The 72,089-nt window shown below is 36.6% G+C and overlaps 2 protein-coding genes and 1 long non-coding RNA gene across 3 annotated transcripts; 1 reads left to right on the plus strand and 2 right to left on the minus strand.

The window, feature by feature from the left end:
- Positions 1 to 20,686: 20,686 nt before the first annotated feature.
- Positions 20,687 to 21,570, minus strand: LOC140166241 (uncharacterized). The gene is made up of 3 exons (XR_011860833.1): positions 21,462 to 21,570; positions 20,952 to 21,144; positions 20,687 to 20,740 (listed from the first exon to the last, which is right to left on the minus strand). It is a non-coding gene; the product is annotated as an uncharacterized lncRNA (long non-coding RNA).
- Positions 21,571 to 23,396: 1,826 nt separating this feature from the next.
- Positions 23,397 to 29,645, minus strand: LOC140165527 (alcohol dehydrogenase [acceptor]-like). The gene is made up of 7 exons (XM_072188812.1): positions 29,371 to 29,645; positions 28,039 to 28,107; positions 26,896 to 27,041; positions 26,377 to 26,492; positions 24,661 to 24,707; positions 24,360 to 24,488; positions 23,397 to 23,405 (listed from the first exon to the last, which is right to left on the minus strand). The coding sequence occupies exons 1-7, from the start codon at positions 29,560 to 29,562 to the stop codon at positions 23,397 to 23,399; spliced, it is 708 nt and encodes a 235-aa protein (XP_072044913.1). The 5' UTR covers positions 29,563 to 29,645.
- Positions 29,646 to 40,827: 11,182 nt separating this feature from the next.
- LOC140165528 (alcohol dehydrogenase [acceptor]-like) lies at positions 40,828 to 56,930 on the plus strand. Its single transcript, XM_072188813.1, has 17 exons — positions 40,828 to 41,025; positions 42,218 to 42,283; positions 42,446 to 42,591; positions 43,331 to 43,434; positions 44,307 to 44,353; positions 45,329 to 45,454; positions 45,932 to 46,048; positions 46,721 to 46,813; positions 48,101 to 48,211; positions 48,954 to 49,046; positions 50,333 to 50,443; positions 51,134 to 51,190; positions 53,232 to 53,329; positions 54,357 to 54,549; positions 55,280 to 55,332; positions 55,820 to 55,987; positions 56,794 to 56,930. The coding sequence occupies exons 1-17, from the start codon at positions 40,828 to 40,830 to the stop codon at positions 56,921 to 56,923; spliced, it is 1,911 nt and encodes a 636-aa protein (XP_072044914.1). The 3' UTR covers positions 56,924 to 56,930.
- The last annotated feature ends 15,159 nt before the right edge of the window (positions 56,931 to 72,089 follow it).

Consider the following 72,089-nt stretch of genomic DNA (forward strand, 5'->3'; position numbering starts at 1 on the left):
TTGTGACGTAGTCTCAATTTTAAGATGCTCATAAATGGAATGCAAATCTGCCACAAATTGCTATAATTACAAAATTGACACATTTCGAGATTTTGAAGGTTTATTTGGACACTTGCTTGAAAAAGCAACGTTAATTTAAGTATCACAGGTTAATTGCCTATCTTTTTTAACTTCGCCAAAGAAAACAAAATTAAAAAATCCATCATTAAATAATTGTAATAAATTAACCAAATATACTATTTTAGCAATTCCGGCCAATCTGCAGACAAAAAAAAAAAAAAAAAATGACTAAGTTCAGCTAATTAATATGCAAAATTGATGCCAAAAGAAAACCGTACATGATATCAGGGTGCGGTTTTTTCGCACACATATGTATACAAAGTTCTTTCAATTGATAACAAAAAATACACAAAAAGTAATCAATTATGCAAATTAGCTTATTACAGCTAATTATGTATTCATGATATTATTATGTAAATTAGGCATGAGTAATTTTGTTTTTTTTTCAATATTTAATGAAAGTCTTTTCATTCATCATGAATTTGTCAAGTTTAAACCTGTTATGATGTTGAGTAAAGAATCTGCAGTTAATTACTTTAATATAATACAAAAAATACAAACTTTGACATTTTGATGGTGTCTGGAATAGAATTTTAAATTTTTCTGTAAATATGGTATGTGCCACCATTGCTCAAAGCCAAATCCGAAAAGTAAAAATAAAAATTCCATTTGCAATGAGACTTTAAATTAACATTTTGTTATCTGGATTAACAAGGGAATAGAAACGGTAAAAGGAACAGCCCCTCTACTATAGCGTGTATACAAAAATGGTGTGGCCTTGGACACACACAATGGCTTAGAGCTATTGTGGTTTGGAATATTACTCCCTTTAAACTCACTTAAAAAATGTTTTGTTTCAAATCGTTTTCCTCAAGTGTGCCATTCGTTGTCGACGGAAATAATTTACATGCTTAGAAAGATTAGTATTTCAGCTAAATGGTGGTAGATCTTGATTTTTCAAAATTCCTATATTTATTGATTTATGAGGGATCTTCAACAATCCATAAAAACAGGTAGTAGCTCTTAAACGAAGCAATATTTATTTTTTTAAAAACCGATGGTAGTCACAGAAAGGTTTCACACACCATATATCAAAAATTCAAACAATTGTGATAAATAGCACATATGAGGAAATTCATTTTTCGGCATGGATGTTTGTCAAAATTGAACAACTTTCATGCGCGCGCTTTTCAATTTACTGTTATGCTTGCATGCACAGTGTGGCAGAAGTATTGTGCAGCCACTGTGACATGCCTACTCATATCGAACCTTTTTGCTACATACCGAGCCATATTTTCGACCTAAGTTAATGATATAAGCATGTTCCACTTTATGGTTCTAATTATGGTTATTGATTATGCAATCTCTACGTGTTTTTTTCTTGGTAGCCCCAGTTTTGCCGGTTCTGAATTCCATAACATAGGTGGACCTGTAACGGTGTCCAAACCTCATCGCCCTACTACGGTGTCTTCGGCATTTATAGAAGCAGGTAATGAATGTAAAATGGCTTAACATTTGGGTATCCGTCTTATAAAAGTGTTACACAACTACCGACTCCGTGACTTCCTTTTTTCTTGTTATGTTTATTATTACAGAAAATATAATGAAATCACGATAGCCACCATTGTCACAATAATGCATCTTATTTTTAAAATTCTTGATATTTAAAAAAATATTAATATTCCTGATTATAGGTCTTGAACTTGGATACAAAAATGTTGACGTTAACAGCGGAGATATTGTAAGTAAACTCAATTTGAAACTAATCTTATAGAGAGTCATATCAGAGCCGTGACACGTACTCGTATTCAATTTTAGCCTAACATGTACGTACGTGTGCAGACGTCAATCTTGCGTATTCCTTCAGTAGTGAAACTGACTTACTTGTAATTTTGTTTGATTGACATATACTAGTAATACTTCGTTCCAAATCTATACGGAATCTATAATACACGTTATTTGATATTCAGTCTTGATCCGACTCTTACATTGTCTGCCCATCGTACGTTAGAGAGATATAGGCGACTGATTTCATTTGCGCAAACGAGTGGCAATAATTATAATGTACCCCTTGGGTGGTGATTTATGTGGGGTAAAGATATGTACCCCTTGGGTGATGATTTATATGGGGGTAAAGATTTTTGGAAGGCCAAAAGGGAGGGCAAGCATGTAGAAATTGGGTCAATCGATTTTTGGCATGTCGAAAGAGGGGAGAAAAGCGATTTTTGGCATATATGTTTTGGGCACCGTTTCTATATTACGCCCAAAAAAGGTGAAGGAAAACGTTAGAAACACGTTCAAATATGCAAAATGTCATTGCCCATCTGATGCAAACTAATTCACTTGACTCACACCATTGGTGTCTAAATTGATTTTTTAAACAACAAACCATGAAACGGTGTTAATCATCTTAGCGGTCATTGTTTTAGATGAGCAATGTGTTACCCGTTAATATGGCGCAGCGACTTATAGTGGGCAATGCACAGGCATAACTCCACAAACCTCGGCACACTATACATGTTCAAGAATTCGCTGGCAACTGTGGCCAAAAACAGTTTTTAGATGAGCAATGTGTTACCCGTTAATATGGCGCAGCGACTTATAGTGGGCAATGCACAGGCATAACTCCACAAACCTCGGCACACTATACATGTTCAAGAATTCGCTGGCAACTGTGGCCAAAAACACACCATAAAAACAACCCCCTGTCTTCTTCTCTTCCCTATCAACTTGTGTAGTTCCTCGAGTTTTGATCGCCGGTACCCATCTCTATTTCTTTTTCTTTTTTTCTTTATAAAATGCTAGAGTGAACAATAGCCCACGATGTTAGACACAGGCCAAGAACTTATATAGGCAGGCACTATAAAAGACAACCAAGTGCATTATTTCTCGAGCAACAAGTGATACACATTTATTAACCTATTTCATACCCGCAAGAAAAAAGAACGCGTCCGAAAGCACTGCATTTATATAATATTCATGCACACCTCGTATTTTAATATTGTTTGCTCTGATTGGTTCTCACTATCTGGTAGTGTATGGAACAATATTAGCTCATACCGTCATCTAGCCTTTGCCCTTAGATATGAATTATTCTAGTTATCTATTTACACAACTGGATACATATTCAGTATTACATGTATGTACCTATACTATATAGTACAAACAAATCAAAACAATGATAACAGCTGAACAAATTTTAATCTTTACCCAGAATATAAACATTGAAAAAAAACCAGTGGATCTGGCCGGATTCGAACCGGCGACCTTCGTATTACTAGCACGACCCTCTAGCTGGAAGTCTCATACGTCCCATATATCTAAAATAGTCTCAAAATATAATGGCATTATTCGTAAAGTTCGTCATTTTCTTCCTCAGGAATCCTTATTTACACTTTACAACACCTTTGTAGTTCCCTACATTTCATACTGCAATATTATCTGGGCTGACAAAAACAACTCGCACCTTGAATCACTTTTTCTACTTCAAAAAAGAATCATCCGCACGTGCACCAACTCCCTTTGGCTGGCACACACAGAATGCAAAGGGCTAGTGCACACGAAGCGTGCAAAATTGTGTAATTTTAGCATATTTAGCTTAAGATTCAAGATATACATTTTCACCAACTGGGAACGTTCATGTTCAACTTCCACCACAAATTATTTCCAGCTGACTTGTCTCTAAATAACTTATTCATTACAAACGCAAGTGTTCACGATCACCTCACAAGACAAGCCAGTAATTTCCATGTTAATTTAACCAAAACAAAGCTTGCTGATAATACCATCAAGACTCAAGGTGCTCTACTATGGAATTCACTTCCCCAGTCAATCAAATCCAGCCCTTCTGTGTCATCTTTTAAAAGTAATTTTAAAAAGCATCTCATCAGTAGCTACATTTCTGACTAATGGATCAAATATATTTTTTTTACCTAGCTGGGGGTTCACAACCCCCCACGCTAGGTCCTGTTTTTCTACCCGATTCTTCTTTCTTCTTCTTCTTCTTCTTCTTCTTCTTCTTCTTCTTCTTCTTCTTCTTCTTCTTCTTCTTCTTCTTCTTCTTCTTCTTCTTCTTCTTCTTCTTCTTCTTCTTCTTCTTCTTCTTCTTCTTCTTCTTCTTCTTCTTCTTCTTCTTCTTCTTCTTCTGCAAACAGAATTGGGATCACGGGTCATTAAGTGGGCATTACCGATATATAACCAAATACCTTCAAAATGCTTCTTCTGCCACATATTACATAGCACAATGACGTCACTCGGCTTTACCCAGTGTCCATACCTTGCACACAGAATTGGGGTGAAAGGTCATTAAGGGGTAAAATTGCCTTATCTCGACATCTGTAAGGGGTGTGGCAACAAATCACATGACCAGGGGAACATTTTACAGGGGTCAGGTCAAAAGTCATGCAGAGGTCAAATTTTAGAAATGCATTTTCTGAACATCTGAATGGGTACAGGGCTCAAACTCTGTGACAACAAACCTAATGACCAGGGGAATATTTTGGGGTCAGGTCAAAGGTTAACTGGGGTCAAATCGTAGAATTTGATTTTCTGGATATCAGTATAGGGTATGGGGCTCAATCTCAGTGACAACAAATCTCATGAACAGGGGAACAGTTTGCAGGGGTCAGGTCAAAGGTCAAATTTTCGAAATGCATTTTCTAGACATCTGTAAGAGGTACGGGGCTCAAACTCTGTGACAACAAACTTACTGACCAGGGGAACACTTTGGAACGCTGTGCAGGGGTCAGGTCAAAGGTTATCTTGATCAAATCTTAGAATTTAATTTTCTGGGCATCTGTAAGAAACCTCATGACCAGGGGAACATTTTTGGAACATTTTGCAGGGGTCAGATACCTCCAAAACACCAACATGCCCAGCTAGGGTTGTGGTCTATGACCACCATTTGCCACTAGTTACTATTATTATATTAAAAGTATATAGTATTTCAGATAGGACTTGTTTTCGTGTGTTTGTGCTATTTTTGTTCTCTCTGCCTTGCAGGTAGATCTTGGTTGGAGTTTGTCCCCAATAAATTATTTTCTATTTATTTTTTGTATGTAACTCTAATGTCATTATTGTATATCATTATCACTATTGCTATATTTATCATTTACTTTGTAGGTTCTAAAAATAGTCTTTTCACAATTTCTCATGTAACTATTTCATGTAACATTTTGGAAATTGTTTAAAATGACTTAATATTCTAGATATGCCTACTGGTTACAAAATTGTTTCTTGTTTATGCATTGTATACTTTTGTCGAATTTTGCATTGATAAATCTTGTAATTTCTATACTTACAAGGCTTGTTTGTCTTTGTTCGTTTTTTCTAATGTATTAAGTTATTTTGTTTTGCTTAATAGTATTGTATAATTGAAACATTATGTATAGGGTGCCACAACATCACGCTGTGCGTTTAGTGGCATCCTCATCCACTGCTTCTCATACTTTTGTCATATAATTTAAAACGTTCCGCACTACTCTGTCAAAATAAATTATTATTATGTATTATGTTTACATGTATAATTGAATGGATGAAATAAAACTGAAACTGAAACTGAAACTGATACTAGCCAATAAAAAAGTAAGTGAGTGAGTAAGTAAGTGAGTGAGTAAATACATGTAAGTGAAGTAAGCTAATCAATAAATACATATAATTCTTAAAATCTGATCAATATTACAATCTATGGAAAAGTGTTATATCCTTTAAAGGCTTCCACCACTTCCCATAAGCATTTCAATCCCATGTTCAGAGAGTCACACCTGAATTCAGTAAGTTTCGAGAAGAGTAGAGAGTTAACAGTATAGGGTGTTAAGTCTTGACTGTCACAATCCATCCGAGCCCAAAGTGATACTTCATCTGGAATTGGCAATTCCTTAATCAAATATGGTACAGGGAAGTGTACAATTGTGGAATTTTCTGCGCTCGCATCACATGTTTAGACTATTTCCGATTTTAAATTGGGGTTCTCCACAATCTAGCGGAAAAGTTTTTTGGCATGTCGAAAGGGAGCTCAAAGATTTTGCGGCATATCAAAATAGGGAAAGCGGTATTTCGCAGACCATTTTGAGAATTCGTCAACCTGGGGGTACAAATAATTATAGCAAAACTCTTAATAATAATATGTTACTTCATTTCATATTTTCAGATTGGTTTCGGAGATTTACCAGCAAATATTGACGCCGATGGAAAGCGAGCCAGCACTGCCAGGGCATACGTCCATCCTGCGATGAAACGAAGCAATTTCACCGTCTTATGTAATGCTCATGTCACTAAGGTATTACAGTGACTGAAAAGTAAAAAGAATATTTATTGATCGTAAAAGACGTCCCGCGAGCCCCGTGGTGGAAAGTTATTCCAGTTACGGTGTTATTTTAATATGCCGACCTGCGGGGCAGATACATTGGGTGACAAAGACTTTGCAGTCGGTTCCGATTATGGTATACACGCCTTGAAAGCTAAAGTTAGACACTCTGCGTTGGGCATCAATGTCCCCAAATAAACCATATTTAAAGTTTTGAGTGAAAATTTTTCAAACGACGGGCTCTTTTAGTATTAGATCACAGGTACTAACCTTTCAAAAACAATAATTAAACAAAAAACAAAAAGGTTTATTGATGTGAGTTTTTCTTTCCCACCACCAGGTTGATATTCAAGACAAGAAAGCTGTTGGAGTTTGCGTTCGTTCTAACGATGGTGACAAATATGTTGCCGTCAACAAAGAGGTCATTGTGTCTGGTGGAGCCGTTAATTCACCTCAGGTACGTCAAATAGCTTGAGTGGTCGATTCCAGCAAAATATTCATCAAAAGGATTGTTCAACAGAATATTGTCTAGATTAACATTAGAAGACTACTGTGATACGAAGACTATTGTGAACAGCTGTAAATCTTAATTGAAATATTGCGATATCGTTTTTCTTTCTATAAGCTCCTGTTGTTGTCTGGCGTGGGCCCTAAGAGCCATCTGGAAGAGTTTGGTATTGAATGCGTGGCTGATCTACCAGTAGGACAGAATCTACAGGTATACAACCCCGGATCTGACTAAATCGATATATTAGCAGTGGCGGGGTATACTCAGTATAAATCCAGTTAACACAAAATGTTAAAGTTTTAATGTTTAAATATGTTGTAGGGCTTTATCATATAAAATATTTTAAAAATGGTTCCATGACATGATATTTACATAACTGACATTTAATTGTTATTAAAATATTTTAATCAAAACCGAAACGCGTTGGGTTCAACCTACTTCTACATAGTATAGTACTGCCAACGAAGTTCAACTATGTCTCAGTCTCTTCTTAAAGCTACACATGAAAACAGATATGGAAATTAGAGTATAAACTGACCATTAGATACCAGTTGTAGTCCTATAACAATGGCATATTTGATGGCATAGGGGAAGGTTTTCCCATATTTGCTAGACTACCCATGCCTTAAAGATGAAACAAACCTACTCATGTTACCGTCTTGCCATGGTCTGTCAGATCATTCCCGAGGAAAGATGACATTTCAATCTTCCCTTCAATCTTCCCTTAAGATTCTTGATTGAAATATTAGACTTCAAGCCGTAGATTTCAAGCCCAAGTTCCCGAAACATATTTGTAAATTAGAAAATAAACCGTTCCATTGCTTTAAGATTGAAAGAATATCGTGGCTTTAATTTGTGATAATTGGAAAATCCAGTTGAAATCCATACACCCCCTATAAAATACATGACCTTAATCTCTCACAGGAAGTGTAGATGGAGCAACCCGTTTCGGTAACTTCTTCATACTCCCTGTGTAGAAGATTATAGGGGTGTGCGGATTTTAGGCCATTATACCGATGAGTCCAATTTCCTTGGCATTTTTTAAATTCGTGGGTTATTCGAGAAATCATGTCGAAATGAAATTAGGAATTCAATCCATATTTTTTTTCAGGACCATTTAGCTATTCAGATGAAAGTATCTGTGAAACCTGGATCACAAGTAAACACACTGTCAAATGTGAGTTGCTTCTTCTACACATCCTATATACGTCGTATAATGTCTATGTATCTCTAATTTGTACATCGACAATTGAGTGGCCCAGTATAAAAACGGCCCATGGCACATTTTTGAAAAATAGAGGGCGCTGTTGAAAAATGTCAAAGGTCACCAAAGGTCATCCATACAAACATAAAACATCATGAATGTAACACGGGAATGTTGTCAATTTAATCTTTTAAGCATCAAATTTCTTATGTAATTTATTGAACATTCGTACATTTACATTGCCGATTTCTCCCAATGGCGAAAAATGTGCCATGGGCCGTTTTTATACTGGGCCACTCAATTCTGTGTGAAAATAAGTATACATGTAACTAATTTGGGTTGTGCCACAGACTTTGAAACCGATGAACTACTAAGTTAAATGTAAAGGGTGTGTTTGAGTACATAGCTTGGTAAAAATGAGCTTGTTTCACATTGTTTCGCCGATCGCTGTCGTTATGCGCATTTGTTACACGACTCTGGATCGAGAGGGTCTGTAGTTAGCCCAATGAACGTAATTATGTGGCAAACCAACGTCTGGAACTAACAAGGGAAATGAATATGGATTATTAATGTTAATATTTAAGAACCATATAGCTAAATGAAACAATCGGATATCAAATGAAAGAATCTATAATCTGACCATCACCACTCTACTCGTTGACAGATTCAAGATTCATCAACTCAAATTTCTTGACCATATACTGAGTCTTACAGACAAGGAGCCCATGACATGGGTGGAGGAAACCATGACGGCCACGCACAATTTTCTTGCAGTATGTCCAGCACCTATTGGGAGATACTGAAAGGATGCTGCGGCCGAACAAAATTGTTTTGCTAGCCCAAAACTGCAGCCGACTGATAATGATGATGATGACTTAAATCAATTTCCCTTTGATACTTTCAGTCTCCCATAGATACCAATGGAATGGAAGCATCTGGCTTTATTAAAACCGGGCTGGAAGAGGTAGGTAGAAACGGAGGAATGTCTTTGATACCGAAGCGTACTGTCCGGGGGACATAGAGTGCTCGAAATACCAGGACACACATGACCCAAAACCAAGATTAACATAAAATAATATTGCATCTTTCTTTTGGTCTGTTTTAGACACAAATTAACACAATTTTGCCCAATTTCAGCATTAAAACTGGAAGTTTTCCGGCAAGTATTCCGGCTTGAAAATTTGCCCTGTATGTACGCCAGTGCTTCTATACCTTGACCCCTTTTAGCTATTTAAAAATATTATTTCAAGATGCGTAATTAGAACATATTAATTTCTCAAAGTTTAAACTGACTTTCAGCACAAGAAATTCAAGTACCTTGAATTATCGATGTGTAACACACATCTTCACTTCATCAAAAGAAGAAAAGAAGAACTAAGATATTGTGATGGACTTGCCCTTTTTGTTGACCATTGGTCATTTTTGTCGAATGAGGGTGTTGTATAAGGATATCCCTATCTTGGCTATCCATATTTGAGGAGGGGAGGATTCACTTAATTAATGTTTTATGTTCCTGTCATATTCAGCCAGATGTGGATTCTCCTGATATGCAATTCCATTACGTCGGTAGATTCTATCCATATGGGCTACTTGAAGATAAACTTAGCGCGCTTAAGGATCCAAAGTACGTATCAAGGGCACACTGTTAAATGAAATAGGCTTTAGGGGTGTTGTTGTTGTGTTGTGAAATTGTTGACTCGCCCCTGGCCATTTTTTCTAGATCCGATCACGACGCCCGAAAAGTAAGAATGATGCGCCAGCGAAGTACATGTAGTGTATTCCTGTGCTTAACTTACTCTTGTCGTTTTGGTTTGGACGTGTAAGTAACCTTATCCCGGGTTTCTGTAATCCTGTGTATTATATTTGGGGACTTTCAGAGATCTATGGAGGACCAAACAATCTGTAAAGTATCCTGAACTCGCTTACAAGTGGTTGCAAAATCAATGACATACCTTTTAAACCAATAATATTGACAACATAATGAAGAAAACTGCTATGTCTGTCTTTGGGATATCACGTTAGTGGACGAATATGCGAATACCTTATATAATATGCCAAGACATCATGAAACAAAATTTGTCTCTTTTGACATAAAAAGGCAGTGTCTAGTATGTGTTAAAAGCTTATTCAGTATAGGGGTTAGCCGCTACATTGACAAGTATCTTAAAAGTGCACCAAGCATGCCGTGGTATATAATGATGGATAGCCTCAATGTGCTATTCCAGTTGAAATCCATACACTCTTTATGAAAGACATGACCTTAACCATTAGGAGTGGAAATTTCAAACGGGGTGACCTGAATGAGGGATTCCATTTCTGCACCCCTTGTGTGGAAGATTATGGTCATGACTTCCATGACCATGGTCATGACCATCTGCAGATTTATTCACACTGCTGAAAAATTAAGCAATGTCCTTTTAAGATGCTAAGCTTTCATCACACTCATTTAAAGCAACAGATAAGCAACGAAGGACACTTTACATCATTTGTCAAAACTCTGTTTTCAGGTTCTACCCTATCTTATCTCAAGACATACCACAAGAAGAGCGTCTGGTAAAGGAAGGATTTACTATCTTGCCTACCTTCTTACACCCAAAGAGTATTGGAGAGATCAAACTAGCCAGCGCTGATCCAATAGCTCCGCCATTTATTGATCCTAATTACTTTGATCACCCTTACGATGTGAAGGCTATGATTAAGGTATGCTTACGAAGACAATTTAATGCAACGTAGATGTATTTGTTGCGGAGTCTTTCTTGTTTGGGGCTGACACATGTCGCAGTAGTCTCGCAGTATCATCATTATTGTCCTGGATGACTATTAATGTTGAACTTCGCACACTACCATTAGAGCATCCCGTGGTCTGCACATCCCATAAAGATACATCAAAATGTTCCGAGTCCCCAACACTTGCAGAACGTCAGCCATCTTTGACTGTTATTTTCGTCCACTCACCACTTCCGTGTTTACCTTCTTCCTCAACCATTTTCTTTAATTGGTTCGATTTCAGTTCTTTTTGGTAACAAATTGAATATCAAAAAGTCAATATTCTATGTATGTATACGTATAGTGTTCTGCTTAATTTGTTAAGTTATGTGCATTCAAGCTATTACCGTTGCAAGTGAAGTCACAACACTCTCTAAATTGTATTATTCCATTTAAAATCCACACTACCAGTGTGGAAGATTTTGGATATATCTTCCACAGGGGGAGTATGAATTTCAAAAATGGAATGAACAAATTAGGCACCTCCATTTTAATTTCATACACCTTCTGATTGAAAGATTCAATCTTATATGGGCGAGTGAGTTTCAAATGGAGCTGCTCATGTGTTTATTCCATTTGACATTCACAAACCCTCTTTGGCAGATATTTCCAAAATCTTCCACAGGGGTAGTGTGGATTTTAAATGAAATAGCCCATTTCACATACCCCACTAAAAAAACCCTTGAAGCATTTTAATGTCAACGATTCCGCAGCCACGGATTCAAACAGCATCCACTTAGGGTGACCATGCCTCCTCCTTATTTTCACGCATATTAAGTCCACATAATCAAATTATTAATGTATTAGAATTACCGAATCTTGGATCTGTATAATTGTACTGATCTGTTCATTCTAGTATAAATTTATTAAAATAGCGCTGGTCATTTAACAACATGTTGATTTTTTTTTTTTTTTTTTAGGGAATTCGTGTTACCAAAGAGCTTTTAGAAACTAAAGCTATGATACCATTTGAGTAAGTATAGGTTTAGTGGTTACTTTCAAGTCATTCGGTTGAAAATAGAAACTGACAAAAAGTGGCTGTGTGTCCTCAAACAGATTCTCATGCTCTGAAAGACCTCCGACGTTACAGTAAAAATTGGATGCGAGTATACTATTTTAAAGTTGCAATGCATTTTATAACTTTTCATCTAAATATTTTGGTTCTGAGCTCACCTACTAAAATCTGGAAAATATATCAATATACATTTGCCCTCATTTGCAGATGGCATTTCAATGTATAATCGTAATAAGTTTGCAGAGGTAACAAGTTACAGAACTAAAGTTATAATAGCGAATGTCCCTCGTCTACAAATGTAGCTGTTACAATTACAAGAATGTACTCTTCCTTGCAGGTGTAAACTGAATTGTTTGAAGATGCCTGACAGTAAACATGATGAATGGTCTGATGAAAACCTAGAGGCCTATGCACGTCATTATGCTTATACTGTGTGGCATCCTACGTCTACTTGTAAAATGGGTGCTAAGGGCGACCCTACTGCTGTGGTTGACCCTCAACTAAGGCAAGTGTTAGCAGTCGGGGAATGTATGAGTGTGTGGTGGGGTGATTGGGATTGCGTGTTTGTGATTGTTTGTCTATGTGATACAAACACCCACACACACCCCCAAACCCCAACCCCACCCACCCCTCCACACACACAAGTTATTCACTGGAGTAAAATTCAAAATGAGAATCTTTTTAAGGGGGAATAATACCCTGGACTACCCCTCTTCTTTTTTTTCTTGCAAATTTATGAACTACATAAATATGTTCATCATCTCATGTCCTAAACTTATAAAATATCTATACCTACAAAGTGATTTTAAACCATTTTAGTATATCATTTTTGCCCTATATACTTTTTTGTTTACCTGTTATTATGGGATTATAGTAACTCAGTATGTGTGCCTCACTCATAACAAAACATAATTTATTCTATTGAAATAGTACTTGAATAGAATAAATTATATCCTTTGTTATACCATCTTCAGACTTGTGATCAACTATATCTCTTCCTCAATGAATGGTATAGGCACTATAGCAAATTTAATACTATCATGTCTCTATCATGTGTTGTTTGGAAAAGAGATTTCTATAAGGTTATAGGTCATCATAGGTCAGGTTATATGTCACCTGGTTGAGGTCAAATTTTACCCCATTTTCTATACACATGTGATATATCAACATAGCTGCAATGAGGCATCAATTTTGATATTTGGTCTAGTTTGTCTTTTTACTGGATATATAATGCTATGATGGACAGAATAACATTTCTTGGGAATGGATGTAAATGGTGAGCACAATTTAGATTGGTTTGTCCAATCCATTTCAACTAGACAAAGGTAAAATTGGTACCAAAATCACAAAAATGAAGCTTACGAAAAACTACCTAATCTGATGGTATAGGTGAAGAGAAATGCAATTTTTTCAACATAACTGTAGTTTGGTTGTGGAAACTTTTTACCTATGGCTTAATTAGGTTTCAGTGAAATAATGTCGCTAGTTAAAAATACAAAATATAGCTTAACATTGAAAATAGAAGCATTTTAACCAGTTCGTTTGTTGATAGGTGTGAATCACCAAGTTCATGAAGTCATCATGAACCATTTATTCCCATTTTACATATCAACATTAATGCGTTTGCAACATGTATCCAAAATTTTAACGAAATCCGTTGATAGTAAGCTTTCCAAAATGAAGTGAATTTAAAACATTGGTGATGTACCACCTTTTGGCTTCTACTTGTAAAAGCATGTAAGCTACATTGATACCGATGCCACCAGTAGAACGAGAAGATTTGCCCCTTCATTTTGCATACTACTTTGTCCAATTTTTTTCTCATTTCTTCACAAAATGCGAAAAAATGCGAAAAAAATTCAATGGGTGTAGTACCCCCTTAAAGCAAAACTTTTAATTTGAGAGAATGCGTTTCACTTTTTGTTTCGTTTTACAATCTAATTAATCACCCTCTCCATTCCTACAGGGTGCGAGGAATTGAAGGTCTTCGTGTTATAGATGCTTCCATCATGCCCAATGTGACTTCCGGGAATACAAACGCACCGTGTATTATGATTGGGGAGAAGGGTGCTGATTTGATCATCAATGGAGGCAAATAACAGGGGCAAGATGGATATCACCTTTATTTTAAGAATGGTGTAGCTTTTGGTGGTTGTTCAAATATTTTGTATGAAATAAAATGGTATCATCCTTATTAATGCATGACAATACCAAGATTAATTGTGTACGGATCGAGAAGTTAAATTGGGGATCGAATTATGAAGTGGTGAAGAAGGGTCCCAGGAAAAAATGTTTTCGACATTTTATCCGCAGAAAGTTAGAAAAGGTTGACAGAAAACGTCGGGTTATATAAAGGGTATAAAACGTTTTCATAACATTTAAAAACATTGTTTAATAACTTAAACATAATGTTATTTTAAAAACAAAAGTATTGCCAAAATATATGACTAGAAATGTTTGCCAAAAACGTTTTACAATTACATTTTGACATTAAAAAAAATACCATTTTAAAAAACGTGATCAAAAATGGGTTAAAAAGTACACAAACCTAAAAATCATAAATATGATGGCGCCCAGCATCCCACGAGAGAGGTAAGACTTTTAACGGGGGGCTGCCCCTTTACCCCCTTGGCTACGCCATTTCAATTGTAATCGGGCACTTGCATTACGTGAGGCCCAAGATATCAGGGAAATTTGCACATCCAGTAACCATTATCAGCAAGTACATTTGGTGTTATGAAAAAGGCATTATAATAGTGTACTTGATATGAACTTTTTGAAACTTTTGCATTAGTGAATCCTTTCTCTAAACTTGGAACCGCTTCTATGCATCTTTTGATCATCTTTCAATTACGCTACTCATTACAAGGATCATATTTCCATTTATTATTTCTTAAAAATCCCTTTTATAGTATTTTATAGTTTTGTTTTCTGTCTCTAAGTAATTGTAGAAGCCACTCGAACCATTATAAATTAATTGAACGGCTATTTTACTAAAATGAAATATCTCCTCTAAGTAAAGATTTTTAGTTTATACCCAGTTATCAATATCGTACGTTGAAAAGTAAGGGCTTTCTTGGCGGATGTTGAGTTTTGTACGTTCAGATTGAAAAGTCATCATTGTGACGAATGCTGGGGATACGCCAAGTGTTATAGTAAACGATGTTTCCCATAGTGACGGAACTTAGATACGTCACTTTGTAATACCTCGGGTTATGTCAGATATCAATATCCGTCAATTGCGTAATTAATTAGTTAAAACTTGAGCTTAAATCTTTTAAAAATACTTTTGGCCAATTTTAAAAAATGACAAAATCAACATCCGTCATTATTATGTAATGCCCCCGACGATTTTATGTTTTGATGCGTAATTTCAATGTATTTTTCTATTTTTATTAAGGAAATAATAAAGTTCAAGTTCATGTGATATGACCTGAATCACAGGTGAGTGGCAATTGTAATCAATTTCCATACCAAATTTGGAAAAACAAATTCTGTTTCTTTTGAAAGTTATAATGACAAAGGTTTAAGATGTGATGAGGAAGAGACAATGCCCATGAACTGCAATTTTATATCAAGCCAATATGGTTAACTGAATAGCAATAAACCAACCAAACCGTCACAGAATGTGTGGATTCATTCCAGCTTTCGTGGGTAAATATTTATTGGAAGGAAATATTCATGACTCAACCGTATTATTTATTATTGCTAAAATAATATAGTCTCAACACTATATATACGGTATACACATAACATGACAACACAAAGAGCAATATGTAGTCAGTAAAACAAAGTGAACTACGAGGTACATATTTTGATAAGTATACATAAGTATGATTGAAACCAGGTTAACGGTGGATCTGACTGGGAACAGAATCCCAAACAATGTATTACGACTATGAATGATGGCTATGCAAGTGTTGTGGCCTTCATGGTCAATGGTATCAAACGCAGTCAGACGGTCGATATTAATTAATAGAGTACCGGTACCTTTACGCACAGAACCTGGAAAGGATCTGTGCTTTACGACAGCTAAATTAAGGGATTTCGTCGTTAAGTCACGTAGTCCTTTAATCTGGATGCCGCAACGCTCAATTTGGTAAATGAAATACTTCAAATAAACAAACAATCATCCCCAACATAGAATCTCCCCCCTATGACCCAAATGGTGTGCTAACGTTTATAAATGCAGGGTCGTCCTGAACGAGCCCTATATCTTACAGCTAAAAAAGACATCTGCATTCTGTTGAATTGTATAGTCACTGATATAGTCTGCAAATGCCATGTGGTAGTACTTTGAGCAGATTCATTCTTACTCTTACGGTGATACTTCCCCACACCCCAGGTGGGGTCAGACGAAAAGTAAACGATTTTATGGATGGCGGAAACCTTCAAAATACGCCTAAGAATACGCCTAAGAATACGCCTAACCTTAGACGTCTAAGATGCAATCTTAGACATCTAAGATGCATTCTTAGGCGTCTAAGATGCAATCTTAGGCGTCTAAGAATTTCGCGGTAGACTTAAATCAACGAATCACAGGACCAGAAATCCCAAACAACCAATCATCTAAGGCGTATTCAATTATTGACCAATGAAATCTTAGACGCCTAAGATTTTACACGCCTAAGAATTCTTACACGTCTAAGATTGACATTTTAGTGATGGACGGTATCACCAATGTGATAGCTCTTAAAAGCACCTTGGAAGACTACTAGCAGCTCGTATTACAGATACCATGCGCAGTGATCGAAAGTACCACGGGATGATCAGTTCCGTCATCTCTGGTTCAGTTCAGGTTATCTATAAGTTTCGAATAGAAGTGCCATTATAATCCGGCAGAATGGCAAATCGCCGCCCCATTTTGTACCAGGTTATAGAGCAGGTTGCCAACATAGCCTTCAACATCATCTACAGGGTCTGTCTTTCCTGTTGAATGGAGGCATCGAGGTCTCTTAACTGTGTATTTGGAGATGATGTCCTTTTGGCTCAGTCATAGCACACGAGTTAAGAAAAAACATATACATGAAAAATGAGCAGGGTACATGTATAGTTGACACCATAGACACGTGCTCTTTGTTTAAACATTACAAGTAACATGAGTGGCAAACATTAATGTTTCATATGCAACCCCCTCCTCCCCCCAATCAATGTTGGAGCCAATACTAGTCCGTTCCTATCTCAGTATCAAAACAACATTGACTAGGTGGGTGCGGGTGGGGGGTGAAGATTTCATACTAAATAAAATTAAATCCTTCATCACTGCCATCATCATCACCACCACGACTCTAATAATCATCTGACATCATTTGTATTATCAATCATCATCATCATCATCATCATCATCATCATCATCATCATCTTCTTCTTCTTCTTCTTCTTCATCATCATCATCACCATCATCATCATCATCATCATCATCATCATCATCATCATCATCATCATCAACAACAACAACAACAACAACAACAACACCATCATCATCAACAACAACAACAACAACAACAACAACAACAACACCATCATCATCAACAACAACAACAACAACAACAACACCATCATCATCACCATCATCGTCATCATCATCATTTACACTATAGCCACAGAAATAGAAATCTTACATTAACTGCAAGTCATCAGAAAAACAAAATATCACTGCGCGCTCAGTTTGCAACAACAACATCAACTGCTAGATTATGTTCAAATGAAAAAGTATATTATGAAAAAATACTAATAGTACTAGTACCCTGTTCCGCCTGAATTGTCAAAAAGTGGCTGAAAAGAACAAAACAGTGGGCCATTGTGCCGAAAGATGGGAGAACATGTACCCTACCCCATCACCCCTTTCTCTCTGGGATTGACGCCCATGGAGAGAAACGGAGTTGACTAAAAACACACCACCCAGCCGAAGTATTCTCTAACGCACAGCGTCCGTCGTACGTTTTGATCGAATTTGCGATACCGTCCATCACTAGTCACGGTCAAATGGTCAATCTTAGACGTGTAAGAATTCTTAGGCGTGTAAAATCTTAGGCGTCTAAGATTTCATTGGTCAATAATTGAATACGCCTAAGATGATTGGTTGTTTGGGATTTCTGGTCCTGTGATTCGTTGATTTAAGTCTACCGCGAAATTCTTAGACACCTAAGATTGCATCTTAGACGCCTAAGAATGCATCTTAAACGTCTAAGATTGCATCTTAGACGTCTAAGGTTAGGCGTATTCTTAGGCGTATTCTTAGGCGTATTTTGAAGGTTTCCGCCATCCATACGATTTAGTAGACAACGCCAAACATTGCAAGATCACTGATTTATAGCCGATATGCGTATTACGTTGTTTTGCATCACGAGTACCAAAAATGGCCATGCCTCACTTAACAAGTTTCTTAGACAAGTTCCTAAATGCCTTGTGTTGCTTGACCAAATATCCGGGTACATTAGATTATGTACGGTTCAGATTGGAGTATCACATCCATATCATAAGTAATTTTTGAAACCGTCTTAGTTTCAACCTACGAGATCCTTTCGGTAAGATCTTATGGAACAATAGGCTATAGTACTAGTTGAACTTATTCTACTCATACAAGCTTCGTTTGAGTATGTCAGCCCCTTTCTCTCCTATCATTATACTAGGCACATTGGTGTTCCCCGAGGTCAAATGAGGCATAATTGATGCGTCAATTACACGAAGGCCTTTGATTCCATGGACCCTAAATATAAAATAAGATTAAAAAAAACCATTAATAGTGATATTTATATCGAAGCTGGATACGATTACGAAGGGCAAATTGTTGTTGCTGCTACATGTACTAGTATAAAGATAACTTATTTTTAGTTCTCTAGTTGTTTATGTAAACCAGTGTCATATAGGTCTACATAATAAATATACTCCACTCAATTCACACGACTGGGCTGGGAAAGGGGACTCAATATCCAATATGGTACTAGCTTGAGGTACTAAATTTCGAAAAAAACCTGTAAAGGGTTGTAATTAAACAGAATAATATAATATCTTCAAGGCTGAGTTGAAATAAACTTTACATAAAGGTACATGCTGATTAGTCAGGAAAAACAAAGTCTTCGCATTAACAAATTAAGGTAAACCGTGACGTTGTGAAGCCGAAAACGAAAAAATCTTTTGAAGTATCCTGGGGCATTCAGAACTAAGGCTTTCAGAGAAGAGGAGCAAACAGAAGCCAAACTGATAAAGGGGTGCGAAATGGGGAGGCCTTCGTATTCGGTCACAGTCAGTGAGTGAATTCGAATGTGTGTAGCCTACCTCAACTGTGGGTCGACTACGGCAGTATCATCATCACTAGCGCCCATTTTACAAGTACCAACAGGATGGTATGATGTGTGCGCAAAATGACGTGCAAATTCACTAAGATTCGCGTCGGAAAACTCCTCGTGCTCGCTGTCGGACATTTGCAGACTGATTATTTTGGTCTGTGAAAACAAACATGCGTATTATATATACTATTAAATCTTTTCTTCATTAAAACACTTTCAACCCACTTTCAGGGACCCGTCGAGAACAAAAAAAAATCTGAAAATGCCCTTAAACCATTTTCCTCTTTTAAAATATGAAAAAAAAACCCATATATTACGTTGGTCTTGAAATCACGTCCCATTGGATTTGTACGGAATTCCTTATTCCCGGCCATCAAAAATTTTGATTTGACTCTGACATGAAAACGTAGTGTCATAGCTTATTCATTGTAGAGGTTATCTGGTACATTAGGGTGCAACAAACTTACACGAATTACAGTGTAGATTGAGACTAACGGTTCCCTGAATGTCCCTTTAATATTCGATATAATAAACTCCTCAACAAAAGTTTGGAAAGTTTCTTCAATCATCTATATCTCAGACTATTTGTGTTCACATATCGTGTTAAATATCAATGGAGAGCTACTTTGTTCCCTTTATATTTGAAACAATCCCCTTTTTCACGCCTGATACACGTCTTGTGAATGCCTCAAGCAGAATGTGCCAAATTGACCATTATTCTGTGCAGCAAGCTGCAATCCCATATCTTCACAACTGGGACCTAATGCAATCCTCCAAGATGACAACGCTCGCCCCCACAGAGCCAGAGTAGTCAACGACTATCTATAGAATATGGGAGTAGAGATAATGGAATGGCCTGCGATCAGCCCAGATCTCAACACGATTGACCACTTGTTGGATCAGATTGGTCGTGCTGTACGTGCCAGAGTAGCTAATGAGTTTCAATTTAAACCATGTCGAAATGACCTGCGACAAATCCTGGTTGAAGAATGGAATGCCATCCCACACCACCCACTATTGAATTTAGTGACTAGTTTTTTCTGAGCACAGAATCATGGTCAGTTTGGCACATTCTGTTTGAGACCCCACTACATTCACAACACGTGTACTCAGCCGTGATTGTGTCAAATGTAGTGTCATTGTAAAGTGGAATAAGTTCATATATATCATGTATAAAAAATTTCCCAAACTTTTGTTGAAAAGTTTATATCCTTATGACCATTTCACAAATCAATTGAATATAAGCAGGGAATCTTCTATTTCTGGAAGGGTGAGTGAGTCATGCTAAAATAAGACTAAATCTTATGTAGTCGTTAGAATACAGTAATTAACATATCTCACAATGCAGTGGGTGATGGCGGGAAGACCATCCCACCCATAAATGTTTATGACAAAACCATCCCACCCATAATGTTTATGGTAATCTACCCGACATTGCATTGCCCTTAATGCACTCTCGCCCATTTAAGTATGCCACCAAAATGGTGTCAAGATTTTGCCTACTATGTCTAACCAGGTGTCCAACCTACCACAGTACTTACTTCAGATGGCGCATTGCATTAGTTTGCAAAAGCTTGTTGGTAAATCGAAAAGACTGAAAATAAATAAATAATATAGGGCCTACATTACAAGCATATATAATGAAACTATAAATACTTTCATAACTTATTATTGTTTATAAGATAAAATATTGGCAAACGCATTATTGATTGTGCATTATTCACTTATAATCCGCAAGCACACCAGGTCGCGTGAAACTTAAATCACGGTGCAGCTTAAAGTTAAGTAAATACGGTATATCATACCTCACAAAATGTTGTCAGATCTTGTGGATCCTTCAGGTAGTTTGGTTGAATAACAGGTGGTAATAGAGGGTCTGATGATCGTAGTTTGATGTATCCGATACTTTTAGGATGGGAAGGTGTTACGTGAATGCAAAGACCTTTTTTGCTCGGGCGCTCTTCTTTTGGAAAACCGTATCCAAAAAATGGATAAAATCTGTCAATTACCAAATCAAATGAAATCGCTTTGGATGGATTATTGGGCTATTCCAGTTGAAACCCATACAGCGTCTATCTGGATTATCTGAATGGGTGACTCCATTTGGAATCCCTGTGTGAGAGATTAAGTTCATGTCTTCCATGGGGGTGTTTGGATTTCAGCTGGAATAGCCTATTCATCGGCATAAAAAGTGAACTTATTTTAAATTATACTTTTTGTTTCTACTTTTATTGCATTATATTTGTGATTAATTCATGTATGTAGATTACTCAAAATTTATGCAGAGGTATGTTAAATAATCAAAAGAAGGGTACCTTGGTGATTTGAGCTGAGATGCAAGTGCATCTGTTTCAGGATTAGGACCTTCTGGGTATAACTCAGGCTCGAATAGTAGCTGTACGTCAGGCCAAGATTCACCGGTCTGCTTGAAAGCAAACAAACGGTTAAAGCATATATGAGAGTCCAGATTACAATAAATAAAGGTCCGTTGTTTTATAATTAAGTATATTTAAAAAATAAATCCTTTACACCCAAATAATGTGCCAGAGACAGTAAAAACGTGCGCCTCACCCATTTATTTAAATCTTTTTACTGCCTACCACAAAATAGTACGCTTTAAAGAGAAATATAACTTTTTTTGCTAAAATATTAAAATATTAAGTTGTTTACTTCAAGGTGTAGCAGTGGGTATTGTGGAAATCGTGTACGCGTAACAACGTAATGTTTTGCGTAGAATGTGTTACGGCGTTTTTGTTATAAAGTTCAATGCCCCTGCCCTGGCAACTTAATATAAGGTCTATTGAATAATGTGACGTGGAGGTAATATTATGCCCGATAAAGGGCAACATTGGAATCACTATCCGATTCCTCCAAGGCTTGAAACGATATTCTATAAACAATCATTAAAGTATGGCACATGCATTATACCTCAATTGCCCTTCGAAGATATCCAAAGCCACCACTGGCGTGATCTCTCAACACCTTTATATTAAAAAGACAGTGTAACGGAAAAGTAATTTTATTATTGCTTCTCGCATTTGGTATTATATCAAATTATATAAGTTCTTGAATTGAAATAGAAAGGTCAGTTTTTGTATGGAAAACGAGATGAATGCATCTAAGTATGGGCTAAACTTTAAGTTAATCTGATCTGAGCGGTTCCTAAATAGGTCTATAAGAAATTTCAAATTTTCTGTCCTGAAATACTCGTATCAGTGTTTCATAAAGTTAAGTAACGTAGTTGAAGTAACAATGTTTTATAATTAGTTGAACAATTGAAGTAGTAAATTTAGGAACGCCGATCAATGGCTCGTGAAATGACAAAAAATAATAGATAGAAACGCATGTTTCAGATTGTTATGTATTGGGGGCTTGTTACATATTGTCACATACCTTGTCAGATGTTAGTACATCGGCTTCTTCACACACAGTAGCTCTTAATTCGACAAACATGTGATCCTTGTAAAATAGATAAGGGGATTTAGAGACATTTTGGCGAATCCTAAAGGTTATAAATTGTGCACTGTAAAGCAAATATAGATAATCATTATGCTCTACAGGCTTTTTTTTTCTGAAGTTCGCCCTGTTTTACAATAACAGAAAGTTATTGTTGGTACTTTTGTTTCTAATATTGGGCTATTTCAGAAAATAGACGCACACCCCCTATAGAGGAGTTCGGATTTCCAGACTTTTTGTCCAGTCTTTATTGTTGAAAATCCAGACTTTCAAAGTATTTGAATACGAACAACTCCAGCAAAATCCTAAATTTAAGGTCCTCATTTTGAGAAACACTGGTGTATTTCCGAACAAAACAAGACATGTGCATACCTGTAGATTACGTCCAACATGTAGATCAGCGATGCACTGAATACCTAATTCTGTCAGATGAGATTTCGGACCAATCCCAGAAAGCATCAAAATCTGAAGGGGAAAATATTATTATATCAAGCATCGTGACCACATTCATGCAATTCATCTTGTGTGTCGCCTTTATGTGTCTCAATATTTGAGTGCAATAACTGATATAAAAATAGTCCATCATGTATGCAGGAAAATAATTACTAATTGTGGTAGATGCACGTGTTTGTTCGTGAAATTTTTGTATTTTCATACTTCCACACATTTCATCTCATTAACTTTTGCTTAATGACAAAAACAATACAATCTTACCATAATTAGGAAAATGTTATTTATTTATTTATGTATCTAGGTATGTATTTATGTGTGTATGTTGATCAAAAGGCATTTTTCTATTTGATCTAAACAGAGAGAAACATACAAACACGAAAAGAAAGTTTTTGAAGTATAATTATGATTTGCATCAACAAAATGGTATGTTTTTAACTCCAAAAAGTAAAATATGAATGTGTTGGGGTGTGTTGGATGGGTGGGGTGTCTATATAGCATGATAATACACTTGATTTAACACAATATGGGTATACGGTTGTGCCAGTCATTTTCACCAAACCTGCATATCCACATTTTACCCTGCAAACAGAAATCAGACCTCTGCCCCTTCTGAGGGTTTAGTAAGTTCAAATAGCTATTGTCAAACATTGGTTTATTTGTCTCATCTTGTTTTGAGTTCACAGAACTTATTCCAGCATTATTTTAGAATTTAGCATGTCACATCCCTATAGCAAAACTGCCTGTCCAATATGATAGGTGGACGGATGCTAGCTAATACCTGGTCCAGTGCATGAGTGTAGGATGGCTAGGGTTGAATGTTTCTGTCGGTGTATTTAATCATAATGTTTGTGTGTAGCATGACAAAAATTGTTTTTTAACATAACGAAAAACAAGGTTACCATAATGACTGCAGTGACGGCAAATGATGCCTTCAGCTTTATGGAATACGACATTAGACAGTAGATATGTTCCCGTATTTCGTTAGCAAACAGGGGGTATCCTGTATCTAACAGGAATGTACAAAGAGCGCAGCGCTTGAAGATTGAGAAAAAATATGGGATAAATATTACACAAAATAAAATACATCCTATAGCCTATTAAGATTTATTCCGTTACAGACAGCGCGTGACCATAGCTGCACTAAAATGTTTAATATTAGCACTTAAGATGTGCAGAATGCTTAATATTAGCACTTTAGGGCTGGGTTTTTATGGTTTGTTATCTGCACACTAGAGCGCAAGCGGTGAAACCTTTTGTAATCACAAAACCCCTTGGTTGTTGTATTACTTATATCAAAGTTTTACCTTTAAAATATGTGCTTCTGTAACCACCGTTAAGTTCGGTCGCTCTCTAGCTGCTTTGAGGTATCCCTTGACAGTGTTGCTACGTTGCCCTGAGTGATCAATGTTCTTCTCTATTAAACCAAATCCAAGCTATATATAAACATATGAAGATAATAAGACCTTGTTGCATGTTTATATACCAAAATACGTGATAACTACTAATCTAATGAAATTGAAATCGGAGAATGCAGAGGTTTTTTACAATATTGTAATTAATTCTATAATACTAGTAATACTTATAGGCAAATAGAATCATACATACCGAGTGTCCACAATTTGTGTCGATCTCTTTATACCCAAGTTCAACACCTACAATGATATAAGCATAATGCATACATGAAGTCAGTAACAATACATACATGACATATGTACAAATAAACGGTATCCCATTTTGTGCATGTTTTAAAACATAAAAAGATAAAAATTCTTAGTTCTTTTCACATTCAAATCTATGTTTTCTTTTCTTGATGATCGGAGATATACAATATACATGGTGTATCAAAATAAAGTATACAATTTGAAAAATGCCACTAGATTTAAAAAGTATGAGATATTTGGCCAAAATACTTTAGTTGATAGCTTAATCAACATCTTGTCCTCCAATAACTGTAAATATAACTGTGACCATTATCAAGGACTCAGTGGCTATTCCAATTGACTTTGCCCACTGCATTTTTACACGCCTCACAAAAATAGCACCTGATTCTTTTTTAATTGTGGGAGCGCAAGATATTAATTCAGCTATCAACTAAAGTATTAATTTTGACCAAATACCTCAAACATTTTAATCTAGTGGCATTTTGCAAACTATATACTTTACTTTGATACCCCCTGTATATACTTTACCGTTGGCCAAGAGGAATGGCTAGCCACTGTAGATGCTCAAACACAATACAATACACCTTACCCTGGGGGTGTGGGGGTGTGGGTTTGTTTAAATGGTAATGTGAATATACACTAAAGCATCAAGGGAGGGCGAGTTAGCGCAGCGGTAATTCCCTCGCTTTGCACCACTGAGGTCCCGGGTTCAAGCCCCGGCGCGGCCCAAGGACTCATGTGCACTTGGTTTATCCCGATCCATGCTCGCTCTCGCAGGTTTTCTCCGGGATCTCCGGTTTCCTCCTGCTTTCAAAATCGGTGATTAGTTGTTTCGTTATCAAAACTTCCTTCACCCAATGGAATTTGGGGAGCTGCAGAAAATGGGTGGATGTTACAATCTAAGTGCGGATAGGTTTGCGCCAGGTTCGGCTGCAACTAGCCTAGTTGATGCGATCTGATTGTGATGATTCACCACGCAGCGTAATTACAGCGCTTTGAATCCTCTGGAAAAAGCGCTATATAAATTCCGAAATTTATTATTTATTTATTAATTTACAATGAAAAATGGTCCATTTTCTATCTATTGATCACACTGATTGAAACTCTTTTCAATATTATTATTATTATTATCACACTGGCGTAAAAATCAAAAATTGTTTTTGAAAAGTGCAGATTCTTTACTTTTAGCAAATTTTCCGAGAAACTAGAAAATTGGTCTATTTTGGGTCTCATTTACCGTCAAATTTGGTATGTTCTAAGTATGTCACACCTTTGTATGACAGGTAGATTATACACTCACAAAGAGTGGACTATAAAAATCACTTTTACCCAAAAAATATTTTACATAAAGGATTCGAATTACGTCCAGAAGAAAAACCTTTCGATCCGTATGCACAAAAGAGTTAGACGTGATCTTATTTCCTTAAAGTAGCTAGCAAATTTTAAAATTTAAATGCAAAGTTCAAAAATAATACAAAATAACTTAAGAAAATGCAAAGGAAAATGTCCTTTCTCCTGGTACTAAATTCCACTTACACCAGGTCTGACTTTAGACCCAGTCTAACTCTTTTGTGCATATACGGCCCTTCGAGTGGTAGTCTGTTACGGCCCTTCGAGTGGTAGTCTGTTACGGCCCTTTGAGTGGTAGTCTGTTAAATACCTGCTTTAATGAATGCAGATGTGGCATCTCCAATGTTCTCATCCTTCTTCTGTGGAGCATTTGTCACTTCTATTGGTCCTTCTTGGTGACGGAATGGATAGTATCTGTATCTGGAACTACGTATAAAATATGATTTCTTTGGATTATTATCAGTTGTCTTACAGAACCTTTACTGGTGCAATGAATAATATTCAATAGTTATAGTTATGGTTCGTCGTATAATGGTAAAGAGCTGATGATGGAATAAAGATTGAGAAGAAACTTGAGTAGAATAAATTACGTTTACTATTTGGGTCATTAATTGTTTGTGCTGTCTATATATGCCAGGGGTTCCCAACTATTCATGCTCGCTTAGAAAGCCTTCTATTGGCCTTGTTCCTCGTCAAGAACATAAAGAGAGCTATTGAAAAAAAATTACCCAAATATTAAGGTCAAAATCTTACTCTTACATAATTAAATATAGCAAGAATGTAGCATGTTATGTACTTGTGCCATAAGTCAATAGTTAAGTATCCTTACCCTCTGCAGTTTTCTAATTTAAGGAAGTAAGGGAAGACGTCTTTCCAACCCCATCCTGTACAACCTAATTTCTCCCAAGAATCGTAGTCAGCTGCGTCACCACGGACGTAATACAAGTGATTGATGGAGCTAGAGCCACCGAGAACCTAAGATAAAAGGTTAGATAATTATTAAATTGGTGTGACATACCGTTTCGTGTTTTTTTTTCATATTTAACACTAGGATCCACAACATGTTCATCTATCAGGGCACAGTTCTTTAATCCCAATACATTTGTACATTCATTGAATGACCTTTGAAAATTTGGTTACACAAACTCATACTCTGCAACTTGAGGTCAAATGTTTCACTATGGTTGTTTAATTTAGGTTATTAAACTATGGCATTGTGATGAGGTCATTGTGTAATTTATATCAATGCATGCTGACAGTTTATTATCACTATTTAAAGGAGGATTGTCCGATTTTATTCCAGACAAGTTGGTTCAAGTTGTCCCAAAATCCCAAACGTGCATTTCAAAGGCCCATTACATTATAGATCACTGGGACAAATGTGGACAATCCAGTAACACCAAAATCCTCATTTCTTTTATTCTAAAATATCTCATAAAGTGGAAACCAAACATTATGTCCTCTGCCTCATCAATATTTCAACCTATTTTGTTTTTAGTTTTTACGGTTCTCTAATATAATAATAGGGCTTATTCCAGATTCAGCATTTTCTCGTTGTACTTCATCTTCAGAAAACCAATTATTCCGTAGTGAACATAATTTTTTTGTCTCTTCTCAAAGAAGTATTTTTGGCCATAGTCCCAACATGGTCATAAAGGAGGCCCCATTTCAGTAGGGGAAATAGCCCAAAGTTGTCCAAAATTGTCAAAATAGCCAGTTACTCAAAGCCTTGCATTAAGTTGTCTAAATATTTTGCAAACTTGCACAAAGTTGTGTAAACTTTTCATATATTTTGCATACAATTGCGCAAACTCGAGGTTTATGCAAAGTTGCACACTATTGCAAACAATTTGGTACAGTCGAATGACAACTTTGTGCAGTTTAGCACAATTTTGCGAAATGTTAACCATTTATTTTGGTCAATTTTGGGCAATTTCCCCTTAAAGATATAAATCCATGACCTGGTTCATACCTTGCCACGTGGCCATGTAGCTATTCCGTCTCCTTTGTATCCTTTGTAAGCATGTTCTTGAGGTTCTGTCTGAATGAAATCACAAATTTTTAAAATAAGTACTATTATAAATAATCTTGAAGCTAATTTATACCAGTAATACTAATTCTGTTTTACAATACTGGCAGACGTACGTGTAGATGCAAAGGTCACGAGCAAATAATGTTTTACCTTCAGCATTGTATACTTGTAGAGGAAGGTTAAGGGAAATAATCAAGATAGATAGCTACAAGAGAATGTATGCAACTATAAAACAAATAATTGCAGTAAGCTATTCCTTCAGCGAATACTGCTGGTGTACTATTTAAAGAAAACGTTGAATAACACAGTGCGCAAGATAGAATTAAGGTACCAGTTATGTTCACCCCTTTAGTATACACAAAGACAAATATGTCAAAAATCAAACAAGTTACCTCTGATGTAAGACCTCATTTGTTGAAATTGGTTGAGAATTAAAACGATCATCTAAAATTAAAGAATTGGGTTTATAATAATAATGTTTAAGGAACGAAATCAGAAGTCGCACTTATATGTTCTATTAAACATAAATCAATGAAAGCACGACGCTTGTTTTCTTGCAGGAGAGCGCGTTGAGTACAATTCAATAGGGCATGCAATGGAGCAAATTGCTACTCAGTTTTGCATTTGCATCTTCCTTGGGTTTGGGGGGTCATCGTGGCTTAATTTCGTGGACGATTGAGGTCTTAAATCCAATAAATGATGCACCTATTGACTGCTGGTACCGATTTATAAGACATACATGTCTTTGGTTAAGATATACAGTGGTGTAATTCTTTTGCATACTAGCCTACAGTCGTCCCAAATGATGTTAAGCACTCTATATTATCATAGATCATAATATGCTGTACCATAATGATTCGTCTAGCCCCGGGGGGGTCACTCCCATTGGGGCCTGTACACCATCCGCGATAATGAAAACGCGTAAAAAGGGTAGTTTTTCGTGGGTAGGCACGATACGCGCGTAACGCGTTTAGGGTGTCAAAAACATGAAATATTGGAAAAAAGGGTAGCAAAATTGCAATTGCTAAATACGCGGAAATGAAATTTAGGGTATGAAATTTGATGCAAGGAATAAAATCCCTGTTTAGGGTATTGTTTTAGCCAAGGGTTAAATCCTTGTTTAGGGTGCTTTTCAAAAGTTGATTATCGCGGATGGTGTACAGGCCACAATGGGAGTGACCCCCCCGGGCGTCTAGCCTATTGGTACGATTTTATTTACGACAAACAATAATTATGAATAACTCATGTAATAATTTATATAGCCTACATTACCTTAAAATTCCAATCCACGCAAGTTTTCTTTAGTGCTGGTACATTCTTAGGGTCATATATTTCTGGATGGTTTTCATCAGATGGTCCTGCTTCTAACAATAACACAGAGATGTTTGGGTCCTCTGTCAGTCTTGATGCTATAACACAACCTGAACTACCAGCACCAATAACTACAAAATCATACGTCGCCATTGCCGAATAATTCTTAGATGTAAATACTATCGCCCGGGACTAGCGTTGATTGCGTTGACCGCCAGTGATCTCAGTTCAATAGTGACGTGTTTCCAAAGGGCTGTTAATAATCAGTATTGACAATGACGTGACCTTATCCAAACTTCACTAAACGTGGACACGTGTGTGGTGTCAAACCTATTTATTTTAAAGCCATATGGTGTAAAATACATTTGGTTCATATTTTAAATAGTATTTACCTTGTGCCAGGTTCCAACTTAAACCTAATTGGAATCAGCCATTTTTTGTAGGAAAACAGATATTGAATTACATGTATTAAATGTCTTAGGGGTGGCGCAATAATTATGTGTACCCGCCCAGCAAACACAAAACGTTTTCGACATCATTCGCAAAAGGTTATAAAAGGTTGTCAGAAAATGTTTAAATGTCGGGTTATATAAAGGGTATATTAAGGGTATAAAACGTTTTCATAACATTTAAAAACATTTTTTGATAATCTACTGCCCAACAAACACTAAATGTTTTACAGAAATCGTTTAAATGTCGGGTTATATAACATGTGTATAAAGGGTATAAAAACGTTTTAATATTTATAAACATTCCAAAAACATTTTTGAAAACTTGATACAAAACATTCTAAACAGAATGTTATTTTGGGGTTGAAAAAAATATTTTGCGCAGAATGATATTTTGGGGTTGAAAAAATATTTTGCGAAAAATGTTTGCCCAAAATATTTGCACTAACGTTTTAAAAACGTTTTCATGACCTTTATATAACCCGACATTTAAATGTTATTAAAACGTTTTGAATAAAACATTTTAAGAACATTTGTATGTTTGCTGAGTGCAAATATTTTAACATAATGTTATTTAAGTGTTGACAAAATATTTGGCCAAAAACGTTTGCGAAAATAGTTTACAATAACATTTTTAAAAACATTTAAAAAATATTGTTGTAGTGTGTTTTCATATAAAACGTTTTAAAATGTTTTCATGACCTTTATATAACCCGACATTTTAATGTTATTAAAACGTCTTTACCTAAACAAAAAGCCAAAATATAACGTTTTTGTGTTTGCTGGGCGGGTGGTTAATTATAGGGGGATCGAGGCAAAGAATATTTGGCGGCCAAAAGGAGGAGGGAAGCATTTTATGGCAGGTAGAAAGGGAGGGGGCAGGCATAAAAAATGAAATTTGTCCGAAACGATCAAGCGAATCTGTACATGCTGTTCAGTGAAATACATTAATGTATTATTCAATTTAAGTGACAGGAAATAAAAACTGTCGGTGTATTTTTTTTGCATTCAGGGAAAACACTGAAATACTGTCCACTTATTTTCAAACTGAAATAGAAAAAATCAAATCAAATTGACTCTAAAGATTTTGAAATTTTGATGTCTCTATTGTTCAAATGCGTAATGTTATACATCGCTTTCTTGTTTAACCCTCATTGCTCATACGAAAGACCGGAAGTGACGCTTTTCATCCTAAGGGGCTGTGCAATAATTATGAGCCCCCGGGGGAGGGTAAAATCGCCCCCCCCTGAACGCCCGCCAAAAATCGCTTCCCCCCCCTCTCTCGGCCCGCCAAAACTCTTTGCCCCCCCTTGAACATGCCAATTTTTTTTGATCCCAAATTGCAAACCTTAAATGGTCTAGATGTATGTTGCGAGCGCAGCGAGCAGAAAAATTTGCATATTTAAGCGTTTCCTTACTGTTTTCCTAAGCCTTTTTAGAGCGTTTTATTAAAAAGGCGCCCCATGAATGCGTGCCAAAATCGCTTGTCCCCCCCCCTCGCCAAAAATTGCTTGCCCCCCTCTTTCGGCTCGCCCAAAAAATTCTTGCCCCCCCAATTTTACCCTCCCCAGGGTTCATAATTATTGCACAGCCCCTAAATTATTTTATAAAATCAATACCCCCCCGGCCCATTTGAACGCGAAACTTCACTTCATTGAAACTTAATATGATCAATTTCAATAAGAACGTTTCAAATGGGACCAAGTTTTAAAAATGGAGCACAGTTGGGGGCTTTTTGAAACTTGCTTTGTTCCGTTGGTAACGTACGGTACCGGTAGATCATTATACTGCACACGAGACCTAAATTGCCAAATAAATTGATGATTGATCAATAGATGGATAGTTGTGTCCTGTGTCTTGTGATACCTCGTTTGGCACGATGTGATTTTATGCACTGACGTTATACCAATTTGAATAGGGAAAGGGATCATTTCAAAAGTAACACAATTGGAATATTTCTTCCTTCAAGGAAACTACCATCGTCTTTTTTAAAGGCCTCATTACAGCGTGACCAATCAACATGCACTCCCGGCATGCACTCGATATACTCACAATTAAGGCCAAATAAAAAAAATAAACATGTTTCACGTCCCCTCCCGCTTCCTTTTTTGAGGTTTTTCCTCAAATATATTTTTATTTTTTGAAATTTAGCTATAACTTTTCAAAAAATATGTCTAGGAAGTTGGGATGCTTTCTATAGCTTTGTTAAGATACAAGAAACATTTTAGGAAGGTTTTGTGATCATTAGAGGGGGTGTAACTCCCAGAACAACAAATAAAAAAGGGCCTCCTCCTTTTTCTAGGCATTATTGTATACGCTAAAACAGCTCTAAGTATGGGTATTTACACCAATTTTGCGATAAAAAATAGAAAATAAAAGCCCCCTCTTCCTCCTTTTTTTTCGAAAACCCGGACGTGAAACATGTTTTATTTTTTACATGGCCTAATAGGTATGTGTTATTTTGGGAGAAAATACTATGTAAACTTTGTCAATTTAGGCTAAGTGTCTTTAAGGTTATTCATTATTTTAAACTGTTGTGATTTGGTAGTTCACAGCATCTTACGAATGGTAGTGAGCTTTGACAAAAACTGCATTGCTCAATTCATAGCGAGCGTGTAGTAGAATTAAAATATCACAGATATACTTTTATAGGTGCTGCGGTTCTTGAGTTACGTTGTAAAGAGGGCTGAAACAACAACACTTTTGTAAAACGTACATAACTCATAAACAACAATAAATTAAGCAAATTTGCAAAGTATACGATTTGTAGAATGAACTTTTGCAAAACATCAAGGTGTTAATTTTCAATAATATATTGATCTGGGTAATGAAAATCGATTTTTAGGCTGCTTCGACCAACAATACCTCGTCTACCCTTAAGATGTTGCATTTGCTTTATTAAGTGTATCATGGACACTTTTTATACCGTTGAATAATAATTATGTGATGTCCACCAACCGTACATAAAATAAGAAGTCTGTCTCAATGCATAAGCATAATGACATGTTGTGTTGACTCTCTGTGCACCCAACTGAATTGTAATCAATATTGTTACATAAAACTCCAAACTGGCACTTCCCTGAACTGAGTTAGTGAGTTCATGACCTTAAACTTGAAGGAGCAACACCAGGGAGAGGATACGACCAACTAGTGTTTCTTTTGTCATGCGCACTAGGTGGTTATTTAATTATATTGTTGTTTTGCGGAAACCAAGGCAACCAAATTGGAATCCCTTCGAAACCAACACATGCCTGGGCCTAATGATCATGCTGATGACAGTCTCCTACGTGCATGCATGCCTATTGTGAATGTAAAAGGAAGTGTTACATAGGCTATCAGAGAAGTGAAGGCATACAATGAGAATGGATTGATTGTAATGAAGCTTAATGAGACAAGCTGGATTTGTTCATAATTTCATGATTTTAACTTTACGAAAGTGAACTGAGTGCACAGTAATATAGCTTGATAACATCGTAATCGCAACTGCACGGAAGTTGGGAAATGTTTTGTTATTGCAACAGAGTTTCACCTATGGTTTCACAAGTTACTTAACATGTTAGTGTGTTATTGTGTGTATCACATTTACATTGATTAGTGCGCTGAGCTATGGAATGATTTAACTGTTAGACATTAGACGGAATGCCTAAACATGTGTGTTAAGGAGTTTTTCTCTTTAAGTCATAGAAGTTGTGAATCGTATACTTGGTCGTCTTTGTGTAAAAATGGAGCCTACTACATACGTTCCAAATAATGTTCCAGTTATGACTGAAGACACGATCTTGCTCCTATCTTGCTGTCTTGCCGCTGGTGTATTTCTCGGCTTTGTTCTGGGGATAATGTACTTTCAAATATCTACTCATAGACGAGAAATGGAGCTACTACATCTAGCTGCACAATTCAGCATGAATCAGAGAACTAACGTGATTGAGAATATTACAGAAGCTAAACATGACAATTCAGAGAACTGTACGTGTCAGATGTCTCGTCAAGCATCAAATGAGACAAGCACTGCTCAAGTTGAATGTGAACATGATAATGCAGTTATTAATTTAGCAAATACCTGTGGAAAGCCTGAAGGAATGATATCAGCAGATACCCATCACGAAGGAACATCATCCTCACGTGCTGTGCCCTGTTCTGATTATAATTCAAGTCAAGAACCTCACTGTTACACTAACCCATCATTTGATAGCACAATTATTTAATGAAATTATACTATGATCAGTATTGATCACCTCGAAATAGGCAAGAACTATTTGTTTTTTTATTGTACTGCACGAGTCCCAATTTACGCTGGCGTAAAAGCACGGGTCAGCTGTTATACGTACCTACGTATATAAGTATACCTACTGGAATGCTAGCTGAACCACCATCCTTTAGGAATGGGAGAATACATTCCATGGTGTCAACAGCCAAACTATTACAGAACATGACTCTCTTGAAGAGTCATAATTTCTTGACTCCGTCGACGACTCTGAATGTAGAGTCAATTGACTCCACGGGTAGAGTCAACTGACTCTCTTGTGACAACCAGGTGACTCCTTTTGAAAGTCAGTGCTAGTTTACTCCACTAATAGAGTCACTTGACTCTATTCTGGCTATCAGTGATTGGTGTATTAATTGGACAAACAGGAAGTCAAACATTAACTTGAACTGTATTATGCAACAACATGTCTTGTACGAAAGTAAAAGTTGTAAAAGTTCCAATGCATTACAGAATATACATCTACCCGGAAATCAAGTTGCTGTAAGTCATCCGTGGGTAAAAGAAATGCCGAAGATGAGTGACTTCTGGGGCCACATTTAAATGTTTTATAGTGCGAGGGTCTGTCGGTAGTAGTATTGGGGTTTTCTTTGTTTTTTTTCTTGTTTTTTCTTCTTTGTTTTTTTTCAATCTTAAAATCAACAAAAACACTCCCACAAAATTTTTTTGAAATGTTGGTCGGCATTCATTTGTATTGGAATCACCCCCCCCCCACACACACACACACACATATTTCGTAAAATCTGGGTCGGTCGGCCCCCTAAAACGTGGTTTTATGGTTTTATCGTCGCCTTGTCCATACTGCACCAAAAAGTACCCGTTCACTTAGAAATAAATCCTAATTTTCAAACAAACTGGACCATATTTGGGTAAATTTATGTATTACTATATATGACACCCCATTGATACAATGTGACCACAAGAAGTAAAGTTAGAAGCAATTGATCAGACTAAGGTCCAGTTTTAAACGTAATAAACTAGTGCTTGTAACTTATGGTTTAGTTTTAAAATAAGTAATTTCTTTCAAGTGTACGGATACTTTTTGACGCAGTACTTTGAATTAACTCTCTGGGATTAAATGCTAATCATCATCATTTCAAAATCATTTTCTTAACAGTAATTGTTGTTATCATTGCAATGGAAACAAATATTTAGAGTCAAATTTCTTTTCATATATAAACATGAACTTGGTTGTACTTTTTTATTTCTATTTCATGATAATATTATGTGATACGATCAAGCAAAATCAGTCGGAACTAGGAAATAATGATTTTGAGATATAGCCAAACAAAGGAAATATTTCCTTTTTGTTTTCTCTTGTTTTGGGAACTCTTTAATTGCTCATATCTTTGGAACTAGTTGTTCAATTTCAATGGGGTTATCTGCAAAATGTAACTTTGTAAATGCTTAGTACTATCCTATAAGAAACTGAAAATTTATTATTTCCGATTTCCGACTGATTTTGCTTGATCGCATCACATATACCCTGGTTTTTTATTCTTCAATCCATATAAGGAATATAATCTTAAACCGTTAAACGTGCACCTGCAGATTTATATAATTCATAAATAAGTCATAAATGTGCTGATCGAGCTGTTATTCAATTAGACATTGAATCATATGAGAAGTCCCTACTAAGGTAATAAGGGAATTCCCCAAACAAGAATGCATGTACATGAGCTTTCTGTAAATATCTTTTGTTGCAATAACAATATCATTTAGATCTGTTTAATACTTGATCTCTAAAATCACCCAGTATGTTTCAATGTAAATTAGAAAGGTGTAAACAAGATTTATTATTTAAAGTGGAGAAATTCCGATTGGAGAAAAGCTTTTGTTGAAAATAACAAAATTTGACGAAAGGTTGTGTTTAAATGCTAATCATCATCATTTCAAAATCATTTTCTTAACAGTAATTGTTGTTATCATTGCAATGGAAACAAATATTTAGAGTCAAATTTCTTTTCATATATAAACATGAACTTGGTTGTACTTTTTTATTTCTATTTCATGATAATATTATGTGATACGATCAAGCAAAATCAGTCGGAACTAGGAAATAATGATTTTGAGATATAGCCAAACAAAGGAAATATTTCCTTTTGTTTTCTCTTGTTTTGGGAACTCTTTAATTGCTCATATCTTTGGAACTAGTTGTTCAATTTCAATGGGGTTATCTGCAAAATGTAACTTTGTAAATGCTTAGTACTATCCTATAAGAAACTGAAAATTTATTATTTCCGATTTCCGACTGATTTTGCTTGATCGCATCACATATACCCTGGTTTTTTATTCTTCAATCCATATAAGGAATATAATGTTAAACCGTTAAACGTGCACCTGCAGATTTATATAATTCATAAATAAGTCATAAATGTGCTGATCGAGCTGTTATTCAATTTGACATTGAATCATATGAGAAGTCCCTACTAAGGTAATAAGGGAATTCCCCAAACAAGAATGCATGTACATGAGCTTTCTGTAAATATCTTTTGTTGCAATAACAATATCATTTAGATCTGTTTAATACTTGATCTCTAAAATCACCCAGTATGTTTCAATGTAAATTAGAAAGGTGTAAACAAGATTTATTATTTAAAGTGGAGAAATTCCGATTGGAGAAAAGCTTTTGTTGAAAATAACAACATTTGACGAAAGGTTGTGTTGTGCTGTATATATGCCATTAAAGTGCTACTAATTCGGCAACTGAACGAAGGGGAAACTGACTTGCGCTAAAAGTGTGCAACTTTCCCCAAATAGGATTTTTTTTAGTCTTCTGTCGCCAAGCTGAAATCTGGTTTATGAAACAACGTGTTTGTCATTGTAAATGAAAGAGGTAATTGGTGCAAGTAACACCATTCTTTTGTCTTCTGTGCAAGGAATCTGTATGCAAATGGTTTATAATCCCTATATCTTCAAGTCTACAGTGGACTTCATGGGACACATAATTGGATATAAATTAGTCAGAGAAACTGATCACTGATCAACAACAATAACAAGATATTTGATTGAGTATACCATTGTATAATCCGTTCTAGTATTTAAAATCTTACGGCAGTGATAGTTAGATGTTTTATATTGTCCAATACTCTTAATGAAATAAATCATTTGTGTTGAATTATTATACATGTACGTAGATTAGTGTGTTCGTTGTGTATATTTTCGTTAACTTGGAATATTAATACAGCGACGATTTTGCCGAGCCGCTAGAAAGTGCTGAAAATAGAGAGGATAATAGGGCATCACATGTCCCTCCCTCAGATTCACGCCCATAGCAATGTACACCCCTCCCCATATATTTAGGATCTACACCAGGCCCAAAAATAACCTCGTCATTTATAGTCATCCTTGCTGTTAAACAACCTGAAAAATTTTGATTATTCTGAAATATACATTTTCTCATTTGACACCCTGTTCGTGAAAATCGATCAAGCATTGACCAAGATAATGCGTCTCCAAACCGTCAAACCCCAAAATCAAAAGTTGCAATTTCAACGACGGATTTTCAATGGGAACGCACCACGGGCCAATCAATATAGCAAACAATGTAACATGCACAATTGAATCGTTGAAATTGCATCTTTTGATTTTGGGGTTTGAGGATTTGGAGGGGCATTATGTTGGTCAATTCTTGCTCGATTTTCACGAACAGGGTGTGAAATGAGAAAGCAAAGTCCAATTAACAACATGTATATTTCAGAATATTCCAAAATTATCAGGTTGTTGAACAGCAAGGATGACTATAACTGACGAGTTTCTTTTTGTGCCTGGTGTATTGCATCATGTTAACTATAAAGCAATATCAAAATAATATTGAAAAAAAATATGTTGACAAATTGGAGTAAATACCAGCCCATAAGGGTAAATCCTAATCCTATACTGGGTGCATCAAAATAATTGGTAACCATCAATGGTGATGTTTATTGAAAACATGCCTCTTCCAAATGCAACATTGGACACTAGCGAAATGTCCAGAATGTATTGTTACGAGCCGTACTGACTCAAGGCCAAAATCACCTTTTACCAAAACTCACTCCAATGCACAACAATACACTGTTTGATTAAGTTAACAAAATCTAAGTCTTTAATTGAAAGTAAAATATGACTGGTACAACAATTGCACATACAATATAATCACACAATCACAATGTTAACTAATCAGTACTCAGCAGTCCAGTCTTCTTCTTCGTGATCATAGAGTTCTTGCAATGTTTTGGATGGCTGATGTATATATCCTTATTCACTTGTCCTAAAATCAGCGAAGTCTATTGTATACTTGCATTTATCCTCGCACAGAAATGGTGCTGCTTCCTCCAAAGTTTCCTCCGAGCAAGAATTGACCAACATAATGTACCTCCAAACCACTCCTCTTTTCGCCAAACGCCAAGAGTTTCTAGAATGCTGATAAAATAAGAAAAATTTTAATGATAATTTATTGCACATTCTAGGGAAGCGTTTTGGAAATATCCGAATGAGAGGGTTTTCAATGAAATGTTTTTTGTGTCAAAACTGAAGTATTCTTTGTATAAAAGAAAATATGAATAATAACTGCACATCATATACGTATAACAATTCGTGATACCCAATTGTGGCACACTCGATGTCGCTTAAGAGGCAGAGAATTTTATTTCAATTTTGTATACGCCAAAATATTTTTTTAATTTACTGAGAATGACGATAGAAAAAACGTTGACAATTCTATGTAAAAATTACATTAGACCCCGCCAAAAGATTACTGTTTCGTTTTTATGGTAATCTAATCTTTTATTTCCTGAAATAAAATTGGGGATCTAATGTTGATTTTTTGTATAAATGATAAAAGAATCGACGTGTATACAAGAAAAATGGCAGGCTCCATATACTGACCTACATGTGTTATACGAGTAGCGCACGTGCAGCCCGGCGAGTCAAAATCGATATAAATGTATAATAATTGTGCATGTAGGAGGCTCATTTATTGTCGGATTTCTGCATGTAGAACACGCAATCATCAACAATTGAGCGCTATTAATACACATTAATGTTTTTAAGCAAATAAAATTCCAAAATATGGTACGTTTTCTGTCTTTGCTTGTCACGTGGTGAGCCTATGTTGAAGTTGCGATTTTATGTTCAAATAAGTTTCAAGATGAATACCAACAAGTCACGTAGCCGAGCGGTCTAAGACGCTATGCTCATTCAGAATCCATGATAGCGGTGCGGCGTGAGTTCGAGCCCCACCTCTGCCGAACATAATTTACTTTTTTAAATTTTATAATTACGATTTATAGGGAAATGTGGCTGGGAGAATTTATGTATGGCGTAGAGAGGAGTGCCTCCAAACCGTCAAACCCCAAAATCAAAAGTTGCAATCTCAACGATTTTCAATGGGAACGCGTCGTTGTGTTGCACTCAAGCACACAATGTAACAGGCACAATTGAATCGTTAAAATTGCAACTTTTGATTTTGGGGTTTAAAGATTTGGAGGCGAATTATGTTGGTCAATTCTTGATCGAAGCAAAGTCCAATTTACATAATGTATATTTCAGAATAATCCAAAATTATCAGGTTGTTGAAGAGCAAGGATGATTATAACTGACGAGTTTCTTTTTGTGCCTGGTGTATTTCATTTTACCATTTTACCTGTAGCTATGTGCTTGTTTAATCTCCTATTTTAGACAAGTTGATCAAGTATATGTTGATATGTAAAGAAGCCTTTACCCGTTAGCTTTAATAAACCGAAACAATTATTTCAATCGGCTCATAACTTTTGAAGATATGCCCTTTTAAAGAAATGTACCCATAAGCAATATCAAAATAATGTTGACAAATTGGAGTAAATACCCGCTCATAAGGGCAAATCCTACTCCTATACAGGGTGCATCAAAATGATTGCACAGAAATGGTGCTGCTTTATACAATTAATCTACTAATTATTTTGATCGTACAGCTCAACTGATCATACTTTTCCTACATTCGATCTTGCATGATTTTTAAGTTGACACAGTCATGAAAATAACTAATAGATACTTGACAGACCCAGTTCTGAACCTTTTCATTGATCATTCATAACAATAGGTATCTGATGGATCAGTGAAGATAAGAAAAGATTATAATATATCCGTAACCTTGATATTATAGTACATCTCGAGGAAAAAGTGCAATGGACATGTTTTCATTTTATGTTTCAAATATCCCGCGCATGAAAATTGAGTATTTAACCCAAAATGGAAAATGGAACAATTTATTGGAAATCTGTTTTAACAGATTTTTTGACATCTTTTTCTGCACTGTATTATACCTAAATTAAGAAATTTGATAAATATTCAAAGAAAATATAGGTCATCCAAAAATGTTGATTTTTACACATTTTGGGGGCAAAAAGGAAAAATAAACAAAATATCAAAATCTGTTTTAACAGTTTCATCATTGAAATTGTGAAAAATATAGGTATTTATTGATTTTCATGTTTTTTCTTGCAAATATGCTAATAATATGCAAATTATGAAATTGAAAAATAAAGTTTCTACATAGCATACATCTTTCAAGTGTGATGTTCAAAATGACAGACATCAAAAAGAGATTCGATGAAATGTAAAGGTGTAGTAACAGGGTTCGTCGCCTAGGCTAAGGGCAAATATTTATCATAATCATGATGATCAAAGGTTAGCATTTTTGAACTTTGTTATCACGGGGAAGAATAATAAATATAAAATATTTCCAAAATGTCTTCCTCCGCTTATGATTATGTAGTAATAGGCGGAGGCAGCGCGGGATGTGTGGTCGCTGCCAGGTTGTCAGAAGATCTAAATTGTACAGTGGTTCTCTTAGAGGCAGGTCCGTCGGATGAGGAGTATCCTGCTATCGATGTACCTGCTCAGGTAGCCAGCTTGCAGAAAACAGAAATTGACTGGAACTTTAAGGTAATTAAAGCATTATAAGACATATAAGGGCATATTTTACTATTGCTGTGTGGTACAGACTATAAAGCTGAATTTATACTCCATCACTGAGCGACGAGCGATTGGTTTCTAGCCAGTGAGGTAGCGCACTTTTTGTTCCGTCGGGAAAAGCGCGCTACCTCATTGGTTCAATTCCAATCGCTAGTCGCTCAGCGATGGAGTATAAATTCAGTTTAACACAAGAACGGTAGATCGCAGGTAGGTCAAACTATAATTAACTCTGAATCCTTGAAATGAGGGGAATACTTTGTTTTAACAACCTTTGAGCAACCTTTGACCTTTGATCTTGAATATCGTCAGAGTGCCTAGACTGTTTTGGTAACAGAGTCCTGGGGAATGCATATTGGATTAAGGCTGTATAAATATTCATGTTTTGGAAAGGTTCAGAAAAGGTTCATGAATTGATGAGGAAGAGGTTTTGGGTGTTTTTTAATGTAAAATTAGCATTGTTAATAATAGTTGTCGGTCTTTTCCAACAGTGCTCGAGGAAAGAGGCAGGCGATCTTTTTTTTTTTCAAATGTGAGATTCCTGGGGATGAGTCCCCTGATGTACCACAAAAGGACAAATCATTTCCAAGTCTAAATACTTCGCAAAATCTTGAAGAAATTGTGCAGAGAGGGGATGAGAACCAAAACATTTATTATTTTCAGCCTCACACCAAAATGATGGATTGGCTTTTACGATACCTACATAGGCGTCGTGTCAATCCTGAGGGGACATGGGGACGCTTTATTTGGGAAAGATAACCTTTTTTGTTCTTTTCAGCCACTTTTTGCCAACTATACATGTAGTTAACCTTCGTCAGAATGAGGACAATTTGTTATGACTTCCTCTAATTTCTAAGGGATGGGGTGGGTTCAAGTCAAGTCAAGTCAAGTCAAGCAAAACTTTATTAGATCCACAAGGGAAATTACACTCATCATAATTACCACAAGAAAATCAAAAACATGGTATGAAAGATGAAGCTCTGTCAATTACATCATACTAAGAACAGCACCCCGTGTGTAATTAGAGTTATGAAGTCTAATAGCTTGTGGAACGAAGGAGAAAAGATACCGGCTAGTCAAGGCAAGGGTTGTTGCAACTCAGTACTCGGTTTTTCTGAAAGAATATATTTTAACGAAATAACTCTTTTCAATACCTTTTAACTAGACTGTTCCTCAGAAACATGCAGCGCAAGCTTTCGTTGAAGAAAAAGTTACATGGCCCAGAGGCAAGGCAAGTAGTTTATACTCCATACTGCGGTTATTTAGTTTTGTTTTGTAACATTTTGTTTGTTATTAGTTTACTTGTGACTTGTGTTTTGTCTTGAAATGCTCTACAAGTTTATAGTAAATTTTCAGTAAATATTACTTATAATGTTCATGTGAACTTCGCCAGGTCCTGGGTGGTAGTAGTTGTCTCAACTACATGGCGTATGTTCGTGGGCATTCTGCTGACTATGACTCGTGGGAGAGGCTAGGATGTGATGGGTGGGGTTGGAAAGATGTACTGCCTTACTTCATCAAAAGTGAAAATAATACTTGGTAAGTAATAACACAGCAAACAAAAAAACATTTTACAGAAAACGTTTAAATATTGGGTTATAAAAGGGCATAAAAACGTGTTAATACCATTTCAAAGCATTTTGGAAAACCTACTGGAAAACATTCTAATATAATTTGTTTAAGTGTTGGCAGTTTTTTTTTTTCATGTTTGCCAACAAATATTTTTTTTACATTTAGACAACATTGTAAAAAACGTTGTCATGGCTTTTTTTATATAACCTGGTATTTAACAGTTTAAATGTTTTTAAAACTTTTTGCCCCAAACCAAAACCCGTTTATATCACGTTTATGCTGTAAACGAATTATGCTTAATGAAAGGGGTGTTACTCGTTTTTTGTTCGCTTCAAACAGCCGCATCCTCACTTACATTTTATTTTGGCATCTGAGGAAATCACTTTATTTTTATTTTGGCGTCTGAGGAAATATTTTTATCATGACCTCAATAAAATTTGAAGCATGAGATACAATATATTTGTTATAAAATTAACGTTAATAAAAATTGATGGCAAGGCCAATCCCTAAAAAAAGCAATACCCAGATTTGACCAATTTTTGTCATTGTTTAAAAAAAAGTTGAAAATTACAATATTTGCCAAAGTATTAATTCTGGCAAGAATACTTTGAATTAAGTTTTGCGGTGTACCATAAGGGTCACACAAACGGGTTTTTACGCTGCCAAAATCTAATTTCTCAACTCATTACTTTTAATATGTAAACAGTGAGGAGTACACTGATCCCAAGACCCATGGTATAGGAGGACCTCTGACTGTGTCTAATCATCCTACTTATAGGTCCAAATTCTCTAAAGAAATCATCAAAGCAGGTCAGTACATTGACGCTTAAAGCATTACCATATTTGACAAATTAAGATTTCTTTTTACAATACAATTATATCATCATGCAGTTATTGTTCGTACACACAACACAGAGGCACTCACAATTGGTAATTGACCTCTACTGGTAGCGCTATGTTGTAGGTATAAGACGGCAACTAGTTAGCATCATATATCAAAAAGTAAAAGACCTATGATTTTAGTACTTGTTCTATATTGAGATTACTTATTCTTTTTTTTAATTTTTTAATTTTTAAACCGATACAAGTTTTGGTAAGTGGAGACCATACATTTGTGTGAGAAATGAATACCCAAAATCTTGTCCAAAGTCCCGTGCAAATTCAATGCTAACTTTATCTCACTGAACCGGCCTGGGTTTGCCGCAGTTGGAAGACGGGTGTTGTGAAACTGTTTGAGGTACGAATTTTGGTCTTTGGTCAATCAAGCTCATCTATACTTTTTATGCCAGCCTTTAATTCATTAACATAGTCATTATAATAACGGAGGACCGCCTTGATAAGTAAAATAACTGGATATCGCATGAAACTCAAGTCAGAGAGAGCCCAAACCAGTGTGAAGCCAACCGAAAATGGTAACCATGGGGGTCAAGTGGCCCATTCTAGGCGACAATTAGCTGTGACTGTGGTAGATGGAATTAGTTAACACTGGGTTATTGTTGGCACTTGACAAACAGCACTTAAACCCGGTAAGTGTTCTAAAGGTCATGGGAAAATTTACTGTAGACATAACTGTACTATGTTCATTTGCGGCTACCATGAGGTGCCATTTAAAAAGCTTATGGTTCTCAGGTCCCAAAATTAAAGTCCAATATCATTCATAATGCAAGTATTTATTTTTTCAGGTATTGAACTTGGTTATCAGGAAGTGGACATAAACAGTGGAAATAACGTAAGTGAAAGAGGCTTGAGTTAGAGAATAAACGATAGGAATTTTATTTTGCCTATCCTCTACCGTGTGATAGACGACAGGCAGGTCCAATATTTTGAGTAGTGGATGCCTGTCGTCTATCATAAAGAGGATAGGCAAATAAAAATTCTATCGTTTATTCTCATTCTTAGTCAGTTAAATATTATTTTAATAACTGTAAACAATTTTTTAAAGCAAAAACTAAGTTACCGTCATAAAAATTCCCCCCATTATAAAATGAACGAAACTTGTTTACAACTTCACGTATTATGTTGCGCGTACTACTAGCGCGTCGCGTATTCCGCACTAGTCTACGCATTACAGCGCAATACATACGCGCACCTCTACAAGCGTGTAAGGCATTATCAAGACGCATGATGACGTGGGGTCGTCTACGGCCTGATAAACGGCACCCGAAATCTTGCGATTGTCCAATCAAAAATGTGTCTACGAACTAGACCACTCCCACTGACTAAGAATTATTCGTCAAGCACCCCTTTATAGTGAATTTCGGAATTTCATATTGTTCCTAATCGTGTACAACTGAAATTCTTCATTCTTTATTTTTCTCTCGCTATCTCTTTCTTTTAAAAGAGGGCGCATATTCCGGGAAAACGGTTGGCTTCAGTTACAAAATTGGAAATCTAAAAATTTCTCATAATAACGTTTTTAAGAAGATTTTATTTTCCTGCCTCGAGGAAGAAATACGGACTATAGTATGAGATAATTTCATGAGAAAAGCTGAAAAGCTGAACAGCACCAACCCTCAAAATATCAACAGTTTAAAGGATCATATTTATCACTGCAAATTACCCAATTTTAGACATAATTATTTTCATATTTTTGACCCGTTGAGTTATACACTCGCCATCTCCCCAACTCCCATTTTCTCCAGAAAAAAATCCTGGTGCCACCACTGGTACCGGCTTATTATGTGTTTGTAACATTATGTTGTAGCTTGGATTTGGTGACTGTCCTGCAACCATTGGTGACGGTCGAAGAAGCAGTACTGCTAAAGCGTTCCTGCACCCAGCAATGACACGAGACAATCTGCACGTTATTACTAATGCATATGTCAATAAGGTACATATAATCTCCAAACAATCCTTACATACAGAAATATATTAGGTGCTTCGTTTTATTTTCTTCAAAACATTAAGTTTGCAAGATATCTTCATTCATTTTACGATGTTTGAAGAGGGTTTTAGGTGATCAAGTTGTCTATGACCAAAAATAAATTATGACCATCTTAACTTCTTGTTGGGCTAAAAAAATTCTGTTTGTCATAACCATGGTAACAGTCCGAAAAATAGTATTGGTCAGTTGGCTTTTGTTAATATTCCGAAATCAATAGAAAGTGACATTTCTATGTAATTCTATCATGTCGTCGAAAATGGCCAAAAATTGTAAACTAAGAATGGTGTTTGTTATCACCCGTCTTAAAGGGGTCGGTGATAGGCAAACAAATATTTCTAACATGCATGTACATAATTATTTTACACCTTAAGTAATGGGTTAAGTTATAAACTGATTTTCTTTGTTTTATATCGTCTAAAATAGATTCTTATTGAGGACCAGAAAGTTGTCGGAGTGGAGTATTCGTCTGGACAGAAGACGGAAACAGTGCGTGTTACCAAGGAAGTCGCTGTATGCGGAGGAGCAGTTAACTCGCCCCAGGTTTGCAACCTCTCGTCGTAATTTGCCATACTAACTATGCCAGATTACTATAAACCGTGTAAGACGTGAAATGTCTCAATCGATTCGCCGAGCGCTGGTAGCGATCCAATGCAAAACAGCTTTGCACTGATAAAATAGTTAGCGTTGCCCTCAACAGGCAATATAATCAGTTACATTATTAGTAGTAATGGGTAATAATTTCATGCTGCATGTGCTGTGGCACTTATTTAAGACATAAACCCTATTTAAGATTAGGATATGTCGGGAATTTAAACAAATCGTTTCGTGCCAGTTGAATGACAAAACATTCGCTCTTGCTTATCTAAAAAAGTCAAAAGGCGATGTACAATTTATTACCATTTAAATGTACTAATACATGTGTTATAAATAGATTTAGCATTCTTTTTTTAAAAATATTTTCGTAACAGTCCAAGGCGTTTTAAAGGGATTTTTTGTCAGCTACGCATTATTTTGTGTGTTGTTTTGTATTCAAGTTGAAAAAGAAAGAATTTTTTTGCTGGGCGGAGTTTCTATTCTTCTTATCTTTTCTGCCCACATTTTCCCTCATGGATAAATTTGACATTTTGTTTTTTGGCAGAAATTAAACCGATCTAACAAACTTTTAAACTGTATCCTTTGGGTGAGGAACAATTTTTCCCCAATCTTTTGCAGATTCTGATGCTGTCAGGGATAGGACCTCGATCTCATCTAGATTCTCTTGGCATAGAATGCATAGCAGATTTACCTGTCGGAAAGAATCTACAGGTATGCCTATCAAATTGATTTCATTATCACCATCACCATCACCACCATCATCATCATTTATATATTGTTTGGTTTCATTGCTCTTTGTTGGATCTCCTCTTGCGCCATGTGTGTTTTAACGTATTTGTGCGCGTAAGAAAATATATATTATTATTATTATATTATTATTATTATTATTATTATTATTATTATTATTATTATTATTATTATTATTATTATTATTATTATTATTAGTGTTATTATTATTATTATTATTACTATTATTATTATTGTTATTATTATTATTATTATTATTATTATTATTATTACAAGCTGTAACAAAATGATTGGTACCTATAAGCAGGGTCCCGCGAAATTTCCCCTTTTCCGCGCAATTTCATATGCTCCGCAAAATTCAACGTTTTTCTCCGCAATGCACTATGAAATGTGATCGAAAATGGTCATTTTGTTGGTACATTGAATAGCTGCGGATGTACATGTACAGTAGTGATTCCGTGACCCAATCATGGGCAATATGATTTGAAAGTGTTTTTTTTTGTTTTGTTTTGTTTTGTTTTGTTTTTGTACTTTGAAGAATGCAAAACATATGCAACTTGTCCAAAGGTGGTAAACTTCAGATAGAGGGCGCTTTTCAAAATGGCCGCCCAAATACCTAAAAATTGTTAAAATTGCCACAAATTGTGTAATTTAGATATCATAAAACTAGAAAATATATCCTACATGGCAAGGTATATGATTTTATATTTTGACATGTTTTTTCCTTCTTGCTGTGTTTTATATGAGTGTTTTATGTATTAAAAGTTCCGCACAATCTCCGCGCAATTGAAACATCATCATCATCATCATCATCATTGACACCATCATCATCATCATCATCATCATCATCATCATCATCATCATCATCATCATCATCACCATTATCATCACCATTATCATCATCATCATCATCGTCGTCGTCGTCGTCGTCATATCAGCACCCCCTGCTACCAAAACCACCACCAACAACTCCATTAACAAAGACGACACTATATACTTTGTTCGGATTATAAATTGGCTACAAAACGAGACTCACAACATCATGTCGGATCAAAATGGCCGCAGCACTTGTAAACGTTGTTTTGGGTAGCGTAATGCGTGACTAGCGCGCTTATATGAATTAACGGACTTTATTGACGTGCGCAGTAACAAAAACTGAATAATTTTCGCCAATTATTAGCCGAACAAACTTTACCACCACCGACACCAACATTAATATTAATACTAATTTCTTTTGTAATTTGACGTTAGGATCATATGACTTGCCAACTGAAAGGAAACGCAAACGCAGAAAGTGAAGTGCTGTCTCTGAATGATGCGATGGATCCCAAATACCAAGAACAGTACGCCGTGAATCAAACAGTAAACATTATCATGTTGCTTATGTTGTATAGGCCTACTGTCGTTTGAATTAAATATTAACATAAAAATTATTATTTTGTCGGAGTAAATATTCGTAGATTTGAAAAGAAACGGCTGTAAGCCAATAATCATTTTAAAATGTTGATAACTGGTCGCGAATTACACATGCTGCATGACAAATACCGTCGCATTTTAAGTTCATGAGATGTTCACTTATTAGCTGACTCATATCGGGTGCACGGATACCGTACTATACCATTTTTTCACCTTTATGTGGCAGTGCCGTGTGGCACTTATTTAAGACATAAACCCTATTTAAGATTAGGATATGTCGGGAATTTAAACAAATCGTTTCGTGCCAGTTGAATGACAAAACATTCGCTCTTGCTTATCTAAAAAAGTCAAAAGGCGATGTACAATTTATTACCATTTAAATGTACTAATACATGTGTTATAAATAGATTTAGCATTCTTTTTTTAAAAATATTTTCGTAACAGTCCAAGGCGTTTTAAAGGGATTTTTTGTCAGCTACGCATTATTTTGTGTGTTGTTTTGTATTCAAGTTGAAAAAGAAAGAATTTTTTTGCTGGGCGGAGTTTCTATTCTTCTTATCTTTTCTGCCCACATTTTCCCTCATGGATAAATTTGACATTTTGTTTTTTGGCAGAAATTAAACCGATCTAACAAACTTTTAAACTGTATCCTTTGGGTGAGGAACAATTTTTCCCCAATCTTTTGCAGATTCTGATGCTGTCAGGGATAGGACCTCGATCTCATCTAGATTCTCTTGGCATAGAATGCATAGCAGATTTACCTGTCGGAAAGAATCTACAGGTATGCCTATCAAATTGATTTCATTATCACCATCACCATCACCACCATCATCATCATTTATATATTGTTTGGTTTCATTGCTCTTTGTTGGATCTCCTCTTGCGCCATGTGTGTTTTTAACGTATTTGTGCGCGTAAGAAATGTATATTATTATTATTATTATATTATTATTATTATTATTATTATTATTATTATTATTATTATTATTATTATTATTATTATTATTATTATTAGTGTTATTATTATTATTATTATTACTATTATTATTATTGTTATTATTATTATTATTATTATTATTATTATTATTACAAGCTGTAACAAAATGATTGGTACCTATAAGCAGGGTCCCGCGAAATTTCCCTTTTCCGCGCAATTTCATATGCTCCGCAAAATTCAACGTTTTTCTCCGCAATGCACTATGAAATGTGATCGAAAATGGTCATTTTGTTGGTACATTGAATAGCTGCGGATGTACATGTACAGTAGTGATTCCGTGACCCAATCATGGGCAATATGATTTGAAAGTGTTTTTTTTTGTTTTGTTTTGTTTTGTTTTGTTTTTGTACTTTGAAGAATGCAAAACATATGCAACTTGTCCAAAGGTGGTAAACTTCAGATAGAGGGCGCTTTTCAAAATGGCCGCCCAAATACCTAAAAATTGTTAAAATTGCCACAAATTGTGTAATTTAGATATCATAAAACTAGAAAATATATCCTACATGGCAAGGTATATGATTTTATATTTTGACATGTTTTTTCCTTCTTGCTGTGTTTTATATGAGTGTTTTATGTATTAAAAGTTCCGCACAATCTCCGCGCAATTGAAACATCATCATCATCATCATCATCATTGACACCATCATCATCATCATCATCATCATCATCATCATCATCATCATCATCATCATCATCACCATTATCATCACCATTATCATCATCATCATCATCGTCGTCGTCGTCGTCGTCATATCAGCACCTCCTGCTACCAAAACCACCACCAACAACTCCATTAACAAAGACGACACTATATACTTTGTTCGGATTATAAATTGGCTACAAAACGAGACTCACAACATCATGTCGGATCAAAATGGCCGCAGCACTTGTAAACGTTGTTTTGGGTAGCGTAATGCGTGACTAGCGCGCTTATATGAATTAACGGACTTTATTGACGTGCGCAGTAACAAAAACTGAATAATTTTCGCCAATTATTAGCCGAACAAACTTTACCACCACCGACACCAACATTAATATTAATACTAATTTCTTTTGTAATTTGACGTTAGGATCATATGACTTGCCAACTGAAAGGAAACGCAAACGCAGAAAGTGAAGTGCTGTCTCTGAATGATGCGATGGATCCCAAATACCAAGAACAGTACGCCGTGAATCAAACAGTAAACATTATCATGTTGCTTATGTTGTATAGGCCTACTGTCGTTTGAATTAAATATTAACATAAAAATTATTATTTTGTCGGAGTAAATATTCGTAGATTTGAAAAGAAACGGCTGTAAGCCAATAATCATTTTAAAATGTTGATAACTGGTCGCGAATTACACATGCTGCATGACAAATACCGTCGCATTTTAAGTTCATGAGATGTTCACTTATTAGCTGACTCATATCGGGTGCACGGATACCGTACTATACCATTTTTTCACCTTTATGTGGCAGTGCCGTCAATACAGTAGCGTGCGCATTTCATTGGGAGCAGCCTCAAACTGCTAGCGTTCGGTCAAAGCGCTGGAGTACAGACGAATGCGCTTAAAGACGCAACGAGCGAGCGAAACAGCTGCTTCAACGCGTTGACGTCACTGCCACATCCGGGTTAAATTGGTATAGTCGTAATTTCCGCATAGTGCCAGATTACTATAAACCCTAGTGGGTTTATAACCTGGGAAGTTCCTTGAACGATTCGATTAGTGACAGTGCCAAAAACGGCTTTGCAATGAAATAACTCGAAAACATCGCCCTCTACTGTCAAAGGAGTAGGCTTCGTTAGCAAACCGCAGCAAATAAAACGCGGGAAATACTTTTGATAAAATTTCATTCAAAATACTACAATTTATCATAAATCGTTACAGGGACTACTTACAAACAACGGATTAGAGTCTGCCGCATTTATTCAAACTGGAGTAGAGGTAAGTTAGTATGCCTTACTCAGCTAAGTCTTAAATGACAAGGTCAGACACGTAGCGGCCTTGATCGTCCGACACCAGGCGGTTGGAGAACTAGCCAGTCATACCTCTTCCTTATCTCTTATATATTCCCAACTTTAGTAATGTGCACCTGCCCCGGGGCACCTGCATGGATCAGATGCAGATATACAAGCATACAAACAGCCTAAAAAGCATGCACCTTCCGGCCCATCACTGGGTGCCTCCTTCCAATCGAGCAGCTTCATATACTTGCAAGTATTCCACCTGTAGAGCTCGCCGCACCATGGACTCAGATCAACCTCTATTTCTGCTCTACATGGAAAATAACTTTTAACATCGATGCAACTGAAACAAAGGCGCACTGGATCCCTACCAAGTGCTCTCAGCAGTTACTGTCAACCTCATCTACATTACACCTCTACACCCCTAGATACAAGCTATCCAGTCAGGGTCTGGCATGTGGAGATGGGACTCTGTCAAAGCCCAGCCTTTGCGGAGCAAATCAGCAGACAATTAGCAATCCACGTCATCTCTGTGTGCTTGCCGCTTGCGACTATCACATATCCAATACTGACTGCTTAACACTCAGCTAGAGATCTGACTATACCTTTTGCTCTCAATTTTTCAGTCACATAAAGTAGATCTCACCAAATAATAGTTGCCCTTATAGTAGAAGATTTAGGGAAATGTTGGTTTACCCATCTGAGACGAGCCTTTCCAAATGTAATCATCGGTCTATTTGCTGATAGAGCATTAAATAATCAAATTTAGTTGTCTTACGAATAAGCATGAGCAAGTCATCCACATCATACGTACGGACGAAGGTCTTTTGCGGTTTATGCCCCTGCACTTTGGAACAGTATTCCTTTATCTCTGAAATCAGCCCCCACTGTTGAAAGTATCTTTTTATCATGTTAATACTGATTTTGTACATGTTTGGCATTTGATTTTAAACATCAGTGCTGCAATATTTTGTTTGTTTTTAGATTACTTATAAAGTTTTTAAAATCAAGTGTCATCAATCTTGTAATTTTAATCTGTTGTATTGGTAAATTTCATATTGTATTTTTTATGTGTGTGCATTTTCTTTTTAGTTGTAAAGTACAATGGGGCATCTGCGATGCAAATTGCGCTGAACAAATATTGATTTATTATTATTATTATTATTATTATTATTATTATTATTATTATTATTATTATTATTATTATTATTATTATTATTATTATTATTATTATTATTATTATTTAAAACTAGATTTCGCGGTTCTCGGGTTGGGCGCTTCTCGTGATAGGCCTATTTCTAATTACCCAAACCCGTTACCCATATACCTGCCCTGACTTTTTAAACTACTATGAAATGCGTCTCTCAATGATCAAGACCCAACTTGACATAACTTAATCAACTCTGTTTGTTTTATAGGTGTGATGCTTACTTCGGTAGTTCGGTAGGCCTACCCATAATCTGGAACCCATCATACTCTTCCAAGCCCTGCCCTGTTACCACATTTAGAGAAACCGAAATTAGTATCTGGACGTGGATATAGGCCGTTACTTAAGTAATGAAATCAATCGCGAGAAACGTGAACGCAAAAACGGTTATAGGCCTTACCACAAGGGATAATTTTATGTTAACCATGGTCTGGATGTTCCGGAAATAGGCCTATATATATGCACGTGTTTGGTGTGTGCACGTGTTCGGTATTGAAATATGTGTTGAAAATAAGGCCTATAATTATTTTTCCGATGAGATGAACCTGTTAGTCGCACTGTAATGCTTTTTCGATGCGCGCACTGTACTCCGCGCACACTCCCGTTGATACTCCGCGATAGCGAACCGCGAGCACGCGATAGTGCACCGCGTGAACGCGAACCGCGTGGACGCGAACGCGAACCTCGCGGACGCAACGCGATAGCGCGCGGACGGACGGACGGACACGCCGTAATTAGTATTAAGATACATAGATAACAAATGGCCATATAATACATTAAATATTTTCTTTCATCTTTGTTATTTAAACTTTAGAAAGACATCGATTGGCCAGATTTGCAGCTTCACACGTTGTCCATGTATTACGGAATCGGTCCTGATGAAGCCAACATTCTGGGCTTCAAATCCAAGGAGTAAGTAATCTTATTTATTTGCAGGGAGAGTGACGTAATAATCGTCGTGATATCACATATTGACGAGTATCAAGTAAAATGAATTCCGTCCGAAACTGCACCCATTTGAATTCTCGCGTTTCACAATACGATGCGCCGCCAGCGGTTGCTCTTGGCAGTCAAATTTTTGTTTCCAGAGTCGACATCGCCGTTCTAGCTGCTGTTGAATTTTCACGCGAGTGTGATAATAAATATGTTGAAAACAGCTCCACAAAGGATTTCCTGTGATCAATAGATAGAAAATGGATCTACTATAATTGTAAAGTGTTGTTTTAGTGTGCATTCGCATGTGACATTATTATAATGACATTTAAACCCACAATGATGTATGTTCCTGTATTGTATTCGTATTACGCGGGCTTTGGATGTCGACATTTTCCCATGATGCACTGCGTATTTTGGCCTCGTCCCAGCGACCGCTGGAGGCGCATCCTATTGTGAAACGCGAGAATTATAATGACTACAGAGAGTGACCTTGATGATTTCTTAAAGTCGCTATACTCGCACTCGGTGAATAATGGCGTTAGACACTTCGTGGATTAAATAGGGACGATTTGTAATCCGGTATTTGGCACTATGCGAAAATCGCGATATACTGAACACAGCGATGAGTAAAGCTGAATTTATACTCTTCTTACATTCTTGAAACTTAAAATCAAAATGTGCACACGACATATTCCGAAGAAACCACTGTGGAAAAAAGCACATCCATTTAGGGACGAAATCAAAACTCTACCGGCGGTCAGTTGTCGGTTCCGGGCGGATCCGTTCTGTTGCTATTGTTCTAAACAATGGAAACTGGATGAACCGCCCGGAACCGGCGGTTGACCGGCGGTTGAGTTTTGATTTCATCCCTTATCAAAGATCAGGGACTTGCAGCGACGTCTTTTTATTCTGTTCTACCTCGCACGATTTTTTGCTCAAAAGATAAACGTTGTTCTTCTTTTATTGACGCAAGACAATTTACTTATTTCTTTGTTAATTTTAGTCTCTATCCATATTTTGGGTATGACGATAATCTAATGGATACGATGGCTCATAAAGGCTTCATTATGGTGCCAGTCATATTGCACCCAAAAAGTGTGGGTGAGATTACATTGGCTAGCAAAGACCCTAAGGAACCACCAATCATTGACCCGCATTACTTAGAAGATCCACACGATGTCAAAGTTATCGCTGAGGTAAATATTAGTACTCGTGATTTCCGCATACTACGTAATTCAAGATCATATCAACCGTCCTGTACATGGAGCTGCTATACATAATACGCGATTCGACTGCAGCGAGTAGCGACAATATCAAATAGGACTTCGCAATGTCAGTAGTGTAGCCAGGATTATTCAGAGAGAGGGTGGGGTATGGGGCAATGTGGGCCTGGGTGACTTTAAGAGTGGGCATAATTAAATTAACATTCAGGTGAATTCAATTTAGAGTACTCATACACTTAAAACAAAAGCTCCGAAAAAAGCACAAAAAACTACTAAATTTCTTAAATTGCTTTTGTTTTAAGTGTACGGCTACTTTTTGTGCGCAGTATGTATTATAACGTTCTTATTTTGCAGTATTTTACTGTGTGTAGACTCAACTGTGTGAGGTACAGGTGTGTAAAAGCTGACGTGTAACATTTTCAATATTATCTATCAGATATCAATAGTTCTCTAACAATTACAATATTCTCAATATTCCCAAACAAAACAATCGTACCACTTTTATGAATAGCCTGTCGGCAAATCAATCCGGCACAAAGGAACAACGCGTTACGTAATCTGATTCTCCATGTTTATATAACTTCCTTGGTCCTTACCCTATCACAACTGGGAGCGAGTAGTTGTTAATGATGTTTGCATCCTTTGGCATCGAACCCAGTGCCTTTCAAGGTTTTGATACTGTTATTATATTTTGATATTTCAGGGTTTACGATTTTCAAAACGTTTAACAGAAACTGACGTAATGAAACGGTTTGGGTATGTAGTTTACGTGTTTGGATGGTTGTTACTTTGTAAAGAGTTCAATATCTAAATATTACGTGTTTTATTTGGATGATTATTACTTTATCTTTCTTAATTTTTTCTGTATTTTCCTTCTTCGTTTGCTTTACTTTCTTTTTCTTTATTATTCTCAATCCGCTCATTTCCCTTCAATTCCCTCCACTTCCCTTCCATTCCATTCCCTTCCCTTCCCTTCCTTTCCTTTCCTTTCCTTTCCTTTCCTTTCCTGTCCTGTCCTTTTCTTTCCTTTCCTATCTTTTCCTTTCCTATCCTTTCCTTTCCTTTCCTTTCCTTTCCTTTCCTTTCCTTTCCTGACCTGAACAGAACTGACCTGAACTGAACTGACCTGAACCGAACTAACCTGAGCTGAACTGACCTGACCTGGTCATTCATTTTGTATTTCTTGTTTCTGCCACCATCGTCCTAAACACTGCCTTCTTTATTTATCTTTATTTATTTTCAGGGCACACCCCATAGATATCACGATGTCAGGCACACCCGGGGATGCATATTCAGATGTAAATTTGGAGAAATATATACGTCAAATCGCCAACACCCTCTACCATCCAGTTGGAACATGCAAAATGGGTTCTGACGATGACGTTACTGCTGTGGTTGATCCCAAACTGAGGTAAGTTATGCAATGTATGGTGTCCAACCGTGTAAACATGAGCTGTATCATGAGCTCATGTTCAATGCACAATTTGTGCAAATCTTATTCCATTTTTTATTCCATTTATATATTTCAGCTATTATAATAGGGTAACCAAGATCAGTGTACTAGGCTCTGCTTTACAAACAAAATGTACATAAAACAAATAAGCTAGAATTCCGATTATAGAAACTCGTGTGCACCATTAGCTAGCCTTGACCATGTATGCCGCCCTCTATAGCTCAATATCACAGCCGAATCACTGTTAGATAATTTGTATGCTATAATGAAAGACAGAGATAAAAATTATTTATCGCGTCTGACGTCATCTGTCAATCAAACTCGAGCACGGTTTGTTAATTGCACTTTCAAACATACAATCATCTCAAAAGTTAAGTATTTATAGTAGGAATCTTTTTTCTGCTATTTTCTGCTATTCCTTTTCTCCGATCGACACCAGATCAATCGGCATTCCTTTTACGCGTTATTATCCTGTGTAAACCAATCAAGGATCGTAATTGACAGTGACATCAGACGCGACAAATTCTTTTTATCTCTCTTTCATTATACTCACTGGCTTTCTAAAGTCTGATCCTCGTTCTCATCAAGGGAAATCATATGTATCATGGTTTAAACAGACTTTTCGCTAGTATTCGGCATACTGCAAAATAATAACGAGATTATTATCATTATTATTATTATTATTATTATTATTATTATTATTATTATTATTATTATTATTATTATTATTATTATTATTATCATTATTATTTCTGCCTTCACAGAGTCCGTGGTATCAAAGGCCTTCGTGTTATCGACGCATCTATCATGCCACATCTCACATCAGGGAACACCAATGCACCCTGCATCATGATAGGTGAAAGGGGCGCTGATTTTATCAAATCTTCACGCTAACTACTTAAAGCACTATAGTAAATTGTAGGATAATAGGTTATAGGATATGCCTATAACAAAACATTATCATAAGGTTGTGTTCCTATTAAAAAAGGAAGAAATAATTGTGAAGCTCAATTCCATTTTGTGTTGCTACCCATACGGACAGAGGCATCCACATTTGTATCCTTTTTATATGATTATTAGGTTGATTTTAGTACAGTCTATTCACTGCCGTAGTGCACGTTAGACTATGATCGTTGCTAGGTCAACTGGATCACGCTTTCTTTGTTACGAACCTAGAGTGTTACGAACCACTGATCGAAATGATCACAACATAAAGCCTATGGCATATCAAAATTCGGAACAGGTGTATGAGCACAGGCTTGGAGCAGTAACCAATGGTTACTAAGGGCTGTGCAATAATTATGAGCCCTGGGGAGGGTAAAATTGGGGGGGGGCAAGAAATTTTGGCGAGACAGAAAGGGGGGCAAGCAATTTTGGCAAGCCGAGAGGGGGGGCAAGCGATTTTTGGCACGCATTCACGGGGCACCTTTTTAATAAAATGCTTTAAACAGGCTTAGGAAAACGGTACGGAAACGCTTAAATATGCAAATTTTCCTGCTCGCTGCGCTCGCAACATACATCTAGACCATTTAAAGTTTGGAATGTGGGATCCCAAAAATTTGGCATGTTCAAGGGGGGGGGGCAAAGAATTTTTGGCGGGCCGAGAGGGGGGGCACGCGATTTTTGGCGGGCCGAGAGGGGGGCAAGCGATTTTTGGCGAGCCGTTCGGAAATTTTACCCCCCCGGGGGCTGATAATTATTGCACAGCCCCTAACATGCACTACGTCAGCGAATTAGGAATCGAATCAAAACGCTCAGTCATCAGTGTTGCCGATACCTTACAAGCAGTGAAAGAAACCGTGGTGAATCAACAATTGACCTCCCATTCCGAGCCTAAAATGTCCTACACGTACACATCAGCTACGTTTAGCCAATACTTATTGATGTGTGTTGCTCAATCAACTCGTAAAGAAAACTTACTTTCCAAAACCGGGATCTAAAGTTAAATATTCATATGAAGAGTCTATGAAGCCGTGGTAAACGATCTCATCTAAACTGAAGTATCACAATTTGGCGCGTTACCGCAGTGTTGGCAACACTCTATGCTCATGGAAGCCTACACATTAATACATGAATGGTATTTCTTATAGGAACAGAAAGAAAAACAGAGATAGAAAACGGCCGAACCTGGATATTTCAGTCCCATTAGGTAAAACATGCCACATTTTTGGGGTATGTTCTGTCTCAAACTATCGTCATGATCAACGGCCTTGTCAAGACTTGCACCTCTAAAATCATTTGTAATCAAAGTAATGTATTTTGAGTAAAAAACGTACCTATCTTGTACATGTATATCTTCTTATTGCCCATTAATCCAAAAATTTGTTTTATCATTACGTCGATTTTTAAGTCCATGTACGGGATTTTGGGTTGTTTTGGATAAATTCAACCTGTGCTTAACTTGATACATTTACTAACCGGTGTATTTCATGGACTACTGTACACGCACGGAATCAGTATGTACGTCCAAGCCTGCGTCACAGAGGTCGAAGCTTTTATATGAATTTTGACCAACTTTGAGAAATTTGCACCAAAATGATCAAAAAATGCTCAATTAAACAAATCTTAAGTAGAGCCAGATTTTCGCCCAAATTTCAAATATTTTTGGTGAAGTTGGTCAAAATTTTAAAAAAAACACATATAAAAAAACTGTTCCTAGATATTTTCATCTAGTTTTTAAAAATTAATTTTAAAAAATTTGGTCCAATAATTCTTCGAAAAAAAAGTTGGCCAAGAAACCCGTTTTTGATGATTTTGGGCCAAAATGAGCATTTGTGGCCCAAATTTAACTCCGATTGACAGATGAATTTATCAAATTTTTGCCATTCTAAATATGTATACTTTTATATACTTTAGACCAACAATTTAGCAATTATGAGGCCCAGGGTTCCAGGGTTAACAGGGTTAAGACCAGCCTTAATATAACTATATAAGATGAGTGAATAGTTTTCGCTGAAAATAGCAAATTACACAACAATATTCTTATTGTGCTGTATATAGCCTATAATGTAATTTCAGCTAAGTGTATCTCACCCAATGATGAGCATTTGCAAACCAGTTTATTGTGTTCCGTAGCCAACACTCTTAGAATAAAAGAGGTCTCTGCTTGTCCCGTATATGGAACCCGTTATGGTTCTCTAAGGAACCACTAAAGGTTCTTAAGGTACTCTGAGGAACCTTTGTAGGCTCTTTGTGCTCGCTATAGAACCTTAAAAGGTTCCCCAAAGGGTTCTTGGATTTCCTGGAACCTTGTTTGAGGGTTTGATAGCTAGGGTTCCATATACGGGACAAAAAGGTTCTATTGTCACCCTTTTTTCTAAGAGTGAAGGTGCTGCTAATTCGACCACTGAACGAAGAAAGAATTTGATTGCGCCAAAAGTGTGCATCTTTCACAAGATGGGATTTTTTGGTCTTCTATCGACAAGCTGAAGTCTGGTTTATGAAACAACATGTCTGTCTCAGTGACAGAGGTTGATGAATACTGTTGGAGTGATTGGTGCAAGTAACACCATTCTTTTGTCATATGTGCATGGATTTTGTATGCAAGGATTATGCCTTAGTTAAGTATGCAGTGGACTTTATGGGACACGTGCTTAAATCATGCGTCAGAGAAACTAATCAGCAACAACAACAAGATATTTTATTGAGTATATACATTGTATAAATATTGTCATAGTCTGTTGTAGTATTTTTAAGATCTTCAGGCAGTGATTGTTATACTATATGTTTTATGGACTAATCATACTCTTAAATAAATCATTTGTGTACGGATGTATACGGGCCCATAAGAATAGTTTCTCAAACAGTCAATAAAACAATCAACAAATCAAAATCAACTAGTGAATCAATCAAGCAACCAACTACCCAATCAATCAATCAATCAATCAATCAATCAATCAATCAATCGATCGATGGATGGATCAATCAATCAATCAATCAATCAATCAATCAATCAATAAATCAATAAATCAATCAATCAATCAATCAATCAATCAATCAATCAATCAATCAATATTATATAGCGGCGTCAATCCGTCTCCAACCACTAGAAAGTGCTAAAAAGAACAAAGAGTGACTAAGTTTGCAACAAAAAAGGGCATCATAATGTCCCCAGTCCCTGAGATTCAAGCCCATTATTATTTTACCATTTTATTATTTTATCCTGTAGCTATGTGCCTGCTTATTTTCACTACAAACAATATAGAAAAAATATTGAAAAACTAAAACACCTTTTAATGACCGTAATTTATTTTTTTTATATTAACCTTGCTGATAAATTGTGGTAAATATCAGGTGCTGCTATTTATCACGATAAAGGTAAACATGGCAAATACTAGGTGCCGATATTTATCATGATAAAGGTGGCCTATAACAAATTTTATTCTTTTATTTTTGAACTTCGTCAGTCATCCCAAGGGCAAATATTTATCATGATATCAAAGGTTTGCCTTTTGGAACTTCGCTATCACGAGGAAAACCAAAACAGGCCATTTTACATTTAGAATCTAAAAATGTCTTCCTCCGCTTATGATTATGTAGTAATAGGCGCAGGCAGCGCAGGATGCGTGGTCGCTGCCAGGTTGTCAGAAGATCTAAATTGTACAGTGGTTCTCTTAGAGGCAGGTCCGTCGGATGAGGAGTATCCTGCTATCGATGTACCTGCTCAGGTAGCCAGCTTGCAGAAAACAGAAATTGACTGGAACTTTAAGGTAATTAAAGCATTATAAGAAATATAAGGGCATATTTTACTATTGCTGTGTGGTACAAAAAAAAGTTTTTAAGACTATAAAGCTGGATTTATACTCCATCACTGAGCGACGAGCGATTGGTTTCTAGCCAGTGAGGTAGCGCACTTTTTGTTCCGTCGGGAAAAGCGCGCTACCTCATTGGTTCAATACCAATCGCTAGTCGCTCAGCGATGGAGTATACATTCAGTTTTACACAAGAACGGTAGATCGCAGGTAGGTCAAACTATAATTAACTCTGAATCCTTGAAATGAGGGGAATACTTTGTTTTAACAACCTTTGAGCAACCTTTGACCTTTGATCTTGAATATCGTCAGAGTGCCTAGACTGTTTTGGTAACAGAGTCCTGGGGAATGCATATTGGATTATTAAAGGCTGTATAAATATTCATGTTTTGGAAAGGTTCAGAAAAGGTTCATGAATTGATGAGGAAGAGGTTTTGGGTGTTTTTTAATGTAAAATTAGCGTTGTTAATAATAGTTGTCGGTCTTTTCCAACAGTGATCGAGAAAAGAGGGAGGCGGTCTTTTTTTTTCAAATGTGAGATTCCTGGGGATGAGTCCCATGATGTACCACAAAAGGACAAATCACTTCCAAGTCTAACTACTTTGCAAAATCTTGAAGAAATTATGCAGAGAGGGGATGAGAACCAAAACATTTATTATTTTCGGCCTCATACCAAAATGATGGATTGGCTTGTACGATACCTACATAGGCGTCGTGTCAATCCTGAGGGGACATGGGGACACTTTATTTGGGAAAGATAACCTTTTTTGTTCTTTTCAGCCACTTTTTGCCAACTATACAAGGTGTATCAAAATGATTGGTACCGGGCTATGTGACATTTTCAAAAATATACCAAAAATATAAAATTGCTAATTAATATACTTATATATTTGTACTATAAATAGAAAGGGGCATATGTTAACTTATTGATCTATTAATCTGAAGTTGATAGGTTGATGCATCTAGGAGCTAGTGTCATTAAAACGAAGATCGACGTAATCATGGTTTGACTTATACAACACAAGATGAATAGGCTCACTGCTTGAACCATTTATTGCATGCATACTCTTCAATATCTCACCTCAGTATACATAACATAAAATTGCTTTACACATGCTTTTAGAAAGATAGTTCCTTAAGTCCCTGCCTTTCGACTCTGGCAGTGTGAGGTGAAGCCCTATCTTGAAAGAACTAAAACACCTGGGATGGGTCCATTTTGTAACTGCCCATAACAAATTTTGAAGCATTGCAAGTTATAGCATGTTAGCATGGGATACGCCTTGCTCTCCTTAATCTTCTCTGCACTTCTCCATAGCTTTGTGTCGACTAGTGATTCTTAACTATGAATGCACACTGAAGTGTGGAGTACTGTGGAGCCATTCCAATAAATTTACCAGGTCTAAACTAACCTACACGGTCTACAGTCTATAGCCATTCTGCCACACCATCTACTTAGTAATCTCAATAATACAATTTAAATCACCGCCCTGGATAGATACACAAACGTCTTTCACCCCACCTAAATTATTCAAGTCAATAATATTACTCTCAAGCAATAAATATTGATTATAACATTTATAACAAGTGTACTTTACAAGTGACTAACTTTGTAATTTAGAGTGCTCAAACCCATTACAGGTGAGCTATAGAAACAAATTTATATTTATATATACATGTATTATGAATGAAGAAATAAGCAAGGAAAATATTAAACGTTTCCATGATTTTCAATATATCATCCTCACAAGGTATATTTGCAGTAAAATAGAGCTTTGGAAATGGTGCGCTACTGATCCAGCGTTACGATGAAAAGTGTAAAAACACCTACTTTTCTTTAGAATCATATAACTTCTGAATAGAATGTGCTATCTTTATGATCTAAAATTTTTAGAGAAGATAAAACTACTATAATCACAAATATTTAAATAATTAACCCCAAACTGGCACAAAAATAGTAAAAAAAATCGGCAAAACATTAGAAGTCTTCGGTACCAATCATTTTGATACACCCTGTAGTTAACCTTCGTCAGAATGAGGACAATTTGTTATGACTTCCTCTAATTGCTAAGGGATGGGGTGGGTCAAGTCAAGTCAAGTCAAGTCAAGTCAAGCAAAACTTTATTAGATCCACAAGGGAAATTACACTCATCATAATTACCACAAGAAAATCAAAAACATGGTATGAAAGATGAAGCTCTGTCAATTACATCATACTAAGAACAGCACCCCGTGTGTAATTAGAGTTATGAAGTCTAATAGCTTGTGGAACGAAGGAGAAAAGATACCGGCTAGTCAAGGCAAGGGTTGTTGCAACTCAGTACTCGGTTTTTCTGAAAGAATATATTTTAACGATTTTTAACTCTTTTCAATATCTTTTAACTAGACTGTTCCTCAGAAACATGCAGCGCAAGCTTTCGTTGAAGAAAAAGTTACATGGCCCAGAGGCAAGGCAAGTAGTTTATACTCCATACTGCAGTTGTTTAGTTTTGTTTTGTAACATTTTGTTTGTTATTAGTTTATCTGTGACTTGTGTTTTGTCTTGAAATGCTCTACAAGTTAATAGTAAATTTTCAGTAAATATTACTAATAATGTTCATGTGAACTTCGCCAGGTCCTGGGTGGTAGTAGTTGTCTCAACTACATGGCGTATGTTCGTGGGCATTCTGCTGACTATGACTCGTGGGAGAGGCTAGGATGTGATGGGTGGGGTTGGAAAGATGTACTGCCTTACTTCATCAAAAGTGAAAATAATACTTGGTAAGTAATAACACAGCAAACAAAAAAATATTTTACAGAAAACGTTTAAATATTGGGATATAAAAGGGCATAAAAACGTGTTAATACCATTTCAAAGCGTTTTGGAAAACCTACTGGAAAACATTCTAATATAATTTGTTTAAGTGTTGGCAGGTTTTTTTTTTTCATGTTTGCCAACAAATATTTTTTTTACATTTAGACAACATTGTAAAATTTTGTTGCATTTTTTTGATATGATAAAAACCTGGTATTTATAGGGGTTTTTTTTGCCCAAAACCAAAACCCGTTTATATCACGTTTATGCTGTAAACGAATTATTCTTAATGAAAGGGGTGTTACTCGTTTTTTGTTCGTTTCAAACAGCCGCATCCTCACTTTACTTTTATTTTGGCATCTGAGGAAATCACTTTTTTTTTATTTTGGCGTCTGAGGAAATATTTTTATCATGACCTCAATAAAATTTGAAGCATGAGATACAATATATTTGTTATAAAATTAACGTTAATAAAAATTGATGGTAAGGCCAATCCCTAAAAAACAATACCCAGATTTGACTAATTTGTGTCATTGTTTAAAAAAAAGTTGAAAATTACAATATTTGCCAAAGTATTAATTCTGGCAGGAATACTTTGAATTAAGTTTTGCGGTGTACCATAAGGGTCACACAAACGGGATTTTACGCTGCCAAAATCTAATCTCTCAACTCATTACTTTTAATATGCAAACAGTGAGGAGTATACCGATCCCAAGACCCCCATGGTATAGGAGGACCTCTGACTGTGTCTAATCATCCTACTTATAGGTCCAAATTCTCTAAAGAAATCATCAAAGCAGGTCAGTATAATGACGCTTAAAGCATTACGATATTTGACAAATTAAGATTTCTTTTTACAATACAATTATATTAATTTGCGGGCACCATGAGGTGCCATTTAAAAGCTTATGGTTCTCACAGGCACGGGTCCCAAAATTAAAGTCCAATATCATTCATATTGCAAGTTTTTTTTTTCAGGTATTGAACTTGGTTATCAGGAAGTGGACATAAACAGTGGAAATAACGTAAGTGAAAGAGGCTTTAATTATTCGTCAAGCACCCCTTTATAGTGAATTTCGGAATTTCATATTGGTCCTAATCGTGTACAGCTGAAATTCTTCATTCTTTATTTTTCTCTCGCTATCTCTTTCTTTTAAAAGACGGCGAATAACCAGGGAAAGCAGATGGATTCAGTCACAAAATTGAAAATCTAAAAATTTCTCATAATAACGTGTTTAAGAAGATTTTATTTACCTGCCTCGAGGAAGGAATACGGACTATAGTATGAGATAATTTCATGAGAAAAGTTGAAAAGCTGAACAGCTGAACAGCACCAACCCAATTACCCAATTTTAGACACATTTTCATATTTTTGCCTCGTCGAGATTACACTCGCCATCTCCCCAACTCCCATTCCCTCCGGAAAAAATCCTGGTGCCACCAATGGTACCGGCTTATTATGTGTTTGTAACATTATGTTGTAGCTTGATTTGGTGACTGTCCTGCAACCATTGGTGACGGTCGAAGAAGCAGTACTGCTAAAGCGTTCCTACACCCAGCAATGACACGAGACAATCTGCACGTTATTACTAATGCATATGTCAACAAGGTATACATATAATCTCCAAAAAATCATTACATAATACATATAGGTGCTTCGTTTTCTTTTCTTTAAAACATTAAGGTTGCAAGATATCTTCATTTATTTTCCGATGTTTGAAGAAGGTTTAAGGTAAACTGTTCCACCGAGGTATATTAAAAAGTCAAGTCGTCTATGACAAAAAATAAATATGACCATCTTAACTTCTTGTTGGGCTAAAAAATTTCAGTTTGTCGTAACAGTCCGAAAAATAGTATTGGTCGGTTGGATTTTGTTAAAATTCCGATTTCCGAAATCAATAGAAAGTGACATTTCCATGTAATTCTGTCTTGTCGTCGAAACTGGCCAATATTTCACAAAAATTGTAAACTAAGAATTGTGCTTGTTATCACCCGTCTTAAAGGGGAGGAGTTGTACCAACCCCTTTACCATATTCTTTCCTGGCGTCCATCCCTTTTAGTAAATGTTTCTTGGCATACCCATCCTACCCAGGTGTAAAGGTTTTTTACTATACCTCATAACTATTTATTAGGTAATCCAGACATCTTATTGGTTAATAACGCCTGCGTCCGAGTGCGGTATTTTGACTACTTCCCCGCGCCTGTGCAATGACGCTCACGCGGGGAAATAATGAAAACTTCTGCACCCCTACTACCACACGGTGTCTCGACCCGCGCTTCACTGTTCCTTCTGACGTAGCATTATGCTGCACAACGGCGATTCTGCAGATGCGTTATTGTGGTAATGGCGTTTATTTTGCCGAGAGTACCAATGGATAATCTATGAAACAAAATATTTGTATGGGGTGTTACAAAGAAAATCAAAATAATATCAATCAAAATTCATTGAACAGAAACCTTCCTATAGATTCGCGCGTCGGGAAGTAGTCAAATCATCCAACACCTCGGGACGAGTAGTTTTGACTACTTCCTCTCAAAACATGTTGTATTTTTATACTATCAAACTTCGAGGATAGAGTGCAGGGGTGATCATGGTGATTGTTGAGGCTAGGCTATTTCTCGTTTGCTCTTTATATTGAATTCAAACTTGACATTTACATTATGAGTGACATGCCGAGCATGTTGATGCTTATTTTGGTATCACTGGAGAGGACGGTATTGCTCATGTACATACGTTTTAGATCGGTCGGTGATAGGCAAACAAATATTTCTAACATAAACATGATAAATGTACATATTTACCCCTTATAGAATGGGTTATAGACTGACTTTCTTTGTTTTATATCGTCTCAAATAGATCCTTATTGAGGACCAGAAAGTTGTTGGAGTGGAGTATTCGTCGGGAGAGAAGGTAGAAACAGTGCGTGTTACCAAGGAAGTCGCCTTATGCGGAGGAGCGGTTAACTCGCCCCAGGTTTGTAACTACTCGTCGTAATTTGCCATAATAACTGACAGATTACTATAAACTGCCCTTAATATATAACACGTGAAATGTCTCAAGCGATTCTCCGAGCGCTGGTAGCGATCCCAGGCAAAAACAGGTTTTCACTGCCCTGAAGATGATCTCATAACAGACTGGTATGTTCGTGATAGATTAATGTCTGATCATTTTTGGGTTGTGTGCACCCTTCAAAGAAAGAAACCCCAGCCCATGAAAATCAAACAATCCTTTAGGAACTACCAGAACCTTGATGCTCAAACCTTTGTTGAAGATCTCCAAAGGGATCTTGTTGATAGAATGCCATCTAATGTTGATTGTGATGATATGGTTGAGCACTTTGAAACTACTCTGAAAAATACCATTGACAAGTACTGTCCTCTATCAACTAAATTCCGTACTGTTCGGCCGCGAATGCCGTGGTATAATGAAACCATACATGAAGCCAGGCGTGTCCGCAGGCGTTTTGAGAATAAGTGGAACAAGAGTAAGTCCGTTGTTGATAAAGATATTTTTGTAGATCAAAAAGTTCTTGTTAATAATTTGATCACCAAAGCAAAATCTGAATACTTTCATGATAAGTTGTTTTCTGCGTGTAATAAAGACCAGTTCAGTATTCTTAACTCTCTTCTAAACGCAAGTTCCAAAGTGCTCCCCACTTGTGATTCCGTATCTGATCTATCAAACAGGTTTGCCACTTTCTTTGTGAATAAGATCAAGAAGATAAGGCAAAACCTTGATTCTAATGTTGAGGACAGTTTGGATCCTGTAAATGCCAACTTCTGTAGAAGTAGTTTAACAAATGACAATGCTTCCAGATTAAGTACAAGTATTGACTATTATATGAACCACAATGAGGAGATTGATGTCCCCTTGGAAGCTAACAGTTGTGACCTTTTGGAGCTGAGATCAATGAATTGTGACGAAGTGGCTGATCTTATTAAAAAACTGTCAAATAAGTCGTGCCTTCTTGATGAAATACCAACTTGGCTTCTTAAGGAGAACTCAACTCTCTTCATTCCGGTTCTGACTAATATGATTAATGTGTCTTTTACGGCTGGAGTGTTTCCAACTTCCCTTAAACAGGCGATTATTTCTCCAATAATAAAGAAACCAACATTGGACGCAAATACATTACAGAACTATCGGCCAGTATCGAACATAAAAGCCGTGGCAAAATCATGGAAATGGCAGCGGCAACTCGCTTAAATGAACATATCAACAGAAACAATCTTTCTGAAAAGTTTCAATCGGCTTATAAACCAGCTCATTCAACTGAAACCGCTCTCCTCCGGGTAAAAAGCGACATAGCGTCTGCTATTGACAAACAGCATGCTGTTCTTCTTGTAATGCTCGACCTTTCGGCGGCGTTTGACACGCTTGACCATGTCATTTTTATCAATAGACTTCGTGAGACCTTTCATATCAAAGGTAACGCCTTGAACTGGTTTGATACATATCTCAGGAATCGCTCAAGCAGAGTTTGCCTATCTGGTACATTTTCTGACAATCATATCATGGAATTTGGAGTGCCACAGGGATCCATATTGGGACCGTTGGGATACAATGCCTACACTCACCCGATTGGAAAACTTCTTCGTGCAAACGGTGTCTGCTTTCACATTTACGCCGACGACACGCAAATTTACATAAGCTTTGATCCGAGAGTAGACGGAGCGTGTCAACTTGCCTTGAAGAAACTACAATCCTGCGTTTCTGAAATCAAGCAGTGGATGACTTTAAACAAATTGCAGCTAAACGAGGCTAAAACCGAGTTCTTTGTTGCTGTTTCTTCAGGGTTTGCTGCCCGACTCAATAACATCACTCTGACTCTTGGTAATGTAACAATAACACCTACTAAGTCTTTGCGGAACCTTGGCATCGTATTCGACCCTCCGTTGAGTATGAAAGTCCAAATTTCTTCCATCATTAAATGTGTTAGCTATCATCTCCGGAATTTGTCACGCATTTAAACAACTCGTTTCGTGCCAGTTGAATGACAAAACAGTTGTTAACTTTTGAGAATTTCAGACCTGTCTCTTACGAATGTTTCAGAGAATTGAGTGGGAATGATCCAGGAGAGTGATCTTCTGGGACTGATCGCTCTTGCTCGTCTAAAAAAAGTCAAAGCCTGAGGTATAAAAAATTATCATTTGAATGCACTAACATAATTGTATTATAAATAAACATTATCACAGGTAAATGCAGTATTTTTTTGTTTGTGTGTTATTTATTTTTGCACTTTTTTGGTTTGGTTTTTTTTGTTGAGAAAGAACGAATTTTTTTTTTGCTGGGTGCAATTCTTCTTATCTTTTCTGCCCATATTTTCCCTCATGTCCAAATATGACATTTTGTCAATTAACCGATCCAACAAAGTGTTAATCTGTATTCTTTGAGCGAGGAACAAAAATTTTTCCAATCTTTTGCAGATTCTGATGTTGTCAGGGATAGGACCTCGATCTCATCTAGAGTCTCTTGGAATAGAATGTATTGTAGATTTACCTGTCGGAAAGAATCTACAGGTAGGCCTATCAAATTGGTTACATCATCACCACCACCATCACCACCACCATCACATCATTTATATGTTGTTGTTTGGTTTCAGTGCTCTTTGCTTGAGCTCTTCTTGCGCCAAGAATGCCTGTTTGTGGACTTGTGCACCTTAGAAATGTACATTTATATTTGTTATTATTATGACCAAGACCAAGTTAGTCTACAGCACGAGAATATCACATCACACTGTCCAAACACATACACATACATACACCGTGCGAATGCCCAGTAAACTAAACAATAGCAGCCTAAATACAAATACAGCAATACACTGGGTACAACGTCGATGACTCTGAATGTAGAGTCAATTGACTCCACGGGTAGTGTCAATTGACTCTGTAAATGAAAGGCAGGTCGACTCTTTTTGAAAGTCAGTGTCAAATAACTACCACGCCGAGCATGACTCCGCAGGTAGGAGTCAATTGACTCCACTAGTAGAATAAATTTGTGACTCTTTTGTGACAATCAGGTGTCAGGCGACTCCTTTTGAGAGTCAGTGCAAGGTTACTCCATTTTGAGAGTCACTTGACTCCATTCTGGCTATCAGTGGAGGGAATGAGGGAAAGGAATCTCCCATGCTAGCATGGTTTTCATAGACTTCTCTAAGGCATTTGACTCGGTTGATCGTGAATACATGTTTGACATCCTTCGTGCATATGGTATTCCTGACATCATTGTGAGTGCTGTAAAGGTAATTTATGACAGCTCTTCAGCTATTGTCATATCTACGGACGGAGAACTTGAACCACTCAATATATCAGCAGGATTCCTTCAAGGTGACACTTTGGCACCATTCATCTTCATCACAGTTCTGAACACCATCAAGAGTGATTATTATTATTATTACCAGTAACATCATCATCATCATCATCATCATCATCATCATCATCATCATCATCATCATCATCATCGTCGTCGTCGTCGTCGTCGTCGTCGTCGTCGTCATTGTAATATTCATCATTATATCACCACCACCGCCACCAATTATAAGCCGAACAAACTTTACCACGACCATCACCGGCACCAACATTAAATATTAAATATCGTGGCATTCAACACCACAATATATAATATTTTTTTCTTTACTTAATTATTATTTATAAACACCTCAAAAGAAATAAGTCCCCCTCTGAACATGTCGTCATAACATCGTAAGGTTTCATTTTGTACAAACAAAACTAACTTTGAAATAATTATATGACTGTTTACTAAGTGCTGTGTGAAAATGAGAGATTTCCATGACTTCAGGGCTGAATGAGCCTAAATTGAAGACAAAAAGTGCCCTTTCCAAAAGTCACAAAGTAGGCCTATGCTTGTTAACTGCAAGGCGTATTGGGACAAGGAATGGAACTGACCATCTTACAAATCACTGTGCTGAACTCTGCACCAAGGGGATTTGCATGGCTGAATGATCAAGAATCGATACACATTACAGTAAATGTTCACTTGGTGAGGATTTTAAACTGCACTCAAACACATGGGGTTTTCCATTAGTAACAAGCCATGAATCAACTTTTGTGACAAGCATAGGCCTACTTTGTGACTTTTGAAAAGGGCAGTTTTTGCCTTCAATTTAGGTTCATTCAGCCCTGAAGTCATGGAAATCTCTCATTTTCACACAGCACTTAGTAAACAGTCATATAATTATTTCAAAGTTAGTTTTGTTGGTACAAAATGAAACCTTACGATGTTATGACGACATGTTCAGAGGGGGACTTATTTCTTTTGAGGTGTTTTATGTTTCTTTTGTGATTTGATGTTAGGATCATATGGCTTGCCAGCTGAAAGGAAACGCAAACGCAGAAAGTGAAGTGCTGTCTCTGAATGATGCGATGGATCCCAAATACCAAAAACAGTACGCCATGGATCGAACAGTAAACATTATCATCTTGCTTATGTTGTCTTGATTTGTATATTGTCGTTAGAATTAAATATTAACATAAAAATTATTATTTTGTTGGAGTAAATATTCGTAGATTTGAAAAGAAACGGCTGTAAGCCAATAATCATTTTAAAATGTTGATAACTGGTCGTGAATTCCACATGCTGCATGACAAATACCGTCGCATTTTAAGTTGATGAGATGTTCACTTATTAGCTGACTCACATCGGGTGCACGGATACTATTTTTCACCTTTATGTGACAGTGCCGTCAGTACAGTAGAGTGCGCATTTCATCGGTAGCAGCCTCAAACCGCTAGCGTTCGGTCAAAGCGCTGGTGTACATGTACACACGCACGTGCTTAAAGACGCCGCGACCGAGCGAAACAGCTGCTTCAACGCGTTGACGTCACTGCCACATCCGGGTGAAAATGGCATAGTCGTAATTTTTGCATAGTGCCAGATTACTATAAACCCTATTGGGTCTATAACCCGGGAAGTTCATTGAACGATTCGATTAGTGACCGTGCCAAAAACGGCTTTGCAATGAAATAACTCGAAAACACCGCCCTCTACCGTCAAAGGAGTAGGCTTCGTCAGCAAACCGCAGCAAATAAAACGCTGGAAATACTTTTGATGAAATCTCATTCAAAATACTATACTTTATCATTGTTACAGGGACTACTTACTAACAACGGATTAGAGTCCGCCGCATTTATTCAAACTGGAGTAGAGGTAAGTTACTGCCTTACTCAGCTAAGTCTTAATGACAAGGTCAGACACGTAGCGGCTTTGATCGTCCGACGTCAGGCGGTTGGAGAGCTAGCCAGTCATACCTCTTCCTTATCTCTTGTATATACACAACTTAGTAATGTGCACCTGCCCGGGGGCACCTGCATGGAGCAGATGCAGACATACATGCATACAAGCAGCCTAAAAATCACCTTCCAACCGACCAGCTTCCTATACTTGCAAGTATTGCACCTGTAGACCGCCAATGACAGACAACAACTTTGGCATCAGCTCGCCGCGCCATGGACTCATATCAACCTCTTCTTCTGCTCTACATGGAAAATAACTTTTAAC

Source organism: Amphiura filiformis, chromosome 12 (genome assembly GCF_039555335.1).
Source record: "Amphiura filiformis chromosome 12, Afil_fr2py, whole genome shotgun sequence".
Taxonomy (NCBI): domain Eukaryota; kingdom Metazoa; phylum Echinodermata; class Ophiuroidea; order Amphilepidida; family Amphiuridae; genus Amphiura; species Amphiura filiformis.

Coding starts and splice junctions, on each gene's coding strand:
- LOC140165527 (XM_072188812.1), bottom strand. CDS start 29,562: ATGGCGACGTATGATTTTGTAGTTATTGGTGCTGGTAGTTCAGGTTGT. Junction 28,108..29,370: donor GCGTGGATTGGAATTTTAAG/GTAATGTAGGCT, acceptor GATTTCATTCAG/ACAGAACCTCAAGAACATGC. Junction 26,493..26,895: donor AAATTAGAAAACTGCAGAGG/GTAAGGATACTT, acceptor TTTTATACGTAG/TTCCAGATACAGATACTATC.
- LOC140165528 (XM_072188813.1), top strand. CDS start 40,828: ATGTCTTCCTCCGCTTATGATTATGTAGTAATAGGCGGAGGCAGCGCG. Junction 48,212..48,953: donor AGTACGCCGTGAATCAAACA/GTAAACATTATC, acceptor AATCTTTTGCAG/ATTCTGATGCTGTCAGGGAT. Junction 54,550..55,279: donor ATGTCAAAGTTATCGCTGAG/GTAAATATTAGT, acceptor TTGATATTTCAG/GGTTTACGATTTTCAAAACG.